The sequence below is a fragment of the Hylobates moloch genome, unplaced genomic scaffold, assembly GCF_009828535.3.
Source record: "Hylobates moloch isolate HMO894 unplaced genomic scaffold, HMol_V3 SCAFFOLD_15, whole genome shotgun sequence".
Classification (NCBI taxonomy): Eukaryota; Metazoa; Chordata; class Mammalia; order Primates; family Hylobatidae; genus Hylobates; species Hylobates moloch.
Window position 1 is genome coordinate 46,320,680 of NW_026652290.1, and position 68,583 is coordinate 46,389,262.

Genomic DNA, 68,583 nt, shown 5'->3' on the forward strand with positions numbered 1-68,583 from the left:
GTCCTGGGGAAGGCTTTGTCCTCGGCTGTGAGAGAAGCTTACACATGAGCAGAGGGGCCAGGAAGAGCCCTATGCCCGGGGAGGGGCTGGGGGACAGAAGAAAGGCTTCTTCTGGGGTCTCCCTATAGGTGGGTGCTGCTCCCTGTTCTGGGAGGCCAGCCCACTTGCCTGCACTCATGAGTCTGTTGTTCCTACTTTACTTCAATTATTTACGTATGGCAGGCCGCTCACAGCTTCCAAAACACCTTCCCGGATGGTGGCTCATTCAGTTCCGACAATAGCAGGATGAGGTGGCGCTGCCCAGGCCCCTTCCCCAGCGAAGCGGCAGGGGCAGGGTGACATGATTCAGCACTGCCGCCGCCCACACAGAGGGGCCGCCCCTCCTCCCACGCCATGAGGGGAAGGCACCCCGTGTGCACCCTGCTGCTGGCGTGTGAGCAGTTTCTATTTCCCTTGGCTGACTGGGACTATGGGGCCTCCAACCCGCTGGGGCCTGTCACTGTCCCAGCCCTGGACTCAGCAGGGGACTTCCTCCACCCTCTATAGGGTGGGGTGTGGGGAGAGCCCCGCTTGGCCTCAGCTCAGGGCTTCTGGGCTGCCGGACACTGCCTGGCCCTGTGGTCCCCAACCCATGTGGCCACCTGCTCACCCATTTTCGACTCCGTGCCAGGGCCAAGACGCCTGTAAGCCCCTCCTCCTTCCTCTGCTACCGACCTGTCCCCAGGCCCCAAGGGCTCCTTGGGGAGGTAGGAAATGGCTGAGTTATCTAAGCCCACCGGTTGTTCTGTGACCTGTTCCTTCTGTCCCGTGGGAACCATGGCTGTGCATTGGTCCTGTCCACAGCCCTACTTGCCCAGTGTGGCTCTGGCAGGGGGCCACCCCTGTGTTCAGGCATTGGGGCCGCCTGGGGGGACTGTGGCCGACCCGGGGGCAGGCAGGCTCTGCTGAGGGTAGGGGAAGGCAACATGGCTCTGGGCAGCCTGTACAGGACATGTCTTCTGCACCTCCAGCCTCTCTCTTAGGATTCACCCAGCATGACGCACTTTCCCTCTGTGGTCCTCAGTTTCCATATCTGTAAAGAAGGGCTGATGACAATCCCTGGGGTGAGGACAGAGGGAGACATCCAAGAGGGTGGAGCGTGCTTGGAGGCAGCTGCATGACAGCAGCTCCCATGGGACAGCAAGTCCCTGAGGGCTTCACAGTGCTGCAGGGCACCCAAAAGGGAGCCACCACGCTCCACCAGGGTGACAGGGAAGCTTCCCAGAGGAGGCAGCATTGGTGTTGGCCCCAGGGAGGCGGGCATGAGGGCATTCTGAGTCTACAAGAAGGGCATTGCAGACAGAGTGGCTGCTGTGAGCAAGGTGGTTTGGGGGCCGGGGGCACAGGGTGGTGGGAAGAACTAAGCTGAGCTTTGCTGAAGAACATGAATCAAATGAGGGGAAGAAAGATGGGGCCTTGACTCCCTGCTGAAGGGTGTGGATGCATCCCAGAGGCAACTACAGGGAGCCGGGACTCAGATTTCCCTCGGGGAAGAAGACTTGGGCTGTGATGGGAGGAGGTGGGCAGACGGGGCTGGGAGAGGCAGAGGCAGGTGCCCAGGACTTGGGGGGTGGCTGTTATCATAGTCTGGTTAGGAGACAACAGGGCCTGGCTGATTCTGAAACCAGCTGGTTGGTTTGGGAAACCTCTGCCACAACCTCACATTAGCCCCCAAACCAGTTTGTCACACTGCTTGGAGTCACCCCAACACGGGCCGTGGTGTGGGCACATGACATGCCGGGTCTCTGATCCTTTTGCGGCATGGAGTTAACCACCTCTGTGCTTCTCTGGTTTAAAAAGCAGTGCTTGTTTGTTTTTCTCATATTACGTCATCATTCCAAACAGATTTTGGAGAATAAGAAAAAGGTAAAAGTGTGTTTGAAGTGGGCTCATCTCTCAGCCAAAGTGGAGGGGGTTCCCCAGCCCCTGGAAAATGGTGAGCCCATCTGGGGTTCTAACCTACATCTAATCTGTAGCCCATCTAATTTGTAGCCACATGTGAGGTCCTGTGCCCCGGGTCCTGGGCACACATGCATTTCTGTTCTGTTTCCACTGGGTGGGGGTGGGGGACTACTGGGCTCCAACCAAGATCAGATGGTGCCAGGGGCATGGGTGGCAGTGCAGCCATGGGCATGTCAGGCTTCCTCTTCCTTGGAGGACCTTACCACCATCGGAGAGGCAGGACCAATGCACAGAGCCCAAGGGCCTTAACGAGGAAATGATGGGTGGGAGTCCCAGTTCGCCTTGACATTGGGGAAAAAATTCCTCATCTGCCAAATGGGAATAGCAAGTAATTCCTGTCCTGCAAAGTGATGTGAAACTGATGAGAAGTGTGATTTTTTTTTTTTTTGAGACGGAGTCTCTGTTGCCCAGGCTGGAGTGCAGTGGTGTGATCTCAGCTCGCTGCAAGCTCCACCTCCCGGGTTCAAGTAATTCTCCTGCTTCAGCCTCCCCGGTAGCTGGGACTACAGGCGCCTGCCAACACACCTGGCTAATTTCTTTTTGTATTTTTAGTAGAGACAGGGTTTCACTGTGTTAGCCAGGATGGTCTCGATCTCCTAATCTTGTGATCTGCCTGCCTTGGCCTCCCAAAGTGCTGGGATTACAGGCGTCAGCCACCGAGCCCAGCTGAGAAGTATGATTTAATGTAGCTAGCTCATGGTAGATTCACAATAATTGGAAGTTATTGGAAAACATTGTCAAATAGTTCTTATTTTTAGCCAGAATCAGACAACATCCACGTGCCTGGTGCTGCTGGAATGGAGCTGAGGAAACCCTCTGTGTCTCAAGCCCAGGCAGTTGCAGCCAGGCCCCCAGCTACTCTGGCCTCCAGGATCTGGGGAGCATGGAGCATCTTCTGGGAGCTCACTGACTGGGGACATTACCAACTGGACATTCTGGGCTGGGGTCTGAGGCTGAGCAGAGGGGCTTGGTGGGCAGAGAAGGGTGGAGGGAGGTGAAATTCTGGTGCACGCAGAAGCCACCAACAATCCTATTGTGCCTGGTGGGTGACCTGTGTTGAGGTGGTGTGCCTGTTCCCCTGCCTCAAGGAGGGGCTTCCTTCCCCAGAGGGAGAAGACTTCGGCTCTGGGTGCCTTCCCTGGGGGGCATGGGAAGCTCCCCTGCATTGTGACCTTGGGCCTTTATCCTGTGGGTTTCTCTGGTCCAGCAGGCCTGTCCAGGGCAAGGCTGGGCACGTGCAGGCCCGTCTGCAGACCTAGTGCCAGGAGCCGTCACGGAGCAGCTCCTCTGGCCTCCAGGAGTGCATCGCAGGCTGAGGAGGCAGACGTGCTTGAGCCCAGAATGGAGGAGAAGGCGGGAGGGCTGGGCTGGGACACAGAAGGGTCCACAGAAGAGGCGGCTCCAGCAATCCAGGGGCAGAGAACAGCAAGAGCGGAGGTGGAGGTGCGGAAGTTGGGGTTGCAGGGTGAATGGGGGTCGTTGGTGAGTCCTCTAAGCCAGGCCCATGAATGGGGATTGGCTGTCACCATTGTGGTCTCTGAGCAGGGAGAGGGGGGCTCTATACTGGTTCGTCTTGGGCCAGGCACTGGCATCGGGGCCTCAGTCCTTTAAGTCCACACGAGGGGCAGGAGTCCTGGGAGAGGCTTGCCAGGGCATCCCCTGAGCCTGGACACCGTGGGCCAGGACCAGCGTCCCTGCCTCAGCCACTGCTCAGCTCCCCTCCCTTGGCTTCCTCTGGCTGAGGGGGATATTTATTGAGGGTAGGGGGGTGGCCTGAAGATGGGGAGCAGTGAGGGGTTGGGGAGGAGGAGAGAGATGGGTGAGGAGGAGGAGAACAAAGTGACAGTGGGTAGGTAGAGGGACAGGAGAGAGAAGGGAGGAAGGCAGGTGGCCCCCCAGCTGCAGGCCTTCCCTGCTGGCACACAGGGCGCCTCCCTGGGCACCACCCTCCTGCCCTTCTCCGGGGTCCTCCCACGGGGTCTGGGTAAGGGCAGCACACCCTCCGGGCTATCCTGTGTCCCTCGTGCCTCTCTCTTGCCCTCAGCACCCAGGCCAGCAGAAAGGAGCCTCCTGGCTTGGGGGTTCTGGCTTAGTGACTGCTGTCTTTGGGGCTGCTACCGGGGGCCCTCACTCGGCCCTGCTTCTGGGTGATCTTGCAGCCACAGCTCCCAGCCCTGTGCTGGCAAAGCACTGGGTGTGCCTGACCCCCGCAGGCTCTAGGAAGCTGGACCTAGGTCGCCAATGCCTTTGCCAGGCCCAGCCTGAGACGCCCTTGGTGGCCACTGGGAGCCACTCCTCCAGGGCCTTACCTCTCTCAGACTAAACCTGAGTCCTGCCCCTGCCCCTGGGGAAACAGAGGCAGGCACTTCCTGCCCAGGCCCTGCTGTGGGTGAGTTGAGCTGGGGATAGGGCCACACACCTCTGTGGGCAGCAGCTACACCCCTGAAGGAATCAGGGGACATTGGCAGTGACCTCTTCTGGGTTGCAACACTCAAATGAGAGATTCATTCATAGTCACAAATGTGTGGTGTGTGTGTTCTGGGGTGTGTGTGTGGTGTGTGTGTGTGTGGCAGGTGTGTGGTCATCCTGTGTTTGTGTGTGAGGAGAGGGCTAAGGCCAGGGCCCCAGAAATGGCCCTGCTTGAATGTCCCTGCCGTCCAGGAACCTGCTTCCTTCCGGGTGGTGCTGGCCAAGTAGGGAAGGGGCCACTCACCTATGCTGTCTGAGAAATGGACTCGGGGCTTGTATCAGGCAGGGCTGATACGTGAAATGTGGGCAGGGCGCTGGTGGGCGGTGGTGGGTCTCAGTGCTGGTGGTCAGGAGTACAGGTTCATGGGCTGCAGAGGGGCAGCTGCGGCATGTGAGCCAGGAGTGGGCCCCCCACCCCATGGATCTGGGGGCTGGCTCCTGGGGCCACTGGGACCATGGCAGGACTAATCATGGAGGGCTCTGTGGGCTGTCCTGGGGCTAGGGAGGCCACATCACCGTGGTGTGTCTGGGTGTCCATGGGTAATGGAGAGGATGCTTAGGCTTGACTGTGCAGCACCGTGTGCAGGAGGACAGGTGTGTGAGTGTGGCTATGTAAGTGCAGGGTGTGTGTGTATGAGTCTGTGTGCACATAACACATGTATGCGTGTGTGTGCACACCTGACCCCCTCTGGGTGTCTGGGTGGCTCCATGAGCAGTGATGGCCTCAGCTTTTCCAGGCGCAGTCATTCCGGAGGAAGCATCTTTGGATTTGGGCCCTGATCCTCCCTGATCAGTCTCTTCCTGTCTGGTGTCACCCCAGCCATCTGTGCTCTAAACCTGAGCCTCAGCTCCCCACGCCCCTCACCCGCCCCCACCTCCTGCAGCTCCTCAGCTCTCTGGCTGTGATGGGGGCAACCTCTTTTCTCTGGCCTTCACCCTATGCTGAATACATGTCCCTCTTCCAGATTATAAAACTGGCCAGCAGCTGGCCTCTCTCAGCTGCTCCCAGGCCCTGTCTCAGGGAGGAGGAGCCCTGGCAGGGCCTGGGGTGACAGGGGAGAGGAGGGAACCTCCTCCTTCCTCAGGAACCTGTTTGCCCTCTGCTCAGCCCAGACCTGGGAGCCACCCCCGCCCCTCTCTTTCTCATTGCTCACCCCATCCCACCTGCCCACAATTCCTGACAGCCCTGCCCCTGCTGATCCTGGAGCCTCCTTCATTTTCATTGCCACCCAGGGTCAAGTCAGACCCCTGTCCCCTGAATCACTGCATCAGCTCCTGACCTCTCCCCATGGCCAATCCTGCCCCCACAGTCCACTCTCCACTCACAGTTTCCCTCCCTAGCCCACCCCCAGTCAGGACCTTCCAACGGTTCCCATTGTCCTTTTAATGAAATCAGACCCTGACCAGGGCCCTGGGCTCAACCAGAGCTCCTGCTGCAAGGCCTTTGTCCCTGCCGTTCTGCCTCCCGCTGCTCTTCCCTGCCCCAGCCCTGGCAGGCTCCTTGTCATCCCTGGAGTTGCAGTGGAAGGCCGTCTCCTCCCAGAATCCTCCATGGGGCCCTCTCCCCTGCTCCATCTCATGCCCCTCTGCGGCATCATTCATAACATCTCCCAGTGTCTGCCGTGGTCTCATTCATTTACTTACTCCATCCGTCTCTGGCCTTGCATTGGAAGGCCAGCCCCAAAGGGCAGGAATCTTGTCTGTCTTGTTCACGGCTGCATCCCTAGCACCCTGAAAGCAGCCTGGCACTCAGTAACACTTGGTGAGTGAATGAGTGCTGGGACCCGCAGGAAGCCTGAAGCTCGCAGTGTGCCCAGAGCCACAGAGCTGTGTGTGGTAGAGCTTGCCCTTGAACCTAGGACATTCAGTGGGTTGTCGCAGCAGTGGATTTTTTTTTTCTTTTTTTTTTTTTTGAGACAGAGTCTCACTCTGTTGCCCAGGCTGGAGTGCAGTAGTGCAATTTCAGCTCACTGCAACTTCCGTTTCCCAGGCTCAAGTGATTCTCATGCTTCGGCCTCTTGAGTAGCTGACACTACAGGCACATGCCACCACTTCAGCCTAATTTTTGTATTTTTAGTAGAGACAGGGTTTCACCATATTGGCCAGGCAGGTCTGGAACTCCTGGCCTCAAGTGATCTGCCCACCTTGGCCTCCCAAAGTGCTAGGATTATAGGCATGAGCCGCCATGCCCGGCCTCATGGTGGGCTCTTTTACTGACATGCCCGGGTTGTCTGCTCTTGGGAACCATCTGCTGCTTTGGGCACCTGAGGATATCTCTTTTTCCCTGGAGCTTGAAGAATGGTGGGGGATGAAGGCCTAGCCTGACAATGACTTCCATCCCACATTGTGGATTTCAGCTTCCTGTGTCAGCTTCCTGTCAAGGGCTACCTGGGGGCACAGGGGCAAGTCCTCATGCCTGCAGAGATGCATCAAGCCCCACTCAGGGCTGGGCACTGTGCTTCCCACTGGACTCAGAGGGGCAGTGCCCTGGGCACTGTGCATCCTCAAGGGGTTTGCAGCAGAGCTGGGGAGGTGGCACTAATGCCCTGAAGTTCCTCCAAGATGGCAGCCGAGAGAAAGGAGGGCTGTGGGCAAGAGTGGGAGGCAGATGAGAAGGGCCTGGAGGATGGGGACCTGGAGTCTGGAGACAGTCAGGAGGGGACACAAAATTGTGTATTTCAGCCTCGGCTCTGAGAGCTCGGGCGAACTCCTCAGCCTCTCTAGCCGTGGCTCCCCCATTTGTATTTGGAGTGCCAATCCCTCCCACTTTTGGGGCTCTTCCGGGTTTAAATGAGATAATTTCTGTTAAGCTCTTGGGACAAGTCAGGGCACACGGCAAGCACATAATCGGTGTCAGTTGTTGTGGTTGTCCCATGAAGCAAGAGACCCAGGCAGGAGGCTGTGTGCTGGGGACACCATGCAGGCGGACCCATGTGGACCCTGGCCAGGGGCAGGGCAGCCTAGTGGTTAAGCCCAGGTTCCAATCCCAGTTCTTCATTTGCATATGGACTGTGCGGCCTTGGTTCTTCCCCCTAACACCTTTGGATCTCGGTTTCCCTGTCTGCAGAGCAGGGTAAGGAGGCAGCTCTCCAGGGTGTGAGGCTAGATGCAGTGATGCTCCCAAGGCACCGAACACAGTGCTAGTGATTGCTCTTTTTTAATGAGGGACTAGACCAAGATCACACTGTAGGGAAGCAGCCCAGTTGTGTCTGACCAAGGCAAGGTGGCTTCAGAGCCCCCACAGCTAACTGATGCCCAGAGCTTCCCCAGCTGCTGCTGCTGCTGTGCTGGTATTGCTGGTTTTAGGGGTTGGCAGAGAGCGTGGCCTGGTCTTCCATGGTAGTTAAGGTGTCAGCAGTGCTGGTGAGGTGGGAAGGATGTCCCTTTGTCACCCCCCCAAGAGTGCACCCGGCTCTGGTCACAGGGGAGCCCCAGGAGGCCTCTTGTTACTCGCCCTGTGCCCGCAGTGCGGTCATATTTTTGAGACTCCTTCATTTCTTGCCCAACTCTTACCACCGGCCACGGCTATTCCTTAGCAACCTCCTCTTCCCTCCTTAGATACCTGGGCCTAAGCCACAGCTCCTCTGGGTAGCAGGGTGGGAATCGGTTTCACTACTGGGATCTCCATGGGCTGGGGGCCACAGGTATGCCAGGGGTGGGTGCCCAGGGAAAAGCTCAGAGAGGAGGTCCCTTCCACCCCCAGGCCCAGGCCCAGGCCCATCTGGGAACACAGACAAACGCAGTTGCTTTGGCGGATAGGCCCACAGGCAAGTGGGGCCTTGGCAATGAGTTCTCCCAGAGTCCCTTCCTCAGGCTGTGGCCTCCTCTCTTTATGGGAAACCATGGCAGAAGGGGGAACCAGATTCCATAGCACCGCACCTCTCAAAGCTGGAAGGGGCCATAGGATCCTTTCCTGGACAACACAGCCTGATTCTGGCATCTCCGGCCTACACTGCACGTTTTTCTTTTTCTCTTTTTTCTTTTTTTTTGAGATGGAGTTTTGCTCTGTTGACCAGGCTGGAGTGCAGTGGCGTGATCTCGGCTCACCACAACCTCCGCCTCCTGGGTTCAAGTGATTCTCCTGCCTCAGCATCCCGAGTAGCTGGGATTATGGGCACCTGCCACCACGCCTGACTAATTTTTTGTATTTTTAGTAGAGACGGGGTTTCATCATGTTGGCCAGGCTGGTCTTGAACTCCTGACCTCAGGTGATCCACCCGCCTCGGCCTCCCAGAGTGCAGGGATTTCAGGGGTGAGCCACTGCGCCCGGCCATGCACCTCACTTTTAAAGATGTTTGGGTACCATCTGTTCCCAACAGTTTTCCTTAAGTCAACTCAGTTTTTACAAACCTAAAATTTACTTTAAAAGGAAAAGATATCATTACTCTAGGTGGATAATTAGTATCATTTACCATGAACACAACATAATCACAAAAATATATATTGTTGAAGCAATGAGGTCAGCACCTGGAGGGCAGTGGTTTGGGATTTACTGCTATATCCCCAGCACATAGAATAGTACCTGGTACATAATAGGTTCTTGAAATGTATTTCTGAATGCAGGGTTGAGTAAGTGATAAATGCAGAAAGGGGCACTAAGCCTCTTGGTTAAAATGAGGAAAGGCAGGTATTAGAGGTTACAGCCATGCCAGCCCCACGTGGAGACTTTCTTCTTGATGTACTCAGAAGGACTGATTGACTTGAAAAAGGCAGAATGTCCTCCGTGCATAGCTGGGGACTCCTCAGTGCTGGTCTGGATGCAGCCTTGAGGTGTCTGAGCACCCGAACGTCCTGCTGGGGGGTGCACGCCAGGGGACCTGAAGCTCAGGGTGGCACCTGGGTGAGAGGCAGGGCCAGGGGTGGGGCATGTCGCGGGCCCCTATGCATTTAGCCTGAGCGACAGTCCCCTGAGGAGGCCTCAGCGTGTCCAGGAGAGCTTCCCCAGCAGCCCTGCTCCTGGGTGGTCCTGGTCCTGCTCACACACACGCATGTGACAAGACGCATGACAGAGTGTGGGAACAGACACCAGCCCTTTCGGCTGCAGGCTTCCTGCTTCACTTTGGCCAGGAGGAGGCCTTGCTAAGGGCTGGGTGCCCCAGGTGAACCCCCTGCCCCCACCCTGCACTGTGCTGGACATGCTTTCCTCACAGAGGGGCTGTCCCTGGAGCCCGGCGCCTGGCAGGAGCCTGTGGGGGTGGCCGCCGCATCGGTGTGTTCGTCAGAGGCCTGGCACAGGAAACCCGACGTCATCCCTGACTCATCCCTCAGGCGGGGCTTGGGGTGGCCCGTCACTCTCACCTCCATCCCTGTTCTGACCCAAGCACTGTAGCCAAGCCACTCACCTCCTCCCCCTTGGAGGCATCTGCTTGGAGGTGGGGGCTGGAAGGAGGAAGGAAGGCTCTGAAGCATCAGCGAGGCAGCTGTGGGAGGGAGACCTGCTGTGTAGGGGGCTGGGTGGATGTGCTGCTGGGGCCGGGAAAGACCTGGAATCCCAAAGGCAGGAGCCAGTGACGCTTAAACAGCCGTCAAAATAGATGGTTATAAAAAGAATAACACGCAGAATCATCATTTGTTCCCGGTGAGTCTCACAGGTTTTCAATTTTAAAAACAGTGCTGAGCCCAAACTTACTTGATATTGTTTGCTCTGTAAGAGCCAGGCCAAGAAAAACAAACAAAAACAGAGAGAGCTCTGAGCAGGGACCCCCAACCTGGGTCAGCCCCTTCCCATCTAGTGGCGAGGACTGGGTCCTGCTTCCACAGCCTTCAGGCTGCAGGGCATCCAGTCTAGCAGAGAGCCCTCCTCACTGTGTCCTCACTCCTACACCCAATGCCCTGCCTCCTCTCTGCTGTGGCTCCCAAGGCTGGGCTCTGGCAAACGGTGGCTGGGGAGACTCTGAGGGGGTGGAGGAGAGGAGCAGGCGTCCTGCACCATTATCACCAAAGGCAGCATCCAAGGCTTGGGGGGGCTTTTGTCAGAGCAAAAGCGGGAGAGGGACATGGGCTTGTGAGTGTCTCCCCCTCTTCTTACCCCAGCCCTGGGCTTTCACCCAGTAATCGGGGGTGGGGCTTTCCCCAGTTTGGGAGTAGGGAAAGAAGGCAAAGGGAAGGCCCTCCTTCATGGCTAAGCTGGGCCTCTGTAAGTCCACGTCCCAGAGCTGAAAAGGTGACAGCCTCAAGACAAATGGCCTCAAGGGGGTGACATATGTGCAGCCACTTTAGGCTGTCATCACCAGTCCTGAGCTGGGTGGTGGCACGTGCCTATAGTCCCAGCTACTCTGGAGGCTGAGGCAGGAGGATCACTTGAGTTCAGGAGTTTGAGGCCAGTGTGGGCAACATAACAAGATCCTGTCACTTAAAAAGAAAAAGAAAAAGAGACCACTGGTCATGGCCAAGAGTGTCAGGCCCCAGGGACTGTGCTATCAGAGCAAACCTTCAGCAATGCTCTCCCCACATGCGGAACTCCCCAGCAAGGTATACCAGGTTCTCCAGAAGGAGGGGAAGAGGCCCAGCCCAGCATGGGAGTTGGGTCTGGAGCCCCTTACACGGCTGAGCTGAATTCACTCCTGAATCAGGGATCCCACCTGGCTGGGGTCCTCCCACGGAGCTGGAAGGCTGTGGCTCCTGGCCCAGCAGCAAGACTGGACCTGACTGTCCTTCTGCACGCTCTGTAATTTGCCCCTGGAATCAGCATTAAGTCATTTGGAGACCGATGCCAAGGATAAAGGCTCCTATCAGCCTCTGGGATCTGTGGCCCAGACTCCCTGGCTCAGTTGTGGGCTTTGCTGCCTCAGCCTCCAGACTGGCCTGCGCGGGAGGGCGGGGCCTCAGCCAAGTTGCCCTGACAGTGGAGTAGCCTTAGAGCCTTGGAGCCAGTGCCGAAGGGCCGCTGCACCATGATGTGCTCCTGTTACAGATGGAGACACTGAGAGGGTGATGTGGCCCCAGGGACCCTTGGAGTCCTTGGGGCTTTTCTCCTCTGCATCTGCTCTGACCCCAGCACACACACAAGCTCCAGCTCCTTCTCACACGTAGTAGAACTGCACAGGTACGAGGCTCCCACGCACACAACCAGGCATACAGCACACTGCTGTGAGGAACTCAGAGCAGACAAGTCCAGAAGGGCTGCGGGCTCTACACAGGTCCCAGCTGTCACTCTTCAAGACGGTCTGGACACAGGGTTCTGTGGGGGAGCCGGAAGGGTCTTTCAGAGGGCAGGGAGGAGGGCCTCAGGAGACTGGGGGCTTGGAGGGTGGGTTCTGAAATCCCATGCCGCTGGGGGCAGGGCAAGGACAGCTCCAGCGCAGTGACACTGTCTCCACCCACCTCAACTTCTCTGCTTGAGTTTGAGAGTTCACTGCCAACAATTCTTGTGGCTCAGACACCATGTGCCACGCACACCTGGGCCTCACCACATCCGGCAGCAGGGCTGGGGGAGGGCAGGATGGAGGGGATACCCAGGCCCCCCCAGTCCTCCGGGTGCAGTGCTAGCCCTGGACTTTGCTGCCCAGGGGAGCTGGACAGGGAGGCCTAGGATCGGGGAGGCCAGTTCTGTTCTGCTTCTCCCTCTTCCCCTTGCCAAGGTCTTGAAATCCCCGCAGGCCTGGGGAGGGCCGGGAGCGTCAGCGGACTTCCCTCCAGGGCGGGCTTGTGGCAGGGGGAAGTGCTTCTCTCCGGGGCCTGCGGGCTTTCCCTGCCCCCAAGAGGAAGAAGCTTTGCCCTACACATAACTGGAAACCAGTCACAGACCCCTGCTTTCCCTATGAAAGGCCCCCGGACCCCCCTCATTTCCCCTCGGCCCAAGCCCAGGGGCCCGGGCCCCGGGGACTGTGTTCTGGCCTAGCTTGGACACCAACCTACTGCAAGACCCTGAGTGCTGGTCTTATCCAGGCAATGGGGGGTGCGGAGGCGGAGGAGAGAGAAAATCCCTCTGGCTCAAGGTCTCCAAATAGATGAGAAATAGGACATCTCAGCAGGGACCCCCGCCATCATCCAGTGTAGGAATCACCCGTGGCAGCAGGCATTTGTCAATGTTTGTGGTGACAAATTTCTAAGAGGAAAATTCTGGGAGGGAAAGGGAAAAGGCAGAGGAAGCATGGGGTTGGGGGTTGGGGTACTCCAAGGGACATAGCTGGCCCTAAGGGGGTGCTTGCATCTGAGAAGCTGGGTTCCCCAGGACTGAGTGGCTTGGGACAGGTCAAAGGGTGGGCGCAAAGACGGAGGGGTGCTGGTCCCTCCGACTCCAGATAACACCTTCCCTTCCCTTAGTCGTTGGTCCCTGCCTCCTCCCCGTGTGTTGCTCCCGACGCCCTGCCTTCCCCCTCAACCCCCCCGGAGTCCCCGGGTCAGCCCAGACTGCGCCCCACGTGAGGGGCGGGGGCGGGCGCCAGCGCCTTCCTGCTCTGCCCTTGTATGGTGCCCCGGAGGTCGGCCCACGGGTACTTAACCCGGGCCGCCGCGGAGGGCGCCCGGAGTCGACCGCTCTGGCAGCGCCACCGCCACGAGAGCCCGGGACGCGGGAAAGACCGAAAGGAAGAGGAAGAGGCACCGGTGGCCATGGGGCTGGAGGCGGCGCGCGAGCTGGAGTGCGCGGCGCTGGGCACGCTGCTGCGGGAACCGCGGGAGGCGGAACGCACGCTGCTGCTGGACTGCCGTCCCTTCCTGGCCTTCTGCCGGCGCCACGTGCGCGCCGCGCGGCCAGTGCCTTGGAACGCGCTGCTGCGGCGCCGCGCGCGCGGTCCTCCTGCCGCCGTTCTCGCCTGCCTGCTGCCCGACCGCGCGCTGCGGACGCGCCTGGCCCGCGGGGAGCTGGCGCGGGCCGTGGTGCTGGACGAGGGCAGTGCCTCGGTGGCGGAGCTCCGGCCCGACGGCCCGGCTCATGTGCTGCTGGCCGCGCTGCTGCAAGAGACCCGCGCGGGGCCCACTGCCGTGTACTTCCTGCGAGGTGAGCACGCCGGCCGCCCTTGGCCCGCCCCACCCGACTCCAGCCCGGCTTTTCCTGCTGACCGTGCCCTTCCCCTCCTTGCAGGAGGCTTCGACGGCTTCCAGGGCTGCTGTCCGGATCTGTGCTCTGAGGCCCCCGCCCCTGCGCTGCCGCCAGCAGGGGACAAAACCAGCCGCTCCGACCCCAGGGCTCCCGTCTACGACCAGGTGAGTATCGGCCCCCCCCACCCCTGACACTCCCTCCCCACCGCAGACTGGGCGCCTCTAGGGGAAGAGCCTGCCATTTGGGGATGCGAGCAGTTTGCCCATATACACACCTTTATACGTGTGTGTATTTGGGGAGGGGATGGGGCATGGCTGCTCGCGCGTGCCTGTGTGGGTCTGTGTGTGTTTGCATGTGTATGTTGGGAGCATGAAGCGGCATGTGTGTCCCGGTGTGCCCTCCGCACATTCCTGAGTCCTGTCTCAGGTCAGGAGGACTGGCTGAGGAGTCCTCTTGTCTCGGCCAGCCCATGGGGTCTCCACCCGCTGCTGCTCCAGCTCTCCAGGGCTGGGCTGGAAAGGCCTCACTGCCCCTCTGTCCCTTCCAGGGTGGCCCTGTGGAGATCTTGCCCTACCTGTTCCTGGGCAGCTGCAGCCACTCGTCAGACCTGCAGGGGCTGCAGGCCTGTGGCATCACAGCCGTCCTCAACGTGTCCGCCAGCTGCCCCAACCACTTTGAGGGCCTTTTCCGCTACAAGAGTATCCCTGTGGAAGACAACCAGATGGTGGAGATCAGCGCCTGGTTCCAGGAGGCCATAGGCTTCATTGGTAAGGGGCGCCTCTGCCCAGGGATCCCGAGGAGCTCCAGAGGAGAGGACTGGGGGCACCTGTCTCCTGGGCTGTGCGCATTCTGTCTGACACCACTCCCCCATCTCCCTTGCAGACTGGGTGAAGAACAGCGGAGGCCGGGTGCTGGTGCACTGCCAGGCGGGCATCTCGCGCTCTGCCACCATCTGTCTGGCATACCTCATGCAGAGTCGCCGTGTGCGGCTGGACGAGGCCTTTGACTTCGTTAAGCAGCGCCGGGGGGTCATCTCCCCCAACTTCAGTTTCATGGGGCAGCTGCTGCAGTTTGAGACCCAGGTGCTGTGTCACTGAGGTGGTGCCCCTCTGCCTGCCTGCCCCACTGTGCTGGCAGGAGCTGACTGTGGACTGGTGGGCTCCCCTCTGGGCCAGCACAGTCCCCTCACCTCTGGGAGGGCTGCTACCTCCTCAGAGTTTGAGAAGCCCCCACATGGGGGCTTTCGGAATGCCGGCATCCTGGTCTTTCCGACCTGGTGCTCTTCTGCTGGGGGACTGAGGCTGGCCTTCATTCGGGGTCGGGAACCGAGGGTGTGTCTGCTCTTTCCCACCCCATCCTCTGGCAGAAATCAGCTAGACTCTATACCATGGACTCTCACTGGTCCACCACCATGTTGAAGCCCTTGGCAGCCTGAGAGCTCCAAGGAACAAGCTGTGACAACCAGGAGCCCTGTCTGTGGGTTCGTCCACCCAGGGCCTGGAGCCCAAGCCCTGTGTTCCTGGGGAAGCTGGGGACTTGGGAAGTGATGGGTGTGTCGTGTTGCGTGTGTCTGTCTGTGAGCCTTTCACACCTGTGCTGGCGCTGGAAAATTATTTGTGCTCAGCTGACATTTAACACTCCCTCCCCCGCTTCCTCCTAGCCCTGTGGGCAGGGGTTGGAAACTTAGCACTTTATATTTATACAGAACATTCAGGATGTGTCAATAAAATATTGTTATATTTAAAAAACAACAACCCAACATCTGGTCTCATCTGATACCCGGGAGCCTGCTTGGACCTCACATTTCCTTGTGCCCTCGGGGTTTGGGAAGTGAACGGGCAGAGGGGCCAGCGGCCGGAAGGGGCAGGTCTGACCCTCCCCACAAAGGCTGCTCTCTTGGCCCTAGTTCTCCCTGGGCTGGCGTCTTTTCCCAGACAGGGACCTCGCTCCAGAGCTGAACGGGGTTGTTTCTGGGAGGCTGGGTCCCGTCCGTGACTCAGAGCCGGGCCCAGTGCTGCCCCGATCAGACCCTGCTTCCTTTTCGGAACGTAGAAGGATGCGAGTGTGTGCCTGGGGGTGTGGTCCTGTGGGGGTGGGTGGTCTTGGCCCGTGCACACCTGCATGTTGCGCATGGTGTTCCTGTGGAAGCGTGTGTGCACGCCCACACGAGGCACTTCCCAGGCTGTGTGGGTCTCTGCCTCCTCACAGCAGGCCCGCACAGCCTCCCTACTCTTCTCCCACATCCCAGGGCTGGGGCTCACAGCGCGCCCGTTCCAGAGCTCCTTCATGTCCCCCAAAGGCATGTGGCCCCGTGTCTGGTGCAGAGGACCTGTCACCAGGGATGGGATTCATTGTTCTGCACACCCACCCAACTAGCACATCTTGGTTGAGCTTCCAATTATGGGCCCAGCATAGGACTAACGTTCGGTGGAGAACTGAGACCAGGGCCCCGCCCACGCCAGAAGCCAAGGGGTACCTGCCGAGGCTGCCGGGGGAGGGGTGCTGTGATCTGCCTGTGAGCAGGGGTGCTGAGGCCTTTGGAAATGGTTGTGCCGGAGCCAGTCCTGCTTCAGGCTCACTGGGACACTCGGCCATTCGGAGTGTCATCCAGCCAAGGGTTGCCTCTGCACAGTGCTACCTCTACGGATCTGTCCGTGGTCTGTCACGAACTGGGCTGCACAGCAGGAGGTAAGCAGCTTCATCAGTATTACAGCTGCACCCCATTACTAGCATTACTGCCTGAGCTCCGCCTCCTATCAGATCAGCAGTGGCATTAGATTCTCATAGGAGCTCGAACCCTGTTGTGAACTGCATTGGAGGGATATAGGATGTGTGCTCCCTATGAAACTCTTAACTAATGCCTGATGATCTGTCACTGTCTCCCATCACTCCCAGATGGGACCGTCTAGTCGCAGGAAAACAAGCTCTGGGCTCCCACTGATTCTACATTATGGTGAGTTGTATAACTATTTCATTGTAGATTACAATGTAATAATAGAAATAAAGTGCACAATAAATGTAATGCACTTGAATCACCTAGAAACCATCCCCCTCACCATCCTGGGCCAGGCGTGTTGGCTCATGCCTGTAATCCCAGCACTTTGGGAGGCCAAGATGGGTGGATCAACTGAGGTCAGGAGTTCGAGACCAGCCTGGCCAACATGGCGAAACCCCGCCTCTACTAAAAATACAAAAATTAGCCAGGCATAGTGGCGGGCGCCTGTAATCCCAGCTACTTGGGAGTCTGAGGCAGGAGAATTGCTTGAACCTGGGAAGCGGAGGTTGCAGTGAGCCAAGATCGCGCCATTGCACTCCAGCCTGGGCATCAAGAGTGAAACTCCATCTCAAACAGAGGAACAAACAAAAGCCGGTCCCTGGTGCCACAAAGATTGGGAACTGCTGTCTTACGGCATTCTGAATGCCTGGGAGGGTGTACTTATGGGGCAGGGGGCAGCGTAGTTTGACAGTCTGGGGGCTGGTTTTGCTTCACCTTGCTGTCTACAGTTTTCTTGTCTGTAAAATGGAGTTTCATTGTTAGCCTCCACGTCTGAGGATGTAGACTTACACAAGTCAATCGATGTAGTGCCTGCCCATAGTAGGCGCTCAGAAAATGTTAGCTAACTACGGCCCTAGGAGTGAGGTTGATCTGATGTGCCAGTGTGCAGGTGCGAGGTGTGCATCTGGACCAGGATGGACACTCATGACGGCTGGGCCTGGGGTCCACTCAGCCTTGTGCCTGGAGCCCGGCACAGGTGGGCACTCACTCTGTGAGGGCGAATGAAGGGTAATGCTTGTTCCCGCTGCTGTCTGAGGGGTGGGGTGAGCCACTCCAGTGTGAACTAGGCAGAGCCGGGGTTGCTATTCTGCCTTCCTTAGGAGCTGAGTGGGCATCTGTTGGGACCCACTTGTACCCCCATGCCCAGCTTGGGTGGGCGGGGGACATCTGGGGCTCTAAGTCATAGGGTGCTTCACACCACACAGCCTCATCTCACACACAGCCACACTGGTGGCTGAGGCCTCTGTCCACCCCACCCACGGCCCTACCCCATCCCACCCTACCCAGCCCCACTCCCCTCTCCTCCCTTCCCCGTGCTTTTTATAGCTTGTCATCTAGCAAACTGCCCTTCTCTTTCTCTCTCTTTCCCTCCTTTCCTTCTTTTCTATTTATTAAATTTTTAAACTTTTAATTGTGGTAAAAAACGCAACATAAAATTGGTCATCTTTACCATTATGCAGTGTTTAGTAAAGTGTATTCACGTGGTTGTGCACAGATATCCAGAGCTTTTTCATCTTGCAAACCTGAAATCCTATACCTATTAAATGGTAACTCCCCTCCCCAGTCCCCAGCCCCTGGTAAGCTCTGTTCCACTTTCCGTCCCTGTGCACTGGGCTACTCTAGACACCTCTTGGAGGTAGAAGCATGCAGGATTTGTCTTTTTGTGACTGGCTTGTTTCGCTCAGCAAAATATCCGCAGACCAACTGCATGTCCTAATAAAGACTCTGTTTCTCTCCCCAAGCAGGGTGATTATTTCTTATCATTATTTTAATTCTTTTGTTTTTTGAGACAGAGTCTCACTCTGTTGCCCAGGATGGAGTGCAGTGGCACAATCTCGGCTCACTGCAACCTCTGCCTCCTGAGTTCAAGGGATTTCCGGCTAATTTTTGTATTTTTAGTAGAGATGGGGTTTCACCGTGTTGGCCAGGCTGGTCTCGAACTCCTGACCTCGAGTGATCTGCCTGCCTCGGCCTCCCAAAATGCTGGGATTACAGGCATGAGCCACCGCGCCTGGCCTACTTTAATTTTTTTACTGAACATTCATCTTTTTTTTTGAGATGGAGTCTCACTCTGTCCCCTGGGCTAGAGTGCAGTGGCGCGATTTCGGCTCACTGCAAACTCTGCCTCTGGGTTCAAGCGATTCATCTGCCTCAGCCTCCCGAGTAGCTGGTATTACAGGTGCCCGCCACCGTGCTCAGCTAATTTTTGTATTTTTTTAGTAGAGATGGGGTTTCACCATGTTGGCCAGCCTGGTCTTGAATTCCTGATCTCGTGATCCACCTGCCTCGGCCTCCCAAAGTGCTGGGATTATAGGCGTGAGCCACCATGCCTGCCTGAACACTCATCTTAAGTGGTCAGCCTCGTGCATCTGTTTTTTGATGGGTCCTATTCTTTATTTTACTTATTTTTTCTAGGTTTACTGAGGCATAATTGACAAATAAAAGTAGTATATGTTTAAGTGTACAACGTGATGTTTTGACATATGCATACCTTGTGAAATGATGACCACAACGAGCTAACTAGCATATCCATGGTGTGTATCCTGACATCTGTCAATACCCTGCCCTGGCAGCAGGGCATCTGCCTCCATCACGGTCTCCCTGTGATTCTGATTCCTATCTTTGGAGAAGCTCTGGATTCCAGGCACAGCGGGAATGCTGAAAGGTCCTTGTGGACAATAGCTATTCTTCTTGGCTCTGTCGCTTCCCTTCACTGGGTGCAGGTGACTGGGGGGGTGTCCCCAAATGCTGCCCAGCGCTGACATGCTCTGCCTCTGGGATTTCAATCCAGGTGGGGCCCTGAGTGACCTGGCTCTGGGGCTCAGGGGTATGGAGGAGGGGGGATATAGGTAAGGAGTTTAAATTTCCAAATCTGTGAAATGGGAATAAATACTGACTGATCATGCCAGCTGCTGTGGGATTAGGGGGGTGGACTCCCTGCGAGGCTCTGGGCATCTGGGGGTTCCACCTTTCCCACATGGCAGGCTTTCTGGGGTGCTGCACACTGTTCAGTTTGTGAAATTTCCTGGAGCCCTGTGCTTGTGATAGTGAACTTTTCTATATGTGTACTAAAATAAAAGCTTGTGAAAGTGCAGTGACCTTTTCCTCCTTCCGGAGATACACAGGGGGCGCCCCAGGGTCTCAGGCAGCTTTCCCCATGTCTAAGCACAGGCCGGTGTGGGAAAGGGGGTCTCCCTCGCTGGAGGAATAGGTCTCTACCTGGGCTGGGGCCTCAGCGGGGCCTGGAGCAACTTTCTGCGATGTTTCTCTGCCCCCTGGTGGCAGGAAGGAACCTCAGAAGAGCCACACTCCCAAGCGGGCCCCTCCTGTCTTTCACCCACTACAGCCAGGAAGGGGACTGGGCTGGGGTGGGAACCACAGGTAGGCATCGGAGGGGCTGCCAGTAGACCTGGTTTGGGTGGGGCTGCCGGTAGAGCTGGTTGGGGTGGGGCTGCAGGTGGAGGTGGTTGGGGCGGGGCTGCAGGTGGAGGTGGGGCGGGGCTGCAGGTGGAGGTGGTTGGGGCGGGGCTGCAGGTGGAGGCGGTTGAGGGGAGCAAGGTGGGAGGTGGAGCAGCTGCTATTTAAGAGGGGGTGGTGGTGCTGGTTCTGCAATTAGGTTACTGTGTCTTGCTGGGACTTAGTCTTGTTTGCTGAAGGGGCAGCAGGGCTCTACCATGGAGGGTGTAGGGGGCCTCTGGCCTTGGGTGCTGGGTCTGCTTTCCTTGCCAGGTAAGCTGGCTGTCTGTCCCTCCTGCTGCTGACTCCAGCCTGGAGAAAGCTGGGGAGAGGCCAGAAGGTTGTGGCTGGAGTCTGCAGGGATTGTAGCTGAGCTCAGTGGCTCAGAGCACAGAGCTCTCCAGGGTTATTCTAGAAGTCAGCTCCTGGGGGCCAAGGGGGGGCCTCCTGAAGGCCCTGGAAGCAGAGGGCCTGCCTGGCAGAAGATAGGTGTTGTGCCCCAGGCCTACTTGTCTTGGGGTGGGGGTAGGCTGTAAGTCCCCACTCCAGCCTGGTCAGGCAGGGGGTCATCCAGGCTGAGCCCATTGTCCAAGAGCCTGGGCTGAGAGAGAGTCATAGAGTGGGGTCTGAGGCTGGCCCTGCCCGTCACGGGCATCAGAACCTGAGGTCTGTCCTGCCTCCTTCCTGCCCTTCCTTTACCTCATAGGTGGGGCACGTGCCCTTTTGGTCCCCCTAAGGGAGCTCCTTCCCTGAGGTCATCTAGACCTTGGCACCAGTTGGGGTTGAGCAGGGAGGTTGGGAAGGCTCCTTGGCTTTGTGCTGGAGCCTACTCTTCCTAGGGACTGAATCCTACAGTCTGATCCCCCACACTCACCCCATGTCCTGCTGTCTGGTCTCACCGGTGGGTGCTCCAGGCATCTGTGTATGCCCCTGTCTGTCTGGACCAGGTGTGATCCTAGGAGCACCCCTGGCCTCCAGCTGCCCAGGAGCCTGTGATACCAGCTTCCCAGATGGCCTCACCCCTGAGGGAACCCAGGCCTCCGGGGACAAGGACATTCCTGCAATTAACCAAGGTGAGGGCACTACATCTTCTCACGGCCTGGAGGGGCACAACGTTATGTAGTGTGAAAACCACACTGAACACTCAGAAATGCAGAGCCTGGGAGGAAATGGACCAGCTTACACTGGGCTCTAAGTGGTTTTTAAGAGATGGAGTGGCGTTGCTATGTTGCCCAGGCTGGTCTTGAACTCCTGGCCTTAAGTGATCTTTCTGCCTCTGCCTCCCGAGCAGCTGGGACTACAGGTGTGAATGGGTGGAAATTCTATGGGCAATTGCTTAAGTCTACTTTTTCTTTTTGTATCTTTCTTAGTGGATTGTTACTTTTATAAGAAAAACTAAGCTCTTAAACGGCCTGGGTGTGGAGCTAAGCGGTTAGTTGACGTTTGAGATTGTCAGCCACCCTGTGCAGCACTGTCTGCAGGTGTGATTAAGAAGTCTGAGGCTCAGCCGGGCGCGGTGGCTCTCGCCTGTAATCCCAGCACTTTGGGAGGCTGAGGCGGGTGGATCATGAGGTCAGGAGATCGAGACCATCCTGGCTAACACAGTGAAACCCCGTCTCTACCAAAAACACAAAAATTAGCTGGGCGTGGTGGCGGGCGCCTGTAGTCCCAACTACTCAGGAGGCTGAGGCAGGAGAATGGCATGAACCTGGGAGGCAGAGCTTGCAGTGAGCTGAGATCGTGCCACTGCACTCCAGCCGGGGCGACAGAGCATCTCACAAAAAAAAAGAAAAACAAAAAAAACAAAAAAAGGTCAGGCTCAGGGTCTTGCCGTCTGGGGATGTCAGCTGAGGAATGAGGGTGTATAAATAGTCTGAACAAAGCCAGTCAAAATGGAGACTGGAGTTCAGATGTTAGAGCAATGAGGGCTGAAGCACTCAGGGTTGAAGCAATGAGGGCTGAACAGGGGGCAACCTTGCCCTAAGGGTGGGTGAGATCCTACCAGATGTGGTAGCCACTGTGTGATCTGCTCCCTTCTTCCTCCGTGAGCTGACTTGGGGGCCCAGCACTAGCTGAGCATTGAGCCCCAGGCACCATCCCACCCCTGGACCACCGTGAGTGGTCTGCAGGTAACCAGAACCAATGGAGAAAACTCCCAAATGCTGGTGACCCCAACAACTATCCTATCACCTACAGTGAGGCTGTCTCATAAGGGCTGTCCATGCCTCACCCAGTGCTTTCCTGGGAAGCACCTGCCCATCTCCAGCCACTGTGAATATGGCTAATGCTGCACAGCTGTCTGCCTCCCAAAACTGGCCCTTGGCCAAAAGGAGCTGCCTCAGCCAGAGATGCCTGGGGCCTACTCCCTTGTCTGCCTGAGGTGGCCCACTGTGACTTCTAAGGGACAGGAGTCTGGCCCCTGCCTAAAGGTGGTACAAGTCAGCGGTGCCATTTGTGGTCTGGAGCGCCCATGGGATCTGGCTGAGGCTGCGCCTGGGTTCTTCCCTGCCTTCTATCCTGCTTCCCTCACTCCCTCTGTGAGTCACTTGTGGGAGACCCGGCTCAGGGAGAGACGAGAAGCAGAGGGGCTAAGGGGAGAGGGGCTTGCGAGAGCCGGTATTTGCCTGCCTCTGATGGTGGAACAAATTTGTGGAACAAAATTGCCACCTTAAGGGGCCCGAATATAACAGATGGGTGGGGAATAGATGGGGGATGAGGTGGGCGGGAGACCCCAGGTCCTGTTCTGAGGAGTGTGGCTCAGGCTGGAAGAAACCGCTGCTTCCTGACAGCAGGGACCTGGGCTTGGGACTGGATTGCGTAGGTCATGGGCTGTGTTTGAGCGGGGGAAGGATGCAGTCCAGCTGAGAAGCCTCGCACACTCAGGGAGTGTGTGACTTCCTGAGGCCACACAGGCTCAGTGCTCAGGGAACCTCTAGCTCCACAGTCAGGAGAGGGACAGACTCCAAGCCTCAGACTCCTTTGTCTTTGTCCCCCAGCCCCCTCACACCTGCAGACAGTCCCGCACAGGGTGGCTGACATTCTCAAACATCGACTAATGACTTAACTAAACACCCAGGCTCGGAGAGCCGATGACCTATACTTTTATCAGGCCATTTAAGAACTTATAAAAGTAACAATCCACTAGGAAAGAGACACAAGGATAGACTTAAGTAGGGACTTGCTTGGCCTGTCCCATGAGTCAGTGTTCTGGGGGACATGGGCCAACACGTCCTTCCTCCTTTCCCAGGGCTCATCCCGGAAGAAACCCCAGAGAGCAGCTTCCTCATCGAGGGGGACATCGTCCGGCCAGTGAGTGCACACACTGACGTGTGTGGGTGCGGATAAGCCCTCAGCTGGCGACAGGCCCTCTGAGCCCACCCTGGATGTCACGGGGCCTGATGTGTGAGGGACGCACATAGCTTGGTAGATGCCTCTTTTTGTCAAGGTCAGAGCGACTGTTCTGTTAGGAAATAGGAATAAGCCAGCCCGAATGCTAAGGGAGGCTGGTATCTGAAGTGCTGGCAGTCGGCCTGAGAGGGCTTCCTGAAGGAGGAGGTTTGAACACCTGACCCAGCTTGGTACCCTGCCCAGGGGAGGTGCTCAGCACTTGGGAGGTGCTCAGATAAAGGAAGAGATGAGCAAGAGTTGGCAGAGTGGCCGGTGGCGAATAAAGGGCCTGGTGGCAGTGGCGACCTAGGGATGGTGGAACAAGGAGTGATGTTGAGCCTGACCATCTTGGCTGTGGTCGAGGGGTCACATCTGAAGGGAGAAGGTTGCTGGGGATTGGGGTGCCTTGCTAGCAGAAAAGGAACACTGTGCCCAGGACAGCAGCGATGTGTTTTAGGCAACTGCGAATGGCAGAAGGCTCCTGAATAGGACAGTGACCCAGGGGAAGGCAAGACTGTCCTGTTGGAGGCCACCACTGACGGCACAGCCTCTGGCTGGGCAGGAGAGCCAGAGGCTGGCCCAAGGCTGCCCGGGAACTCCGGGGCCAGGGCAGACCCTCCGGGTTATGCAGTGAGTGCTCGGGGAGGTGGTGTGCAACCACCCAGAGCAGAATCAAATGCCTCCAGCTGATGGCACAGGCACGCTGGGGTGCTGTGGAGCCTGGGTGCCGAAGGGCTCTGGTTGCTGGAGAGCAGAAGAGAGTGGCCGAGGCCGGGGTGCTGCCTCACTTTCACTCCATATAGGCTCTGTTCCCATGATTGTCCCACGTTCAGGGAAGCCTGGTGGCTGTTCCCCTCTGGAAGGGGCACTGCCAACATGCTGGGGTGGGGCTGCTGGCCCAAGCCCTCCTGCTCCAGGGCACCCTGGGGTGCTGGGCCTCCTAGCCAACATCCTCAGGGACTAATCTCTTGTTTACTTGAGATTGAAATTCTTTCGTCATAGGCCAAGGGACTGTCTTGTGCATCAAGGTTCATGTAGCTGGCCCGTTGCCTTCCACAGCTCTGTCCCGTCTCTAATGGTCCCCCATTCCCATGCACACAGGTCCTGACTCCCACATCTTTGGGGTTCTGGTGCCCTGGGGTGTGGTACCCTTGGGGCACAAAGCTTGGGTGGCCTCTGTCCCCAGGGGTTGAACTGCTGCTCTCTCCTCAGAGTCCCTTCCGACTGCTGTCAGCAACCAGCAACAAGTGGCCCACGGGTGGTGGTGGTGTCGTGGAGGTCCCCTTCCTGCTCTCCAGCAAGTACGGTGAGTGAGCATGGCGGGCTCCCTCCCTGCCTCAGCCCCTTCTTCCTAATGCGGCAGATGTGTTCCTCTCTTCCCTTTTGCTCTTACACCACCACATCCCCTCCACCTCCCTACCCGAAGAACCTGTCCATAGAAGCCCTTCTGTTGCTGAATGTCTCCTGAGTAGGGAGGGTTAAAATCCTGGGAGAGCTGATGGGAAAGTATGTCTAGGGGGATCTGGTTCCCCTTGAGACCATGCAGTGCAGAGGACAGTGACCTACCCAAGGCCACACAGCCAGGATCTGTCTGGGGCCCAGCTTCTTCCTGGCACCACTAGGCTGCCCTTTCTTGATGCTGTTTTGGGAGAGTGAGTTCAGAGCTCTGCTCCCAGACCCTCATGTAGAGCTCAAAGACCACCAGGGCTCTAGGCGCTCAGCCAGGTGGTGTCTTCCAGATGAGCCCAGCCGCCAGGTCATCCTGGAGGCTCTTGCGGAGTTTGAACATTCCACGTGCATCAGGTTTGTCCCCTACGAGGGCCAGAGAGACTTCATTTCCATCATCCCCATGTATGGGTAAGTACTGGGGCCAGGACGCGTATCTCAGCTCGCTTCTGGGTTCAGCCCGGAATTAACTTGTCCATTGTCTAAAATGTATTTCTAGACAATGGCCCCTCTGGGCCCATCCTCCAGGGCTCAGTCCCCCTGCCCACCCTGAGGGGTCTGCCCAGTGTGAGCTGGACCTCCAGGGCGGAAGGTGGGAAAGGGATGGGAATGGTGCTACACCCTCCATGTACAAAGCCCTCCTCTCCCAGGGGACTTCATGGGGTGGTGAGGAGGGGAGGTTTTGTGGGGCAGACAGTGCGTGAGTCACTGAGTCCTGGCAAGTCCCCTAACTTCTGAGCCTCTTCTGTCCCCTCGGGGGTGTGAGTGGTGGCGATACCTGCTTCCTAGCTTGTCAGGGGCCTGAGGCAATGTGTGTGAAAGCCTTGGCTCAGGGCTGCCCAGGAGGGTGTGCTCACTTAGTGAGCTGCTTCTGTCCTCTGTGTTCATATATCAGTTTCTGCCACCTCCCTGCAGCCCAGGCTGGTGATGGGGGTCCGGTATGGCCATTTCACAGAAGTCCAGGCAGTAAAGGGGCTTGGAGAACGGTGAATCTGAGACTAGAGCCCAGAGTAGGGCCTGCCTTTTGGGAGTTTGTCTATCTTGTGTTGTGTGGGGAGGGAGAGCCCAGGTCTATATGTCTGGAGGGATCTGGGCTGGCGCTCACCCCGCTTGCTCTCATCACCCTGCAGGTGCTTCTCGAGTGTGGGGCGCAGTGGAGGGATGCAGGTGGTCTCCCTGGCACCCACTTGTCTCCAGAAGGGCCGGGGCATTGTCCTTCATGAGCTCATGCATGTGCTGGGCTTCTGGCACGAGCACGCGCGGGCCGACCGGGACCGCTATATCCGTGTCAACTGGAACGAGATCCTCCCAGGTGAGCCAGGCCACAGACAGGACAGGCTGGTGCCGGGGAGGGGACAGCAGGGCTTGGGCCCAAGTCGCCTGGTCCCCATGGGTGAGGCTATCCATCCTCCCCACCACCTGCCTGCTTCCTTTGGGGAAGGTGGGGGTCTCGCTTCTCTCTGGGACCTGGAGGTGATCCAGCTGCTGTTCTGGGCCCCAGGCCTTCCTCCGCCCACCTGTGTTTGTGCCTGAGCTAGGGCGCCACCACCTGCTTTGTCTCGCCTCTCATCCCTGACACTGTCCTCTCCCTGGGGATAGGGCAGGCAGTGCCCATGATACCTGCTTGTTGAGTACTCTAGCAGCGGTCTCATGTACCAGACACCACCACCGTGGGCTGGGGCTGTGTGCCAGCTTGGGGAGCTGAGCCAAAGTGGAACCCTAAGGTAGCAGGCTGCACAAGCCAAGTGCTGGGCCACGGGCTGAGGGCAGCACTGTGGAGCTGGGACATGTGCCAGTGGTGCCAGTGAGCAGGTAGAAGAAACGCAGACTATGGCCATGGGAGACTGGAGGCTGGAGGCAGGTGGGCTGTGGTTCCTGTGCTGGCAGCAGCAGCTGGGTGGCGCCGGGGATCAGATCCTGGTGATGGTGGGGTCTCTCCCATTGTGGGCTTGATGGTCTGGTTCAGGAGGCAGGAAGAGCCCCACGAGGGAGGGGCAGAGGAGGTTTGGGTGGGAGTCTGGCTTAGGGGTTGGAGCGGGAAGGCCTCCGGCAGGTGGAGGGCATCTAGCACGAGACCTTTCACTGCTCTGGTGTTAGCCAGGTGAGGCAGCCAGGGAAGCTGCCTGGGCCCAGGGACCTTCCCAGGCCTCAAACACCGCTTTCTCAGTGGCTCTCAGCAAACACGAGTCACAGAGAAAGGGGTGACTGGGGCACGTGGGTAGCACCTCACAAAGGAAGGGGATGGATATTGAATCAGACCAGGCTGGGGAGGTAGTGAGGGGGGTGACAAGTGACTCTGTACCCTGAAAACAGACTGATGCTTCCCAATGCTCGTGGAACAGTTGTGAAAGTTTACCCTGATAATTTCGTGATATACCATGAAATGCCATGAAAACCTGCAACTCTGAAAGTAGACCAATATAAACATTCTGATCACGATATAAAGTAGAAACCGATACATCAAAACCAAAAGCTTCTCCTATTCAGAAATTGAAAAAAACAACAAAACTTTCTTTCAGCTCTGGAGTTAAAGTACAGCAATTCTAAAACAAAAATCATGAAAGACTATACAAAAACCAATGGTTCGCTGCTAAAGCAATGCTCAGAGAAAACGTGTAGACTTACGTATCAGTAAACAGAACAAATTGAGCATGTCAGCCCAAGTTAAATGAAAGCAGGAGGGAATTTAAAAAGGTAAAAGCAGAAATTGAGTTGGAAAACAGCACTAATAATTATTCCTAATGATAAAACAGGCTAAAACACCAGTTCCCCAGTGGAAAAAATGAGAACGTATTTGTTCTCATTTAGGTTAAGATGTTCTCATTAGGTTAACATGTACGGAAACTGCTAGGGCAGACACATTAATAACAGTAATTAACTGTTGTGGGGCGGGGAGGTGGGAACTCAGGAAGCAGGGGATGGAATAGACTTTTACTACAGCTCAATATTTGACTGTTGAACCAAATGAATATACTACTTATCCAAAGATATGTTTAATGAATTTTTAAAAAGAAAGAAGACCTCGAGAGGCAGCTATGTTAGGCAGGTGGTGAGGTATGAAGGTGCTGGAGCGCTGATTTGCTCCATGGAGAGGAAGCTGCTGTGACTGAGGTGGCGTGTATGTGTGGCTGGCTGGGTTTGGGAGGACTAGGGGAGCAATCCCTTTGAAGGCCTGGGGGACCTGAGTGAGGGGGAGATGGGCTCCAAATCTGGGGAAGTGTTGCCCCTCAGCTTGGGTGAGTTATGAGCTCCCGGAAGACTCTCCAGCCATTGCCCGCCCTTTGTTGCCTGCCCTCTTTATATGTCAGTAGGTTGTATTGTTTTTGTATTTTTAGGCTTTGAAATCAACTTCATCAAGTCTCGGAGCAGCAACATGCTGACGCCCTATGACTACTCCTCTGTGATGCACTATGGGAGGTGAGGACCCTGCCTTCTTCTCCCTCTGCTTCCCCCAGCCTCTCCCGTGGTGGTCTGGGCTCAGGGGTCTCCCGCTGGGTTCCAGGCTCGCCTTCAGCCGGCGTGGGCTGCCCACCATCACACCACTTTGGGCCCCCAGTGTCCACATCGGCCAGCGATGGAACCTGAGTGCCTCGGACATCACCCGGGTCCTCAAACTCTACGGCTGCAGCCCAAGTGGCCCCAGGCCCCGTGGGAGAGGTGAGTGGCATGGCAGGAAGGTGACTTGAACCTGGAAAAGGCACCTGTGCTCTAATGGTGTCAGGGAGGGTGACGCGGAGGGAGATGAGTTTGCAGGGGGAGCAGGGTGAGATCACGGGGGCTTGCCACGACGATGCAGAACAAGCACTTGAGGAAAGTTAACACTCACTATGACTCAACTCTAACCAAAGAGGAATAGGGCTCACTTGCTTAGCCTAGATAATAAACATCTACCAAAAACCTAGAACAAAAGTTAAAGGTAAAACATTAAAACTGGGACCAAGACAAGTTTTCCCACCATTGTCCCATCTACTCCACATTGTGTGGCAGTGGAGGTCCTGGGCACTGAGGTAGAGCCAAAGAAACTAAGGGTCCGAAGATTGGAAAGGAAGCAAAGAAATCGTTCATAATAGATGATTACCTGTATTGAAAGCAACAATCTATAAACAAGTTATTAGAACTAATAAGAAGTAGAAAAGGTAAATACAGTTAATATAAAAATCGTATTTCTGTGCACCCAGTTAGAAAACACAATTGTTAGTAAACATACCATTATAATAGCAATCATAAAGGTCCCAAGGAATAAATCTGACAGCTGTATCAAACATTTGAGGAAAAATCAACCTTTATTAAAATCATTAAATAATACTTAAATAGAGAGAAATCTGTTATTGAAAGGAAGGCAATGTTATAAAAATTCAGTCTTCCCAAATTAATCTATAAATTCCCACTCAAAATAATTTTGATCTTGACAGAGTGATTTTTTTTTTTTTTTTTTAAAGATGGAGTCTCACTCTGTCACCCAGGCTGGAGTGCAGTGGCACAATCTCGGCTCACTGCAGCCTCTGCCTCCGAGGTTCAAGTGATTCTTGTGCCTCAGTCTCCTGAGTAGCTGGGCTTACAGGTGTGTGCCACCACACCCAGCTAATTTTTGTATTTTTAGTGGAGACAGGGTTTCACCATGTTGGCCAAGCTGATCTCGAACTCCTGACCGCAAGTGATACGCCTGCCTTGGCCTCCCAATTGACAGAGTGATTATAAAGTTTTTATATGAAAACATGAAAGGTCAGTAATAGCCAAGACATCCCTGAAGGAAAAACTAAAAAGACTTGCCGTAGCAGATGTTAGTCATCTAGTTCATGAAACGTCTTTACATAAATGCATAGCACTGGAGCAAAGCTAGACAATTGCCTGCTGGAACAGAATCAAATTTAGAAACAGATCCCATTCAGAAGCAGAGCCTTGATGAAGGGCCATTGATGGTCACTAGGGAAGGACAGTTAAGTTATTTAGTTGTCTTAGAGCCATTTAGCATCTATTTAAAAATTCCTAACTCATATCATGTGCAAATAACTCTGGATGCATGAAAGACACATGTAATAAAAACTTTAACACGTTTAGAAAAAAATATATAGTAAGATCTCTTCATGACCTTGGGATAGGGAAGGATCACTTAAATGAGATACAGCACTAACTGTAAAACTAGAAAGATTCATAAATTCAACTACATTAATTATAACTTTGTCCAAAGGCACCAAAAAGAAAGTGAAAATACAGGTTACAAATGAAGATTTTTTTTTTTGAGACAGTTTCACTCTTTTTGCCCAGGCTGGAGTGCAATGGTACGATCTTGGCCCACTGCAACTTTTGCCTCCCGGGTTCAAGCGATTCTCCTGCCTCAGCCTCCCTTGTAGCTGGGATTATAGTCACGTACCACCACGCCCAGCTAATTTTGTATTTTTAGTAGAGATGGGGTTTCACCATGTTGGCTAGGCTGGTCTTGAGCTCATGACCTCAGGTGATCCCCCTGCCTCAGCCTCCCAAAGTGCTGGGATTACATGTGTGAGCCACTGTGCCTGGCCCCAATATATTTTTTTGCAACACATAATTTGTATACAAAATACATAAAGAGCTACACATTAATACAAGAACAAACCAGCTGAGTATGATGGTTTATGCCTGTAATCACAGCACTTTGGGAGGCTGAGGTGGGTGGATCACTTGAGCTTAGGAGTTCAAGACCAGCCTGGACAACATAGTGAGACCCCATCTCTTAAAAAAAATATAAAAGTTAGTGGGATAGTGGTGTGCACCTGTGGTCCCACCTACTCAGGGAGGCTGAGGCAGAAGAATCACTTGAACCTGGGAGGCGGAGGTTGCAGTGAGCCAAGATCGTGCCACTGCACTCCAGTCTGGGTAACAGAGCCAGACTCTGTCTCAAAAAAAAAAAAAAAAAAAAATCAAATAGAAAAATGGGAAGAGACTTAACAGACATCTCGGAGACCAAATGGGAAACACACTAAAGATGCTCAACCTCAGTAATTGAGGAAATGCAAATGAAGACTATAATACCATTCTATAGCCACGAAACTAGACACTTTAAAGCCCAATAATACCAAATACTGGTAAGGATATAGAGTGATGAATGGAAATGCTAGACCCTACTGATAGGAATAAAAGGGGCCGCAACCACTTTGGAAAACAATTTGACATCCTGGAAGGTTGAAGTGTACATAACCCCTGACCCAGATTCTACTCCTGGGTCATCTTGCATGCAAATTGCCCTCTCCCTCCCCTCACTACCTGCTTCTGCCTCCAGCCCCAGGTAATTACTAACCTACTTTGCCTCTCTGGATTTGCCTGGACATTTCCCATAAGTGGAATCACAACACATAGCCTCTTGTGTCTGTCTTCTTAATGTTTTCGAGGTTCATCCATGTTGTAGCATGTATCAATAACATCGCCGAATAACATTCCGTTGGATAGATATGCCATACTTAGTCACCAGCTGAGGGACACTTGGGTTTTTACTTTGCAGCTATTATGAATAGAGCTACTATGGACATTTATGTACAAGATTTTGTGTCAACATGTCATTTCTTTTGAGTATACAGCTAGGAATGGAATTTTTTTTTTTTTTTTTGAGACAGAGTCTCGCTCTGCCGCCCAGGCTGGAGGGCAGTGGTGCGATCTGGGCTCACTGCAAGCTCTGCCTCCCGGGTTCAAGCGATTCTCCTGCCTCAGCCTCCCGAGTAGCTGGGACTACAGGCGCCCGCCACCACGCCCAGCTAATTTTTTGTATTTTTAGTAGAGATGGGGTTTCACCATGTTAGCCAGGGTGGTCTCGATCTGCTGACCTCGTGATCCACCCGCCTCAGCCTCCCAAAGTGCTGGGATTACAGGCGTGAGCCACCGCGCCCGGCCTAGGAATGGAATTGCTAGGTCCTACGATAACTCTATGTTTAACTGCTAAGGTTTTTTTTTTTTTTTGAGATGGAGTCTCACTCTGTCGCCCAGGCTGGAGTGCAATGATGCAATCTTGCCTCATTGCAACCTCCACCTCCAGGGTTCAAGCAATTCTCCTGCCTCAGCCTCCCAAGTAGCTGGGACTACAGGTATGTGCCACCATGCCCGGCTAATTTTTGTATTTTTAGTAGAGACGGGGTTTCACCATGTTGGTCAGGCTGGTCTCGAACTCCTGACCTCGTGATCCACCCGTCTCGGCCTCCCAAAGTGCTGGGATTACAGGCGGAGGCACAGCGCCTGGCTGTTGCTAAGATATTTTCAAGTGGATGCACCATTTTTATTCCCACCAGCAGTATACGAGGGTTCTGATTTCTCCCATCCTTGCTGACACTTGTTATCTATCATTTTGATTAGAACCATCCTAGTGAGTATGAAGTAGTATCTCATTGTAGTTCTGAGTTACATTTCCCTAGTAACTAATAATGAACATCTTTTAATGTGCTTGTTGGTCATCTGTATCTTTGGAGAATGTTCATATCCTCTGTCTGTTTTTCATCAATTGGGTTGTCTCTTCTGAGTTGTAAGAGTTCTTTATATATTCTAGACACATGTCCCTCATCAGATGTTGCCCTTAAATATTTCATCACATCCTGTGTTTTTTGTTTTTCCTACTTTTTAATGATGTCCTTTGAACACCAGGATCTTAAATTTGGAAGTCCAACTGACCAATTTTGTCACTCCTTTTTGGTGTCTATGATGCCTTTGCCTAACCCAAGGTCATGGAGATTTGCTCCTGTTTCCATGTAAGTCTTAGTTTCAGGTTTTACATTTAAGTATATGACCCATTTGGAGTGAACCCTTGAACAGGGTGTAAGGAAGGGGTCCAACTTCATTCTTCACGTAACTAGCCAGTTGTTCCAGCACCATTCTTTCCCCTACACTTTTTTACTGTACTAAATATCTTCTTAAAAAAAAAGTCCCTAAAGAATAGATGTAGTGAGAAATCTGTATGTAATTTCTTTTGTTGAGATGGAGTCTTGTGCGCCTCAGCCTCCCGAGTAGCTAGGATTAGAGGTGAGCACCACCATGCTGGCTACATTTTGTATTTTTGGTAGAGACAGGGTTTTACCATGTTGGCCAGGCTGGTCTTGAACTCCCGACCTCTAGCGATCCGCCTGCCTCAGCCTCCCAAAGTCCTGGGATTACAGATGTGAGCCACCATCTTGGCCTTGTATGTAATTTTTCTAGAGGTTTGACTACCATGACTAGGGAATTGGGAGGTGGTGGAAAGGCCTGTGGTCAAGGGATGGGTCTATCAAGATGGTGAGCATGGGAGTACATTCAGATGCTGGAACCATGACCTGCTGGAGGAGAGGGGTGGATACAGCGGGGAGAAAGGACACCCAGAATGTTTGGAAAAAGGCTGCACATGGTGGGAGCTGAGGCATTTCCTTGGATCTAGTGGGAAGGAAGAAGACAGGAATAGACCTAAGTCTGCAGGAGGATCTTGATGTACGGATGCTGGGGACTCTGTTGCCTAAGGAGAGGTGAGGCCACCAGAGGTAGGCAGAAGGGGTTGGAAACAAAGGAGAAGATGTGCCTCTGCTGACTGGAGAGCAGGAGACACCTGGTAGAGACGGGGGATGCCAGCACTCTAGGGCTGGGTCTGGCAGCAGGTGTGATGGCAGGGGAAGGTGGTTGAGGCTGCCTCTGAGGGGGTGACTGCCATGGGGGCTGTGGAGCCTATGTAGGTGGGAGTGATCTGAAGTGGGGAGGGCTGGTGTAGGAAGATGCTGGGTCTGGGGAGTGTCTGCAGAGCCGCGCTACCTCAGTGTGCACAGGTGGAGGGGGTACTGTGGAGGGTGGCCCCCAGGAACGGGCTGCAATGGTGGCAGCTCCTGGTGCTGACCAGGTCTGGAGGGAGGTGTGGGCTGTGAGGCTAACAGGACCTGGTAGAAGATCGCCAGTTGAAATGTGGGAGTGAGGATTTGGTCAGGGTCAGCTGAGGGAAGAGGCTCCTGGTGAAGCCCTTGCTGCGTGCGCAGGAGGAACTGGGATGGGAGGCAGTGCTGAGGGGCTGGGGCCAGCCAGAGAACATGGGCTTGAATGAGGAAGAGTGCCCACAAAGAGGTGGGGTACAGTTGTAGTCTGGCATGACAGTGAAGAACAAGGAAGCCCCAACCTAGCTCCTGGCACGGTGCAGGGTTTAGATGTGGCCATTAAGTGCAGGAACGGTTCTAGGGGAGGTCTTGGGTTCGGGGTGAGTGGTAGGGTATGGCTGCGGGCAGAGCAGCCTGGGTGAAGGGTCCAGAAGGCGGGCGCTTTGGTGCTGGGTCAGGCAACTTAACTGTCCCAGCGGTCTCGGGTGTGAATGGGGCAGTGGTGGAAGCCTGAGTGGCCTGACATTCTGATGGTGACTTCAGGGGCCAGGCAGGGAAGAGATGGGATGGCTTCATTGTCCTGGTCTCTAGTAGTGTGGGAATCCGGGTCTTGGAGGCACTAGGCAGTGGCATGGGTGGGCACCACTCCCATGAGCTGGGCTCTTCGTCCCCGTGAGTGACACTAAAGCCAGCTCTGGCTCCGCACAGCTGGGCCACATGTCATCCTACAGTTCAGAGGCTCCACCTCCTGTCTTTCCTGTTGCAGGGTCCCATGCCCACAGCCCCGCTCCGGCCTCTCTATCCCTGCAGCGGCTTTTGGAGGCACTGTCGGCCGAATCCAGGAGCCCTGACCCCAGTGGTTCCAGTGCGGGAGGCCAGCCTGCTCCTGCAGGGCCTGGGGAGAGCCCACCTGGGGGGGAGTCCCCTGCCCTGAAAAAGCTCAGTGCAGAGGCCTCGGCAAGGCAGCCTCAGACCCTGGCTTCCTCCCCAAGGTCAAGGCCTGGAGCAGGTGCCCCCAGTGTTGCTCAGGAGCAGTCCTGGCTGGCTAGAGTGTCCACCGACCCCACAGTCCCATCTTCAGAAGCAGGAATCCAGCCAGTCCCTGTCCAGGGAAGCCCAGCTCTGCCAGGGGGCTGTGTACCTGGAAATCATTTCAAGGGGAGGTCCGAAGATTAAGCCTGTGGCCTCTGTCCCCAAGTAGGGAGGGCATCCTCTGCCCAGTGGAGCTGGGTCGTCTACCTCTTGGCTCCTCTGGGCCACACCACTGTCTTCCAGCCCCAACCTACCACCCCATCTCAGAGGGCCGGGCCTCTTCCCCTCTCTTCACTGTGTTCCCCTAAGGGCTCCTAGGGCCAGGGGTTCTTCTAGCTCTGCCATAGGGGAAGGCAGGCCTGGCTCTGCCTGCTCTTGACTTTTGCCCCAGCCCTGGAGGATGCTGGGAATGGGAGGTGACATTCTCCAGAGACAGGTCCTGGAAGGGGTGGGGAAGAAGTAGGTTCCAGTCCCACAGAACCCTGGAATCCCTCCTGTGCCTGAGGCCCTGCCCCCCAGCATGGACTAATGGTGTCCCTATCTCTCCCTCGGGGCAGCCCTGTGGCTGGGACCCTGGGAACAGCCTCCCATCCCACCCAACATGCCCAAGTGTGGGGGATGTTCTGCAGCGGTGTAGCCTCCAGCCCTTCTCTCCAGGAGGCTTTGAGAGCCCAACTCACACCCCTGCAGAGCAGGAAGGTGCTAGGTCAAGGGCTGCCACCATCGGGGAGAAGAGAAAGAAGTGAGGCCCCACCGGATTGCACAATGGGAACCTCAGCTGGCCCCTGAACAGAGGACTCAGTCATCTCCACCCCAGACTGCTATTCCCTGGAGCTCAGCCAGGCGCAGCCTTGGAAGGAGAAAGGGCTGGGGTTACCTGGCCTGTCCTCCTCCAGGCAAGGCCCCCTCCTCCTCTGCCCTAGCTCCGGCTTTCCCCATGAGGTTTGTCCCAGGCATGAAGAAAGCATCCAGGGTGCCAGTGAGTGGGCCTGGGCCAGAGGCCCCTCAGTCCCCAAGGGTACTGTTTTGGTGGCCTTTCAGAGGGTCAAGGAAGCCCTGCTTGGGGTAGAAGGGGGAGGAAATAAAGTGGAGTGTGCTGTGCTGACCTTCCCGCCTCCTGTGTGCCTTTAACTCCCCTTGCCCTCTGGGGCCCCAGGTGGCTATCCCACCTTCCAGTGAATACCAAAGACTTCAGCGAGTGCTCCAGGGGTCCTGGCCAGGAAGCAGCAGGGCAGGGCTGAAGCTTGGAGTTCCCAAGTTCTGGGGAGAGGTTGCTGTTTGCCAGCCTTCTGGAGGGTCACATGCTGGGGCCGCACTGAGGACACGAGGACGTGCTCAGGGGACACTGTGCCCTCTGCCTTCAGTCGGCCTTGGGTTTCAGTCATGAGTCACAAACCCTGAGACTGAACAGCGGCCCAGTCCTGGGCATTAGCACAAGGGAAGGACTGCAGGGAGGTGCTGTTCTTCCTCTTGCTCCTGGCTGGGGGAGTGGGGTCTGCGTTGAGTGTAGAGTGGATAGGGGCTCTGGCCATGCCGCTACGAGTAGGGGACAGCCCCGCTGGGAGGCTCCCAGGCAGAGACCTTGAGGCAGCCCTAGGACAGAGGCAGTACATGCAGCGCCCTGTTTATCAAGGACAGTAGAGGCTGGCCCTCCTCTCGGCCTCTGCTGCTGGGTGGAAGGAGGTGCTGTGCTTCGTGCCCGGGGAGGCCCCTGGCTCTCGGGCCACCCGTCACCAGCCTCCATTAGGATTTGGCTCTTGGTCTCTGATCCTGCATTCTCTTGAAGATGCCACTTGTCTGAGCCTGGTGGCTTAAGGGGAGGGCAGGGACAAGGTTCAGTCCTTTGAGCCCCAGCCTGGGTGGTGGGAGGGGTACAGGACCCTGGGGTGTAAACAAAGCCCAGGTGGCTAACCATCCCCTCCCAGGGGTCTGTGGCCTGTTCACCTCCCCAGTCACCGGCCATGCAGCTATGTAGGCTCAATTTGTTCACTCATCCAACATACCAGGTAGGCAGTCTCTGTTCTGCTGGGAATAGCAGCGGGCAAGGCGGGTTCCTCTTCTCATGGAGCTTATTCAGGGCGGGGAGGGTTGGACAATAAGTCAGCAAACCAGAAAACATCTAGCATTGGCAAATGATGGCAGAGCGGAGCACCCCCTTAGGCTGCTGGTTAGGAAGGGCCCCTCTGAGGATGTGATATTTCAGCCTAGCCCTAAATGGCAGGAGGCTGCCTGTGAAAATTCAGCAACTGAGTAGCCAGTGCAAAGGCCCTGAGGCAGGGGAAAACAAGGTGTGTCGGGTCTGTGTAACTGGCATGGGGAGGGGCCCACAGCCAAGTCAGAGACAGGGAGGGTTTTATTTCACAAGCAACAGGCGGCAGCTACTGGAAGGTTTGAAGGAAGATGGTGCCACATCCGAGTTAAGGTTTAAGACGTCCTCGATGCATTCCGGAGAATGGGCTGGAAGCAGAACAGCTGGGAAGCCACTGAGGTTATGCAAGGGAGAGAGGCTACAGAGATGGACAGGAGCAGGTGCTTTTGGAGTGTTTAGGGGTCACGGTGGCCCCACTTGTGATTGCATGCGTGGGGTGAGGGCACAGGCTCTGGGTGGGGAGCTGTACCATTCACTGAGAATCCAGCACTAAGGACCTCGGGGTGAGGCAGGGCTGGGGGAAATGGGTATGTCAGGTCTGAGGTGTCCACGTGACATTAAAGGGGTCAGAGAGTAGGTGGGCTGAAGGAGCCTGGGGTTCAGCGGGGAGAGCAGGGCAGGAGGTGCCTGGGGGAGTGCTGTCGCATCTGGAGGGGAGCCACGGGTGTAGAGGAAGAGGAAGGATCCCTGGACTGAGCTGGGTTGCTGCTTTTAGAGCAGCATTTCTTAATTTCAGCATTTTGTACCTGGTAATTCTTTGTTGTGGGGGCGGCCCTGAACCTTGCAGGACATTTGGCAGCATCTTTGGCTTCTACCTACAGATGCCAGTAGTGGCCCCCCTCCCTGTATTCCAGACATTGCCGAATGTCCTTTAGAGGAGGAGAGAGAATCACTCTTAGCAAGAACCTCTGACTTCAGAGTTTGGGAGAAGAAAGGGCTGCGGAGGAGTGGCTTTCAAGGCAGTCACAGACCCTGTGAGTGTTCCAGGGGAAAGGCTGCTGTGCCAAGTGCTGCTGAGAAAGAGGGCAGAATAAGCCTGGTGCTTGGTGATGTGGAGTAGGGCATGACCCACAGAAGACCCTCGGTGGAGGGTCTGCAGATGACCTGCCGGGGGTTAAGGAGAGAGTGTGAGGGGTCAGCGAAGTGCCTGGATACAGACATGTGGGGAAGGTGGCTATGGGAGGCAGCAGAAAGGGGACAGGGCTGGAGGGGTGGTTCTAAGGGGTGGGGCTGGCTTTGTAGAGTAGGGGCAGTGACCATAAGAAGGGGATAACTGAAGTGGGGGAACCCTGGGGTGAGATGAGAGGGGTTGGGCTCTAGGGCACAGGTTGAGGACTTGCCCTTCAATCAGCAGAGAGAGTTTGAGGTCAGATGCAGGCGGGCGTGTGGGGGGTGAGTTCCTGCCTGGACTTCCGTTTCCCCCTAAGTACCAGGCAGAGTCACAGCATGGAAGGGGGGGCGGAGGAGCTGCTGGGAGGTTGGAGAGGGAGGGAGGGATGCCGATTTTAACAAGTGGGAAAGTGAACGTACTAGGGAAGTTTGGAGATTTGTGGTCATGAATTTAGAGTGAGGCCAGTCGATGCAGAGAGTGTTTTGCTCCGGAAAGAGCAGCTGCTTGGTCAAAGGCAGGCAGTGGGTGGATGATTTAGGTTTGACCAGAGCTGGGCTTTTGTCAAGATCTTTATGCAGGCCGGGCGCGGTGGCTCACGCTTGTAATCCCAGCACTTTGGGAGGCCGAGGCGGGCGGATCACGAGGTCAGGAGATCGAGACCATGGTGAAACCCTGTCTCTACTAAAAAAAATACAAAAAAATTATCCGGGCGCGGTGGCGGGCGCCTGTAGTCCCAGCTACTCGGAGAGGCTGAGGCAGGAGAATGGCGTGAACCTGGGAGGCGGAGCTTGCAGTGAGCCGGGATTGCGCCACTGCACTCCAGCCTGGGAAAGAGCGAGAGACCCCCCCTCACAAAAAAAAAAAAAAAAAAGATCTTTATGCAGAGAGGATGATTGACTTCTATTACAGAGGACACGACCCAGAGATCTGGGAAGTGGGGAGGTTGGGGCATACAGGATGGTCTGGGGATAACAGTCCCAGGGACTGAAAGGCTGGTGGGGGGGTGGGGTGCGTCTGGAGAAAGGTGGGGTGTGTGGCCCGATGGGGGTCTGTCCCAGTGGGCCCTTAGGGGAGGGAAGGCACCGTTGTGAGCTGCTGGAGCCCCAGCCCAGGAGATCTGGTGGTACCATCTCACCTCTCAGGCCTGGAGAAGTGGCTCCATGGCTTCCAACTAACGTCTCACAGCCAGCGATGGGACAACAGTCTTGCCCTTCTTTGGAAAAGGTGGATAGCTTCCATGGCTAGGTCCTTTCCCCATGGCCCCTCTTCCCAAGGACATCCCTCCAGGGCACCCTCATTTGGGCTATCTTAGAATGCTCATGTGTATGTGTGCACTGTTGCCTGCTGCCACTGTCCCTCACGGCCAATGACCTTGTGCCAGGTACCGGGGACAGAGAAGGGATGTCCACTCTGATGGGCAGGGGTGATGCAACAAACCCATCAGACAGCATCTTAGTACAGTGTGCTGAGTGTGAAAGTGGTGCCACCTGGCATCGAGGAACCTGGAGAATGGAGGTCCTCCCTCTGCCTGAAAGCCTGGTAACTGGTGAGTGGGCCTTGAAATGTGAATAGGAGCCCACCAAGCACAGAAGGAAGGGTGACAGGGCATCTCTGTCATAGCAAACAGCCCCAGGGAAGGTCTGGAGAGTGGAGACCCAGGGCACATTCAGAATCCAACACTGGCCTGGCGGGGCAGGGATGGAGGGCTGGGATCCAGGTTGTGCCCTGCTGCCCACTCCCCTGCTATGTGTCTGGGAACTCTCCGGCTGCTCCTGCTGCTGGCTGTTGCTGGTCCGGGACTGAACTATGCCTGTCCCTGTGGAACAGGATGACAGTGGAAGGTCAGGTCTAGTTTGGGAAGAGCTGAAGGAAGCCTTGCTATGGCTAGTAGGCTCCAATTCCTGCACCTGGCAGCCTTATGGGGCTGGTTGGAGCAGGCAAGGCCTGAAGGTGTGTGCATGCGGGGGGAGATGGTGAGCCGCAGAGACAAGCAGGAGCTGAGTTATGTTATGGCCCGCATGGCCCTGGAGAGCCGGTGCACCCACACTGCAGTTGTCCATCCTAGGGTGGCGCCGGGAGGAGATGGCTGCAGTAGAGGGTGACAGCCTGGGGCAGCGGTATGGATGCCAAGGCAGCTCCTGCTGCCCGGAGGGCACACATCTCCCAAGTCTGCCAGCTGTAGACTCTGTCCCTGGCTGTCCCCACCTGGCCTAGTGCCCAGCTGGCCCAATGAAAGATGCCTAGCAAGGCCTGGCACTCAGTAGACCCAAAGTTGTCACTTCTAGGAAGGCCCAGGTGAGCGTCCTCTGTGCGGACTTGCAGGGTGGGGAGGGCACACGGGCAACCCAGTCTCAGCTCCTGCAGCATCCCTTGAAGGAAGATGGGTCCGAAAATAAAGGCTGATGCTGGCTGCAGAGTCTGGGGAGCTGCTCACTGGCCCCCAGCCCAAGTGTGGTTGGAGATGGTGGAAAGGCAGTTCCTCCAGATGCCCACGTGGGCCTCTAGCAGGCCCAGACTGTGCAGGCCTTGGGAGACCCGGGACGGGCAGGCCCTTGCCTAAGTAGCTGCTCCCAGGCTCTCGTGGCCACCCTCTGTCCTTCCTCAGGGAAAGGGCTACTGGCATCTCACCATCACTGGTGACGTATGCCCAGGTGGTGCCCAGGCCCTGTGCAGCCCAGAGGGTGGGAAAGACACATCCAGGAAACTGTGTCTAGCAGAGTGGTTGGTTTTGAGCTGAAGCCTGGGGTTGGGGGTGGGGAGGAGGCTGATTGCCCTGTCCGAACCCAGCCCTAGCAGCATCCACTCCATGGGCTGTGGGCACTTGCACCTCACCAGAAGCTGGGGAGTCTGGCAGAATGACAGGGATGGGGGGATCAAGGAGGCACCTACTCCCAACATCCCCCCGTGGCTGGGGGTGCTGGTCTGGGTACCCGAGACGGGGCACCTCCCACCTGAGCCTGGGGAGGCGCTAGACATTGTCCGTGGGCACTCAGAGGCCACGTGCTCTGCTCCCATGGAGGGGGCATGGAGAAGGGGAGGTCCAGCAGGTTGGATGGGGCCTGGGGGAGCCCCACTGTCAGAGGTGGATTGGTGCTTATTTACACAGAGGATGCCGTGCGGAGTCGTGGGCTGTGAATAAGAGGCCTGGCTCGAGGCGGGGCTTATGACATTAGGGGCTCCAGAACCCGGGGAACATGCCCTCAGGGCTGCCCAGGCTGGTGCTGGTGGCGGTGTGGCAGGGAGAGTGAATTGGGGCCCTGAGGGAGAGCAGTTGCTCATAGCTCTTTGAAGGCGAGTGGGGGGCCTTAGTTTGAAGGTTCTTTTTACCCCAACCCTCTTTCCACTGTCACCCCCAGAAGGGCTTCAGTGTGTATGTGCGGCAGGACCGCAGCAGGGAGGGAGGGTCAACCCCTTCCACTGGGGTCACTACAGAAGCGGAGGGACGCTCCTCCCTTCACGGCGGCCCCTGAGACCTGCTTTTTCTCGGAGCTGTGTGACAAAGGCCCCATCCTTTACTCCCCCACCGCAAGGTCTCCTTGCTTTACTCCCAGGAAGGGACCTCCCCTTCGCATTAGTCAAGGGGCGGCAGCTCGCCCTGTGCCCCGTACAAACCCTTGGCTGAGTCGCAGTTGATGCTGTGATTCGAGTCCAAGCCAGTTTCCCTCTTACCTCCTTTGCCCTTAATGGAGGAAACTGAGGCAGCTGCGGAGACACAAGAAGCCGAAGTCCTTAGTCCCAGGCTGCGAGTGGTGGCTCCGGGACCCGGGCTGCCGCGGACGGGCTGGGCCCGCGGGCGGCAGCAGGGGGCGCTCGCAGGCCGGGACGCGCCAACGTCGCGCGACGCTGGCCCGACGGAGCCCGCCCGCGAGGGGAAGCGCCTGGGAAGGGGTCGGGACCGGCTCCTCGCTCCCCCACCTCTCCGCAGGGCGTCTCCACGGCCGGGCCGGGCAGGGTTGTGGTGTATTACGACCCGGCGCCCCAGCCCCACGCCCGCCCTGCCCTGCCCTCCCTGCAGGCTCCCGGGCGGTGGAAGGGAGAGCAGCGCGCACCGGCGCCCGGCCCAGCCCGGCTCCCCCGGGAGAAGGGTCCCGTCCCGGTGCTGGCCCGCGCGCCAGCTCCGCGCCCCGGCTCCCGGCACCCACCGACCCCTACACAGCTGCGCGCATCCTGCCCGGGGGCCGAAGACCCCGGCCACCGGGCTCCTCCGCTCTCCCGAGGCGCGGCCGCCGGGAGGAAGGCAGGCAGAGGCGCTGGGCGGGGTCCGGGCGCGGGGAGTCCGGGGCTCACGCCTCCGCGAAGCGCACCTTCAGCCCACCTCGGTCCGCCCACCGCCCCGCCTCCCTCCCGCTCCCGCGCCCGCGCCCGCCTCCAGTCTCCGCCTTCCTCCAGCCGCGCTCCCTGCTCCCCGCTCCCCTGCAGGCGCGGCTGGGGCGAGAGCCTGCGAGCTGAGCGGGCACAGGGTCCTCCGCGCCTCCTTCGAGAACCGGCCCGCGCCCCCAGAGCGTCCGGCATCCGCGTGGCGGGAGGGCGCGACTTTCTCCGGCTCCGGGCGGGACGGGGACGGGGACGGCGGCGGGACAACTTGGGAAACTTCTCTGGGGAGGACGGCAGGGACCCCGGGCGCCGGCGGAGGAGGATGTAGGAGGGCGGCTGCTGGTCCTGGGTGTTCCCGACCTCCTAGGCCCCGCTCGTCCAGGCCATGGGGCTCCAGCACCCTCGGCGCCGCCGGAGGGGCGACGCTCTTGTCTAGCCGAGCCGGGCAGCGCTGTCGCCCACGGTGCGCACTGGGCGGGCAGCGCTCCCTCTGCCCACGTCCCGCCCCGCCATGGACCACCAGGACCCCTACTCCGTGCAGGCCACGGCGGCCATCGCGGCGGCCATCACCTTCCTCATCCTCTTCACCATCTTCGGCAACGCGCTGGTCATCCTGGCTGTGTTGACCAGCCGCTCGCTGCGCGCCCCTCAGAACCTGTTCCTGGTGTCGCTGGCCGCCGCCGACATCCTGGTGGCCACGCTCATCATCCCTTTCTCGCTGGCCAACGAGCTGCTGGGCTACTGGTACTTCCGGCGCACGTGGTGCGAGGTGTACCTGGCGCTCGACGTGCTCTTCTGCACCTCGTCCATCGTGCACCTGTGCGCCATCAGCCTGGACCGCTACTGGGCCGTGAGCCGCGCGCTGGAGTACAACTCCAAGCGCACCCCGCGCCGCATCAAGTGCATCATCCTCACTGTGTGGCTCATCGCCGCCGTCATCTCGCTGCCGCCCCTCATCTACAAGGGCGACCAGGGCCCCCAGCCGCGCGGGCGCCCCCAGTGCAAGCTCAACCAGGAGGCCTGGTACATCCTGGCCTCCAGCATCGGATCTTTCTTTGCTCCTTGCCTCATCATGATCCTTGTCTACCTGCGCATCTACCTGATCGCCAAACATAGCAACCGCAGAGGTCCCAGGGCCAAGGGGGGGCCTGGGCAGGGTGAGTCCAAGCAGCCCCGACCCGAACGTGGTGGGGCTTTGGCCTCAGCCAAGCTGCCAGCCCTGGCCTCTCTGGCTTCTGCCAGAGAGGTCAACGGACACTCGAAGTCCACTGGGGAGAAGGAGGAGGGGGAGACCCCTGAAGATACTGGGACCGGGGCCTTGCCACCCAGTTGGGCTGCCCTTCCCAACTCAGGCCAGGGCCAGAAGGAGGGTGTTTGTGGGGCATCTCCCGAGGATGAAGCTGAAGAGGAGGAGGAGGAGGAAGAGTGTGAACCCCAGGCAGTGCCAGTGTCTCCGGCCTCAGCTTGCAGCCCCCCACTGCAGCAGCCACAGGGCTCCCGGGTGCTGGCCACCCTACGTGGCCAGGTGCTCCTGGGCAGGGGTGTGGGTGCTATAGGTGGGCAGTGGTGGCGTCGACGGGCGCAGCTGACCCGGGAGAAGCGCTTCACCTTCGTGCTGGCTGTGGTCATTGGCGTTTTTGTGCTCTGCTGGTTCCCCTTCTTCTTCAGCTACAGCCTGGGCGCCATCTGCCCAAAGCACTGCAAGGTGCCCCATGGCCTCTTCCAGTTTTTCTTCTGGATCGGCTACTGCAACAGCTCACTGAACCCTGTTATCTACACCATCTTCAACCAGGACTTCCGCCGTGCCTTCCGGAGGATCCTGTGCCGCCCGTGGACCCAGACAGCCTGGTGAGCCCGCCTGCGCTGCCCCTGTGGGGTTGGTGCAGTGGCGCCAGGGCCACCCTGCTTCTTGCCCTGCTGTGTGTGGCTGCCTCCCCTGGGCTTTCTGCTCCCTGCCCAGATCCTGCAGGCCTCATCTTAGGAACCTCTTGGGAGGAGTGGGCAGGGGGGCTGTTAGCAAGGATCCCAGTGAAGCCTCCCCTTGCCGGCTTAGCTGTGGGGGACCCCTTCTCCACCCTCTCCCTGAGCACAGGCCGATGGAGGTGGTTCAAATCCTCTGGAACATAGCCAAGACCAGGAGAAGAGAGAGCACTTTCTTACCAGAGCCCCATGCTCTCCAGGCCAATGTCTGGGCTTCCCTTTCTTGAGGACCTTGTGTTCCTGGCAGGTCCCTTGCTTGTGGTGTTTTTGTTTCTTTTTCATCTCCCCCCCACCCACAAAGAGCATGAAGCCAGGCTTCCACTTTTCCCAGTGGGGCCTGCTGCTGAGGGGGATGAAGAAACGAAGACTGATCACCCACGCTAGGCACTTGCGGTCCCTGGCAGGCGCTGGGATGGGGGCTTATGGGGTGGCACCGTCTCTGGGCCCTCCTTTCCCCCTTCGCCTGTTTTCAGATCTGTGGTTTCTCTAAAAGCCAGAACAATGGATCGGCTTTCTTACCCAGCACCCCTCTGGCAGGTGGGTGGCCACGTGGATGCCTCGCTGGGGCGGTCTTGGAGGCCTGGTCTCTGCCTCGACGGGAGATCTCCGATCACTGGCGTTCACCCTCTGCAAAAATCGGGGCGACAATAGCTCGCCGCCTACTTGCTGCAGGGAGATGAAAGGCTTTGCGGAAAGCTTTGAGCTCTGTGGGGGAACGCACTAGAGAACCAAAAATGTGATTATCTGGTGATATAAAAATCCCTGTCCTCTGTGTTTACCACCACCTGTCTTCCTGTAGACTTTTGTTCTGTCCCTGGGGTGTGTGAATTCCTACCCCAAACTGGAAGCCGGGTGTGGCAGACAGAATCACTATTTCAAGTTAAAGGATCTCTTTGAGAATGTGTTCTTGTGGCTGCAAAGGTCTGAGTTATTATGCTACATGACAATGTTTTGACATTTCACCTGCAACACCAAGAGGGTTTTTAGTGGCTTGGGCCTCCCCAGTGGGGGATAAGTCTTTTGTCATCAAGGAGGCAAATTGTTTCCCCAAGACAGCCCAAAATACCCACACCTTGGGAACAGTCTAAGATGAGAGCCTGTGACAGGTGGCAGAGCCCCCAAGTGGGGTACTGGCATGAGAACCTGGTGTGCCCCTAGGGGAGCCTCCCACTGGAGTGCCCAGCCAGGTTTCCAAGCCCCAAATGAGTCCTTGTGAACCACAACTGATCCCCCTAGGTGGGTGCTTGTGGACTGCCTCAGACCCAGCCACGCTGCTCCCCCCAATGTTGATGGGGCTGTGCATCGAGGACCCCCGCTTCCTGGTTCTCAGTCCCACCCCAAAACCTGGCACCCAGAACAGTTGGAAGTGTGGAAAGGAGGTTTCCCGGCCTTCCCTTGGGGAGGGCCTGGCTTCAACATTGGGCCAGTAAGCATCTTAGCTTGGCAGGTGTCAGGGGAATGGGCCAGATAGACCTGCTAGATTTGGAAGGGCACTGAGGGAGTTTTCTGGGTGTAGAGAGAATGGAGGGGACCAAAAAGTGTCCTTCCTGGGGTGTGGGAGGCTTCCCAGCTTGGTCCTCGGTGGGTTGTTGAGGCCAGAGCATCGCCCCGGGATGTGGTGGGGAGCTGGGCCAGGGGAGGGACTGACTGTGACCCTCTGCTGGCTGATCTTGTGTGAGCCCCATGGGACCCCCAGTGTTCTTGCCTGTGACCTCTTATTGTGACATGCAGGTGTTTTTTTTTTTTTTTTTTTAAACTCTGAGCTATTTTATCAATAAAGGATATTTTGTAATAAGTAAGTGGTGTCCTTGTTGCCCAAGGGCTGCCTGGAGCAGTTATTCCTCAGCCACTGGCACAGCAGACTCTGGGTGTTGGCCCAATGAGCCGGGGCTCCCTCCCAGGGCCAGTAGTCCTGTCCTCCCCGAGATGTGGCTGGCTGGTTCCCCCAAGCCCCTGCCCTTCCCACCCGCCTTTGTCCACAAAGCATCCTTACTCATCATCACAAGCCAATGGCTGAGGGTGGCTGGAGGAGCCTGAGACTGGCTCCCTGGGAGGGAAAAAAAGGGAGGGTTTTCTAGAGGAGGTAGCCTTTGGGTTGGGTCTTGGAGGAAGAGCAGGAGTACACCAAGAGGCAAGATGGGAGGGTGTTTTGGGTAGGGGGAAGGGCATGTGTAAAGGATGTGATTGGTGGATTTGTGACTGAGTTTGAAAACAGCCCCAAGCTAGCCCCCGGTGGTCTGGTGCCACCGCCTTCCTGCCCTACTTAGTGGCCACAGAGTGGGCAGTCCCCGGGGCCTGAACCACGTGGGCCTGGTCCCATGGGCGGGGGGGCAGATGGCAGGTTGGCAGCAGGAGGCCGTGGGCAGGGCCAGCGCCAGTGGCCAGCCCAGGGAGGGGAGGGAGGAAGGAGGACACGTGAAGCCCCAGGGTCCTCAGTGTGAGGCCACCCCTCTACTTCCACATTGGCCCAGAATCTTCACTCTCACCACCTCTGTACTGGCGTGGGCCATGCTTCTGCTAGGGACAACCAGTGAGACCTCCAGTGTACCCACCATCACTGATGGACATGGGGACATGGGCTTTGCTGAGGACTTAATAAGAAAGACGTGCCCTGCCCTGCTCTCAGCTCCCCACACCTGCCGAAGCGCCCACTGTTGATGCCCAGAGGCCTGATATGGGTAGATGAGGATGGTTCATTGACTTCCTTTTACTGATCCAGGCTCTTCTGGTTTTGTCTGATGACCTCATTTAATCCTTACGCCTGACTGTAAGGTAAGTATCAGCCCATTTTATACTAGAGAAATGCAGGCTGAGAAAGCTGTAATGACCTGCTTGAGGTCATCCAGGCCCAGGCTCTTTCTGCTGGACCACACTGTCCCCCAGTGCTTAAGCATCTGCAAGGGGCAGGCCCTTGAGCCTGGGAGTGGAGAACCCTGCCCCGACTCTGGAAATGGTGGTGGAAAGGTACCCCTCCTAGAGCAGGACTGTTTGCAAGCCCGTTTTGAATACATTATCTCATTAATCCTCACAACCTTGCTGAGAATGATCATTTTGCGAAAAACAAAATTGAGACTTAAAGTGACCTCTCTAAGTCTTGAAATCACAAAACTATGAAATTCAGGTGATGAAGAATTGTGATTCCATCTCTTCAGCCAGCTCCCATTCAGTGGCGCTGGGTATCTGAAGATCCTGAAACTGCATGTGGATGGATTCAGCAGGTGACTGCTGTGATTGATTGTTCATGTCTGTCACTGCCACAGAATATGTAATTGATGGCAGGTGTGTCCCAGGTTTTCCATTCCTGACAGCTTAGTCCAGCCGCTGAATTTTATGAAGGAAGAGACTGGGGCCCAGAGAGAGGAGGTGACTTGCCTCAGGGGGCGTCACACAGACACAGCTGGCTGAGCTGGATCTAGATCTAGACCCAGGTTGCCCATCATGCCACACTTTCACACTGAAGGAATTGCATCCGAACTCAAGGAATAACAGGCCCACATTCACATTCAGGAAACATCCGCCGACAGTCAGCTGTGTGGCAGGACCTGTGCTTGGCTCGTCCGCATTTTGCTGTCTCTTTCAGTTCTCAGATGAGGAACTGGGGGGCGGAGTCTCAGGCACCTGCCCAGGCCCCTTGGCTAATGGGGTGCAGCTGGAGCTGGACCCAGGACCTGGCTCCCGATCAGGCCTTCTCTCTCATGCTCCATTCCTGAAGCTCTCTGTGAGTAGGACCTGCTTTTGATTTCGCCCTGAGCCCATCTGAGGGCTACAGGGTTGATGAGGCTGGCTGAGAACAGTAGAGGTGGGAGTGGGGTGGGTGCAGCCCTCTGCCCCCAAGAATAATCCTGGCAAGTCACCTGGAGGTGAGGGTGGTGGGTGTGGGGGGTGGGTGTGAGGCCAGCAGGGGTGCTTTACCTGGCAGTTCACCAGGTGGACGCGAGCTGTCTCAGCCGGTCACATCATCCTTCCAGACACCCCTTTCTTAAGACGTCCCTGCTGGAAGGGAGGCGCTGCTGCAGAACGCAGTTAAAGAGGAGCTGGGAAGAGCAGGATGAGGAATATCCCACAGCTGCACCTCCTCTCTGAAAGCCTGGGTCCTTAGATGGCAAGGATACCCTTAAGAGGGCCTTAAGAGCCAGCTCTACCTTGGGATAGCTGATGAGAACTTTGGGGCTGCTGAGAACTCCTCTTTGGAGCACTGTGGCTGAAGGGACCCCTGACCCTTGTTTAAGAAGGGACCTGTGGCAGGAGGGCCCAGCTGATCTGCCGTCAGTGCTCAAGGTGGAGGAGGCTTATGGGTTCATCAGGCCCTGGACCCTCTCCCCATCCTCTGCATGGTCGCCACCCTGTGTGTGGGGGGCCACTGGCAAGGGATATGAGACCTTGCCCAGCTCCCACCTGCAAATGGGGTTGCCGCTGGCTGGGGAGGAGGTGTCTGCCCAGCTGGAGTCAGACCTGGGCAGCCTTTGGCTTCCCTGGCGCTGGTGGGGCTTTCTGCTCCCAGATCCTGGTTGCTGTGGGCGGCAGGGCAGGGGGAGGTGGGGAACTCAGGATTCATGTCCTGTCCCTGCCACCACCTGTTGGGCTGTCCTTAGGCAGGACTCGGTCCCTCTCTGTGCCTTGGTGTCCTTGTCTGCCCATGCAGGATTGCCCCTGCGGTCCCCAGGGTTCCCCAGCTTGGGGCTCCATCTCTACCTTCCCCCCACTGCCACTCCCTGCCCCAGCTCCCTGAGAGGTCCAGACATGAAGGTTCCTGGAGTTAATCAGTTGTTCTTAGTGTCAGGCTTGTGGGCAGGATGGCGGCGGTGTTTTCCTCACCTTTGTACCTCAGCGCAAAGTGAAGCACCAGTTCTGGAGTAACAGATGGGTTTGGGGCCCTCTGAGATGTGCCGTGGTGAAAGCAATCATGACAATCCTAAGACATTAAGGTCCAGGGCCGGATACACATCATCTGAAATTGATGTGATTACTATGCCTATTTCACAGGCAAGGAAACTGAGGCAGAGGCAATTGGCTGAGGTCATCCAGAACCAGGACATAAACGTACCCAATCTCATCTCAGTGGTGTCACCCACTGGCCTCACTCTGCCTCCTCAATAGCCCCGCCTCCTCAACAGCCCTGCCTCCAGTATCAACCTCTGCCTCTTCACCAGCCCTGCCTCCAGCACCAGAGCTCAGGCTCTGGGTCCTTCCCAGTCCAGCAAAGCCCCTGCCCTGTGTGAGCTTGGGAGCCTCACCTGCTGACCCCAGCCACTCTTGGCAGCTCTCCCTGTAGGCTGGCCCTTCCACAAGAGCAGGAGCCCTGGCAGGGGGTGCAAGGTTACCACCCTCCCAGGCTCTGCTCACTGTCAGCAGGGGAGGCGGGGAACTCTGGGCTAAAATTAGATTCTGGGATTCTTCGTGCTCCCGCATCCGTCCGCTCTTCCATCTGGGCTTGGGAAAGGCTGTTGTCAGAAGGCCAGTGCTGGAAGGGCCTGGATGTCAGCTCGCACCCTCCCCCGGGCTTGTCTGCTCTGATCTTCTCACACCCTGGACTGACCCTGGCCAAAGGCTCCTGCCCTTGAGGCCAGCGATTGATCAGCAGTGATTTCAGAGATGAGGTGCCCCTTTACTGCCCACCACTACCCCCTGGGATTCTATGTTCCCTCCTTCCTCTGCTCTCCCTTCTTCCCTTCCCCTATCCTGGCCCTTCCCACTTCCGAGTCCTCAGCGACTCCCCCTCCTCCCAGCCTCCTGTTGCCTCCTGCTGATCCCCTGACCCCTGCCTTGCCCAGGGGGATGGTCCTGGCTCTTCATGAGCTTACAGGCTCCATGGAGCAGTGGTGCCTGCGAGGGGACCGGAACAGACTGGAGACCAAAAAAAGAGCCTCCCTCTCTGGAAAGTCAGGGCTATTTCTGTCTTTGCGGCAGCCCATGGGGCCCCCGGCTCTCCGGCAGGGCAGGCGGGGGAGGTGCCGAGGGTCCTGACCTTTGATTTCCCCAGGGAGAGGTCAGGCCCCTTCTGGAGCTGCAGGGTGGACCCCACCAATCTCAGAGCAGCTGGGACTCAGATGGAATTTGCTCCCCACCCATGGGGACGGGAGCTGCTTCAAGAGGGAAGAGGGCTGGGCTGTGGCGTGGGGGATCCAGGTGTCCTGGTGTTGCAGCCCAGCCCAGCCCAGCCACAGCCATGAAGGGAGCATGAGAGACTACCTGGGCCCGCCACTTGGATTCCCCAGTCAATTGTTGGGGAACCAAGGGTTAAACACAGCCTTCCTCCTCCCAGTGCGGAAAAGGCTGGTGGAGCAGCCACAGCAGCAGTCTCCACTGGTCCCTGTTTGTCAGGTGCAGCTTTGATGCAACTGTTCCAGCTGCAGATCCCCCCAGGCTGCGGCCCCTCTGCCCCTGCTGGCCTGGCAGCTGGATTTGGGTGGGCACCTAGCTGGCAGCTCTTTGAGGGATTCCTCCGCTGTCTTGGGGTCCAGAGGCTCAGGACGTGATCCTAGGAGGACCACCAAATTGCTGGGTGGCCCTGGGCAAGGCTGCTCACCTTTCTGGGTTTCAGATGCCTTCTTGTCAAGTGAGGGGGTCGGACAGGAGCATGGTTCTAATGATGTCTTGGGTGCTGCCCAGGAGAGATGAGGGGAAACCAAGGCCTCCTGCCCCCTGCCCGCCCCCCACCTTTCTACTTGTTGATTGTTGGGGAAGCAGCTCCCCTCCCTGCTCACCAGGCTTCCTCCTCTGCCTTCCCGCCTGCACCCACATAGCCTCCATCCCCCAACCCCACCTGGGCTCAAGTCACACCCCTCACCTGTGTCCTGGGGAAATCTAGGTGGCTGAGCCCCAAAAGGGACATCTTGAAAGACATTCCCCAGGGCAGGTGGAAGCAGGTGGGAGAGGGGAGTGGCCACCTGCCTGGGCAGGACGTGGTGTCTACAGTAAGGCTGGGAGGGGCACTGGAGTTGGGGGGCAACAGAGGAGGAAGTGAGTGAGATTCTCTGGGAGGGGCAAGTGGGGAGGTGGGCTCTGGGAAACTGGGGTCCCATGGGGTCATGGCTCAGGATGATGCAGGAGAAGATGCAGCTCCTAACAACAGACCTGCTTTCACCCTAGCAGGGCTGGGTCTGTGCCCAGGGACCTCCCCTGAGAGGAGAGCCTGAGACAGCAGGGACTTGGCTACCTCGTCTGTACCTGTGCTCCTTGCCCCTGGCAGAGGCTGGCCCAGAGCAGGTGCCCAGTAAATATTTGTTGGAGAAGTGAGTTTTCCCAGCAAACTGGGGCAGCCTTGTTTATCTAAGGCTGGGGACCCTGGGCTCTGGGAGTGTGTCTCTGATTTGGGATTTTCATTTTCTGTTTTGTTTTGTTTTCTCCATAGTTTCCTAGAGAAATTCTGTTGGAAAATTCCATCCTGGCCTTGGCTGAGCTAGAGGCAGGAGAACTGTCCCCACAGCACCCGGGATGCACCAGGGCATCTGCAGAGGTGGTGGCAGAGACCAGACCCAGAGAGCAGAGGCTCAGACAGGGCCCAACAGAGAGGGGATGGGCAGAGAGAGGGCATGGTTGGGGCCATTCCTGGAGCAGCATGGAAAGAGCACTGGCTTTAGAGTCACAGCTGGCTCTACTGCTTATCAGATATATGGTCTCAGACAGACCGCTAAACCTCTCTGAGCCTTGACTTACTCACATTTAAAATGTGCCACGTAGACTGGGTGTGGTGGCCTCATGCCTGTAATCCCAGCACTTTGGGAGGCCAAGGCGGGTGGATCATGAGGTTAGGAGATCGAGACCATCCTGGCTAACATGGTGAAACCCCATCTCTACTACAAAAAATACAAAAAATTAGCTGGGCGTGGTGGTGGGTGCCTGTAGTCCCAGCTACTGGGGAGGCTGAGGCAGGAGAATGGCGGGAACCTGGGAGGCGGAGCTTGCAGTGAGCTGAGATGGCACCACTGCACCTCCAGCCTGGGTGGCAGAGTGTGACTCCATCTCAAAAAAAAAAAAAAAAAGAAAGAAAAAAAGGGCCAGGTGTGGTGGCTCATGCCTGAAATCTCAGCACTTTGGGAGGCCAAGGCAGGAGGATCACTTGAGCCCAGGAGTTGGAAACTAGCCTGAGCAACACAGTGAAATCCCATCTCCACAAAAATTTTTTAAAATTTGCCAGGTATAGTGGCGTGTGCCTGGAGTCCCAGCCATTTGGGAGGCTAAGGTGGGAGGATCGCTTGAGCCCAGGAGTTTGAGGCTGTAATGAGTTGTGCTTGTACCACTGCACTCCAGCCTGGCAATGGAGCAAGACCCTGTATCAAAAAGAAAAAAAAAAGCGAGGGAGAAAATAATTAAAATAAATAAATAAATGGGATAACATCAACTACTTTAAGATTGGGGAGCATGTTGAGAGGTAGAGATGACATGTAAGGTGTTCTTATAGAGTGTGAGGGCACAGATGGGCACCTGCAAATGGCAGACCCATTACATTTAATCCTCTGGACCCTCAGGTTCTCTTCAAAGTGGGTGGGCAGAACTCCTTGCCCCAGTTGTCCTCTGACTCCTGCTCAGAGGCCTGATGGAAGGAGGGTGGACTTTGCCTTGTGTCCTGCCTGCTCTCACCCCATGCATCCATGGGCTTCAGGACTTTCCCATGGAGATCTTCAGCAGGCCCTCTCCAGTGTGGAGCTAGTAGGGGAAGGTTCTCAGGCAGCTGTGTCAAATGTGCCACATGTGAGCCTATGCTCTTCTTGCTGTGCCCATTCCAGACATCAGTAATGGGCCCCAGAGCTCTCTCCCTGACTAGAGACAAAGTTGCAGGGAGTCCCAGGTGGAAAACAATTGCTGGTGTGAAAGATGAAACCATTTGTCCCTCAGATCTGTGGAGAACCCCAGCCTTGTCCTTGGTGGGTGTAGGGGAAAGGGCTGCCCACCCTGGTGTGGGGGGTGTCATCCAGGGCAGTAAAGAGGGCCATCTCTGGAGACCTCTAGGATTCCTGTGCTGCTGCTGCAGTAGGGGCATCCAGGGGTCAAATGTCAGCACCCAGGAGGACCCTGATGTTTGGAGAAGCCTGCATCAGAAACACAGCCAGTGAGCAGACAGAAGGGTAGGTGTTGGTGAGGGTGAGAGCTTTTTGAGCCAGCATACCTTGACTTAGGCTGAAGATGGGCAGGAAGGGTGGTGAAGGGATGCAGGGGCACTTGGAGGTCCTATTCTCTCAGGAGCATGGAAAGCAAGGCAAGGATGGTTCAAGCACCGCCTGAGCCCACACAGTTGAATGGCCTCTGGTGCTGCCTGTGAGTCTGATTGCCTGGTTCCAGGGTGGGCATCATTGCTCCCCATGCTCCACGAGTGAAACTTGAGCACCAATTCCCTCCACCAGCACAGTGCTCCACAGCAATGGGGCCAACCCTGCAGTTCCCATCCTGACAACACAGGGAGCCCTCATCCATGTGTGTTAAGATATTTCTGTCTCATTCCATGTGCATCCCAGGATCATGTGTGACAATGCCCAGCAAACAGTGAAAATGGAAGGGCTGGCCTGGCTTGTCAGTGGCCCCTGACACCAGTCTCTCAAGGGCGCTAAAATGGCCCTGGTAAAGTGGTGAGATGGAGAAAACTATATTTATGAGATCTCCTCCCAGAGAGTGAGGAATAGTTGAAGCCTCCAGAGACAAGCTTGAACAACAACAGATGCTGTTTTTTTGTTAAGTGGCCCTTGTGGAGGGCGGCCGGGCTGAGTGCCCTTGCAGCACAGTGTTGGTGTTGCTGAGTAGGGTGGGCAAGTTTGGGGCTGAAAGGGAATTACTGGAGACCTTGGAGGTGGGCATGTGCCCTTTGCCACTGCACCCATCTCAGCTGCAGAAACAGGATGGACTGCTGGTCCAGGATACACAATTTAGAGTGCCCTGTGTCAAATCTACCTTGACACTAATCTCCAGTGCACTAAGCTCCATGCCAGGCTCAAAGGCCACAGAAAGCCAACACCACCTTGCACCCTGGCTGTGAGATGGGGTCAAGCCACCAGTGCCAAGGGCACAGAGCACTGAGGGATGGCGTGAGTGACCCTTGGGGAAGGCAAGGATCAGTGGGTGCCCAAGTGGGTGGGCCTTGGTGGGGAGCAGGGAGGAGGGTCTGTGGGAGGGTGGCACCCTGCAGAGGGCTAGAGACCAGCGTCACAGGCAGGAAAAGGGGAGCAGGGGGCATGCTATCCAGATTGTGGCTTGGGTGTGGGCTTGCTCATGTTCTGAGGTGACTTCTGGCACCAGGCTGCCCCCTCAGGGGCAAGGGACGGGGCAGTGAGGCCCCAGGCCAGCAGCCAGGCTCCAGGAGGCAGCTGACTAAAATAAGCTGGGATGTCAGAGTCTCCTGTCTCCAGGAAGTGGAGAAGAGTGATGAGTGTCAGGAGCTGGCCTCGAGTGCAGAGGAGCAGGGGAAGATGGGGAAAGGAGGGAGAGGAAGGAGGAGGAGGGGGAAGAGGGAGGGGATGGGGGGAGGATGGGGAAAGAGGAGGAGAGGAGGAAGGGGGAGGAGGGGGAGAGGAGGAAGGGAAGGAAAAGGAGGAGGAGGAGGAAGGGGGGAGAGGAAGAAGAAGGGGAGCCAGAGATGGAGGGGGAAGAGGAGGAGGGGGACAAGACAGGGAGGAGGAAAAGGGGAGGAGACAGCAGTCACAGCTAAAGGCGTCCGACAAACTTGTTTTCTTCTCTCTGGCCTGAAGTCTCAGACTGTTGCCCCCTGGGTCCGGTAAGGGCACTGGTCTTCTGGAGCCCTGCTGCACACCCAGCACCCTGGTGTCCTGAGAATGTCTTAGAAACCCAGTCAGTGGAGGGCGGGAGACAGGACCCCGTTGAGTGCAGGCAAAAGGAACCAGGTTTCCAAGAGCCTGTTTGGAGGAAGAGAACAACCTGGTGCTTTGAATTTGATTGCTAGCCCTTCCATTCTGCAAATGAAGAAACCTGGCCCAGGTGGTTTAGGATTGTATCCCAGGTCCTGTGTCTGATGATGCTTGGAGCCACTCTGGAGCCCAGGTCTGCACACACACAGGGCACAGCCGTCTGCGTGGGGTATCAGCCCACACTACTGTGAGGAGCAGGGGCAGGAGAGAAGGGGCGGCCTGCAGTTGTGAGAACAGGCCGCTGGGTGTGGATGGGAGGGCCGGGGGCAGGCGGGCCCTAGCTGTCCCGCAGCCATCGGGTTCACATGACACTCATCTCAGCCCACCTGCCAGGCTGCCAGATACCACTGAGGGGTGAACGTGTGGGGGCCCCAAGCCCTCTGCCTTTCATGGCCAGTGGGGAGCCCCCTTCCCATCCTGGCTGCAGACCTCACCTGGGTGGCTCGGACACAGCCCCTCGTGTCCACACTCTGGCCTAGGTGGAGCCACAGAAGATGCAGGCTGCTCTCACTCTGCCCAGGCCCCTCGCCTCCCCTGGGCACACCAGTTCCCCAGGCCTGGGCTGGGGCCACCTGTGACCAGTGCACCTCCTTTCCCTCCACCTCCCTCCGTTGGGGTGAACCCTGACTGCCCGAGGTCGAGGTACACCCGCTGTCCTGGAGCCTCAGTGCAGGGCCGCCGCGGAGGGCAGCTCTCACTCCACTGAGTGCCGGTTGCAGTTTACCTGCACCACTCTGATCACAGCTGGCTGTGAGCTCTTTGGGGATGTTCAGCCCCTGTCAACCTAGGGCCATCCACAGCTGTAGGGACAGACCTGCATCCGGGGGCATGCAAGGGAGTCCAAGGCAGGAGGGGGCAGCTTGCACACAGGGCTGTCCTGCAGGACCTTAGCCCCCTGCACTCCCTCTCCTCAACTCCTCCCCTGCAGGACCTTAGCCCCCTGCACTCCCTCTCCTCAACTCCTCCCCTTCTCTTTGTTTAAATCAAATCTTCTGTCGAAGAATTCTCTAGAAGGGCTCAAAATCCTCAGCTTGGCTGGGCACGGTGGCTCACACCTGTAATCCCAGCACTTTGGGAGGTGGAGGCAGGCGGATCACCTGAAGTCAGGAGTTCGAGACCAGCCTGGCCAACACAGTGAGTCCTCATCTCTACTAAAAATACAAAAAAATTAGCTGGACATGGTGGTGGGCACCTATAATCCCAGCTACGAGGGAGACTGAGGCAGGAGAATTGCTTGAACCCAGGAGGCGGAGGTTGCAGTGAGCCAAGATCGTGTCATTGCACTCCAGCCTGGGCAACAAGAGCAAAACTCCATCTCAAAAAACAAAAAAACTCACAAAAATTAGCAGGGCATAGTGGCATGCGCCTGTAGTCCCAGCTACTCAGGAGGCTGAGCCAGGAGACTCGCTTGAACCTGGGAGGCAGAGGTTGCAGTGAGCCAAGATCGTGCCACTGCACTCCAGCCTGGGTGACAGAGCGAGACTCTCAAAAAACAAAAAAAATTCCTCAGCTCTGCCTCACTGACTGTAGTTCCATCACATTATTAATCTCTCTCTCTCACACACACACACACACACACACACACACACACACACACACACACATGCCTTCCTGCTCAACAGCCCCACTCCTCAGGGGCAGTCAGCTTGGAGCCCCTGGAAGCCCCCAGCCTCTGGGCTCTCTTCTCTCCCAGCTGGGTCGCCCCTCGCCCCTGGCCTGCCTTTCCAGGTCCAGGGTGTTATTTCAGGGAGGTGCTGGGGTCTGGGTCCTGTCCTTGAGGAAGCTCCCTTGCGATGACCCTGGAGGCTGTTAAGAGACCCCTCTGTCATCCCAGTGATGCCAGCCAGGCAGAGATCTGGGCTTGGGGCAGGAGCCCTGAGGCATGTGAAAGGCCAGGGATTCATCCTCCCAGAGCCTGGGATCCACCGACAAGCAGGCCCCCTGCAGAGGCTGCGTCCCCCAGCTCTTGGCTGCCTGGGCCAAGCCACTCCCTCTCCCTGCCCTCCGAGTTCCCTAGGGCTGGGCTGCGTTCCTCCTGTGGACCAGGCAGTCCTGAGGTGGATGTCCAGGAGGTTCTGTGGGTGTGAGACCAACGGCCCAGAGGACAGAGGAGAAAGGGCAGCTGTGGATGCCGCAGGCTTCATGGAGCTCCCCTAGGCTGGAGGGGGCTGGATGGGAGCCTTGGCCTTCAGGGTCCCCCAGACTTGAGAGATTCCACCAAATAGAGCCCAGGCCCCACAGTTACCCTGCAGTATTTCCCAAATACTGGGAGTGTCCAGTGGGTTGCAATAGAACTAATCATCTCAAGGGCCACAATGGTGTAGTGTTGTAGAGACCCAGGTGCAGAGAACACTTTCCGTCTCTCCTTTTCTTCTCATCCACAAATGCTGTCTCTAACTTTTTCCAGAAGGTGCTAGGGGGTGAGGTTTGTAAGAATAGCCTGTCTCTAGATCTGCCCAGGAGCAGTTCTTGGCCCTGGGAATCATCTGGGGTGGGACCGTGTAGAGCAGTTTAGTTGCTGTGTGACCTCAGAGAAGTTACTCAACTTCTCTGACTCTTATATTATCATCTGTAAAATGAGGTTCCTGCTGCATCTCACTGTCAGGGTCCTGAGGAGAGTTAGGTTGAGATGCTTGTCACAGAGGCAGTGTCCACGTACAGGGCCTGGGTTTGCTGTCAGCCCGAGGCAGGATGGGTGAGGAGGCGGGACCTGGGCGCTTGGCTGTGGCTCAGAAGGTCTGTCCTGGGGTGGCCTGGCCTCAGGGACTAGGAAGGTCCTGGCTAGGCTCAGGTGGAGGGAAGGGTCTGGGATGAGGCAGGGGTGAATGGGGCCTGGGGCTGCCTCTGAGACCCCGTTTTTGGACTAAAGCACCCACCAGAGCTGCCACCTCTTCTCTTGGTTATTCACCAGTGATTACCCTAAATGCTACATCTGTTGTCATAACAACATCTTACCCATCCTTAGATAAAAGCCCTGTTTGCAGGGGAGTCAGGCTGTCTCCAGCTCCCCAAGCTCCATCACTGTCCCTCACAGCCCTCCTCGGGGTTCCCCAGCTGGTCTTCCTCCCTCCCATTTTAGTCTTTTAGAGAGATCACTCCTGTGTTTCTAAATTTCTTCTCTGTATCCCTTTGTGTTCCTGGGTCTCTCTCTGCTCCCTTTCCCTCACTCTCTCCTTTCTGCTTCCTTCTTCCTGGACCCTGAGCCTCCTCTCTTGGTTTCCCTTGGTCTCTTCTCGCTCTCCCTCCCTCCTTCTGCTCGCATCCCTGCATGCAGTGGGGTTGCGGGAAGGTGGCTGGTGGGGACAGGCGGGGCCTGCTGCCTTGGATGTGTCTGCTCTGCAGGAGCCTCAGGAAGCCCCTCGGGCTCTCTAGCCTGGGGTGAGGTGAGCCCAGGGTGGGCATGCTGCCCCATGCCCAAGAGCTTCCAGCCTCTGTGGTGTGCGTGGCCAGGAAGGCCTAACTGCTCCTGTAGAAGCGTGGCCAAGGGAGCCGCCCTTACCCCAACCCCGCCCCGCCTTCAGCTCAACAGGCTCTGGGGCTCCAGCTCTCCTGCTGTCCTGACTGGGGCCTCACACACTTGTCCAGTGCCGACTTCTGCTCAGCACCATCCTAAGGGCACCCAGAGGCCGCACAATGGTTCCAGGAGGGGTCATCATTCCATTTGACAGCTCAGGAAATTAGAGACCAGAAGGGTCAAGCAACTGGCTCAAGGCCACACAGCTGGTCAATAGAGGAAGTGGGACATGAAATTCCACTCCATAGCAAATGCTCTTAACCGGGATGCTGGGTGGATGACCTCTTCCTCCCCCTCCCCTTCCCCTTTCTCCTTCTCCCCCTCCCCCTCCCCTTCCTTTCCCCTTCCTCCTACTCCTCTCCCCTCCTCCCATTCCTCCTTCTCCCCCTCCTCCTCCCCCTTCTCTTCCTCCTGCCTCTCCCACTTCCCATTTCTCTCCCCTCCCCCTTCATCTCCCCCTCCCCCTCCCCTTCCTCCACCTCCTCCTTCTCCTCCTCCTCATTCTTTCTTACTGTGTGTTGGGCACTGCATTTAGGAATACTGGGAACTCATCTAGCTTCGTAGCAACCCTATAAGGTTAGAGCCACAGTTATCTATTTTATCAATGAGGGAATCAGGGCACAGAGAGGTTAAGTAACTTTCTCAAGTCTCACTGTAGTTAGGGCTGTGTCAGGATTTGAACCCAGGTCTTTCTGCCTCCAGAGCCTGGGCTCTTAGCCTTGAGTGCTATGCAGAGGGGATGGCAGCAGAGAGGGGACTGCATCTGTGGGACAAGGACATGGGCTTTACACACACCCGAGTCCCTCCGTCTCCTTGATTCCTGTCAAGCCCCCTGTGGTCCTAGCCAGAGGCATTTTTGAGAATCAGAAGAGGAAGCCACATGGCACAGTGTCCTCTTTGCCGAATTCTATGTAAGGGGGAAGCGAGTTCCAGGTCACCGGGAGAGGCCCACAGATCCTGTAACAACATGAGCCTCTGGGGTAGCTGCAGCACGCCTGGAACCCAGAGGCCCTTGTCACTGGACCTGACACCCAGGGTCTTGGGAGGCAGGTAGACTCACGTGTGGCTGGGATGCCTGGACTGAGATGCAGGGCTGTGGGCCTCTCTCCCAGCCTGGGCCGGCCTGGAGAATCCACAGCCCTTCCTGCCCTACAGCTCCTGTCCCTGGAGAGCAGCCTGGCCTTGGAACACACTGTCCCGGAGTGCGGCTGTCGGGATGATGGAGAGGTGGGTTATTTTTAACAGCCAGGATTCATCGACAGAGCCTCTTCCAGACCAGGGTAAAGGATTTCAGGGAGCTGGGGACCACAAACTCCAGGTCCTTTCCCCCTCTCCCCACCCTCCCTTCTCCATCCCCCTTGCTCCAGAGAGCGCTGAAGGCTTGGTGGCAGTCCCTGAGGTTGATGGGATCTTTAGGCGGAAGGTGGCTGCCACCTAGCTATCAACCCAGAAGGAGGGCCTGGCAATGGTGGGGGCCTTGAAAATGAGCCCCATCCCTCATCTAGAAGCTGCAGGTCTTGGGGCTAATCAGGGCTCACTGCCACACTGGGACTACAGAGAGCCCAGGTCCAGGCCTGGCCTACTCTGCCCAGCAGCTGCCAGTCCTGGACCCCCTCTCCTGCAGGGCCTTTCTGCTTTCTCTGAGGGAAGTAGGTTATTCTCCAAGTTCCCCAGACTCTTCTCAATTTGAGCCGGAACCCACGGGATCCTGGGTGGAGTGTGGCCCCATCAGGGCTCTAATTTCTTTGGACACCTCAGAGCTTGCTACTGCTGGTCTTATGACCCTGTTCCTTCCTTGCTCTGCCAAGGAGGGGTAGAAATGCCTTGTCCACCCCCATTTGGTCTCAGAATGACCCTCTTCTGCCCTCCTGTGCCCTACCGGAAAGATGCTTTTAGGACTTTCAAAAGATACACTGTCACCTTCGTCAGAGCATCTTTATGAGAACAGCCTGTTGCCGGGAGTGAGCCCTGGGCTAGGAGGCAGGGAACCCGGCTTCTGTCCCGCTCTGCTGCCCTGCACTGTGGAGCGAGTCCCTCCTCCTCTCTGGGCCTGGGCCTTGCCATCTAGGCCAGGGTGGTGGGACAAAAAACGCTCCCAAAGACCTCTTCTTGCTTGGGGTCCACACTGGGTCTGCTCCCGGGGTTCAGGCCTGACTAGCCAGGTTTGGGGGCTAGGAGCTGCTTGCTGATGAATGTGCCAGTTTTTCAGGGCCCCCATTTCTGACTGAGACCTCTACAAACCCCTCTCTACCTTGCACTCAGAGGGACCTTTACAAACGATTACCCAGATCAGACAATGTAGGGCACAGCCTTTACGGTATAGCTCAGAGACAGTTTACAGATGCGAGCAGCACCCCGAGCAAGTGGCAGGGTGCTTTCTTCACCCCAGCAAGTCCCCCATGCCCCTTCTCAGTCGATACCACCCAGAAGGAGCACCGTTCTGATTTCTACCACATGGATTAATTTTGCCTGTTCTAGAACTTTCATATAAATGTAATCAAAACAGTCTTGTGTCTGGCTCCTTTTGCTTAATATAATGTCTAGGTGAGTCATCCAGGTTGTTTCAGCATGAGTTCGTTCCTTTTCATTTCTGAGTGGTATGCCAGTGTATGGATGTATCACTGTTGATCCATTCCCTGTTGATGAACATCGGGTTGTTTCCGGTTTGGGGCAACTATAAGTAAAGCCAATAGGAATGTTCATACATATGTCTTTTGGTGCACAGAAGCTTTCATTTCTTTTGGGTAAATATCTAGAAGTGGAATTACTAGGTCATACGATAAGCAAATATTTAGCTTTCGTGGATATTCAAACAATCTTCCAAAGTGAACACTTCCACCACCAGTGTTTGAGAGTTCCAGTTGCTCCACATCCTCGCCAGCATTTGGTGTTATTGGTCTTCTTGCTTTTAGTCATTCTGGTGAGTGTGTAGTATCTCCTTGCGGGTATTTTTTTTTTTGGAAAAGAAGGGAGTGTTTTCTTCCCAGTTTTCCTAGTTGTGGTCAAATACACATAACAAAATTTACCATCTTAACCATCTTTAAGTGCGCAGCTCATTGGTATTAAATGCACTCACAATTTGGGCAGTCATCAACCCCATCCTTCCCTAGAAATCTTTTCATCATATAAAACTGCATCTCCCCACTTCCCCTCCCCCAAGCCCCTGGCAGCCACCATTCTACTCCCCGTCTCTATGATTGTGACTACTGTAGGTACCTTATGTAAGTGGAATCATGCAGTATTTGTCTTTTAATGACTGGCTTCTTTCACTTAGCATAATGTCTTCGAGTTTCATCCATGTTCTAGCCTATGTCCGAATTTTCTTCCTTTTTAAGGCCGAATCATCTTCCATTGTATGTACAAACCACATTTGGTTCACCTGTTCATCTGTACATGGACACTTGAGTTGCTTCTACCTTTTGGGTCTTATGAATCCTGCTTCTATGAACATGGGTGTACAAATATCTCTTCAAGATCTTGCTTTCAGCTGGGTGCAGTGGCTCACGCCTGTAATCCCAGCACTTTGGGAGGCTGAGGCAGGTGGATCACCTGAGGTCAGGAGTTCGAGACCAGCCTGGCCAACATGGTTAAACCCCGTCTCTGCTAAAAATACAAAAATTAGCCGGGCGTAGGGGCGGGTGCCTGTAACCCCAGCTACTTGGGAGGCTGATGCAGGAGAATCGCTTGAACCCAGGAGACAGAGGTTGCAGTGAGCCGAGATCATGCCACTGCACTCCAGCCTGGGCAACAGAATGAGACGCTGTCTCAAAAAAAAAAAAAAAAAGGAACTGCAATACTGTTTTTCCCAGTGGCTGTAGCATTTCACATTTCCACCAACAGAGCAAAAGGGTTTCAATTTCTCCACATCCTCACCAATACTTGTTATTTTCTTTTCTGTTTTTTTTTTTTTTTAATAATTGCCATCCTATCCTAATGGGTTTTAATTTGCATTTTCCTGGTGGCTAGTTATGTTGAGCATATTTTCATGTGCTTATTGGCTATTTGTATATCCTCTTTGATGAAGTGCCTGTTCAAGCCTTTAACCCATTAAAAAATTATTTTATTTGGTATTTTTCTTACTGGCTTATAGAAATTCTTTATGCATTCTGAAAATTAGTAGTTTGTCAGAATTTTTTTTTTTTTGAGACAGGGTCTCACTCTCTTGCCCAGGCTGGGGGGCAGTGGTGTGATCATGGCTCACTGCAGCCTCTGCCTCCCGAGCTCAAGGGATCCTCCCACTTCAGCCTCCCAAGTAGCTGGGACTATGGGTGTGCATCACAATGCCTGGCTAATTTTTGTATTTTTTGTAGAGATGGGGTTTCACCGTGTCTCCCAGGCTGGTCTTGAACTCTGGGCTCAAGCAATCTGCCCCCCCTTGGCCTCCTGAAGTAGAAAATGTATTTTTAAATTGAGGTAAAATTACCAATACGTGAAATTAACCATTAAAAATGTACAATTCAATGGCATTTAGTACATCCACAATGTTGTACAACCATCACCCGTATCTCAGTCCAGAATATTTTCATCACCGTAAAAGAGAACCTCATTCCCATTAAGCATTACGTCTCATTTCTGCCTTGCAACAGCTCCTGGCAACCGTTAATCTATTTTCTGTCTCTATGGATCTGCCTAGTCTGCATATTTCATATGTATGAAATGGCATGATTTGTGGCCTTTTGTTCTGGCTTTTTTCACTTAGCATATTTTCTCCAGGTTCATCCACGTGGCAGCAGGTATCAGTACTTCATTCCTTTTCTGTGATGAAATGTGGATAGAGCACATTTTGTTTATCTGTTCAGCAGCCGAGGGACATTTGGCTTGCATCCAACTATAGTGACTAGGGCTGTTATGAACATTAGTGTCCTTGTTTTTAATTCTCTTGGGTGTGTACCTAGAAGCGGAAATGCTGGGTCCTACCATAATTCTTTTTTTTTTTTTTCTTTTTGAGACAGAGTTTTACTCTGTTGCCCAGGCTGGAGTGCAGTGGTGCAATCTCAGATCACTGCAACCTCCGCCCCCTGGATTCAAGTGACTCTCCTGTCTCAGCCTCCTGATTGGCTGGGATTACAGGAAACTGCCACCACACCCGGCTAATTTTTATATTTTTAATAGAGATGGGGTTTCACCATGTTGGCCAGGCTGGTCTTGAACTCCTGACCTCAGGTGATCCACCCGCCTTGGCCTCCCAAAGTGTTGGGATTACAGGCGTGAGCCTCCGCGCCTGGCCCCCTACGATAATTCTATGTTGAGCTTTTTGAGAAACTGCCGGTGTTTTCCAAAGTGGCTGTACCATTTTACATTCCTAACAGCAATGTGTGAGGGTTCCAATTTCTCCATCTCTGTAATATCACTTTTTATTGTTTGCTTTTAAAAATCCTGATCATTCTAGCGAGTGGGAAGTAGTATCTCATTGTGATTTTAATTTGCATTTCCCTAACAAACTGATGTTAAGCATCTTTTCATGTGCTGTTTGGCCATTCCTATATTGTCTTTGGAGGAATGCCTATTCAGATCCTTTGCCCAGTTTTTCAGCTGGGTTCTTTGTCTTTTTGTTATTGAGTTGAAAGAGTTCTTTATGTATTCTGGATACTAGATCCTTATCAGGTGTGTAAGTATTTGATTTTCAAATACTTTCTCCCATTCTGTAGGTTGTCTTTTGACTTTCTTGATGGTATTCTTTGAGGAACAAGTTTTTAGTTTTGATGAATTCTAATGACCTATTTTTTCTTTTGTTGCTTACACTTTTGGTGTCATAGCTGAGAATTCATCACCAAATCCAAGGTCATGAATATTTGCCCCTATATTTTCTTCCAAGGGTTTTATTGTTTAAGCACTTACTAAATGTAAGATCTCTGATCCATTTTGAGTTAATTCTTATAGATGGTGTGAAGTTAGGGTTCATTTTCATTATTTAGCATGTGGATATCCAGTTTTCCCAGTACCATTTATCAAAAAGACTATTCTTTTCTCATTGAATGTTCAGGCCGCTCTTGTTGAAAATCAATGGACTACAGACATTTTGGGTTTATTTCTGGCCTCTCAATTCTACTCCACTAGTCTATGTGTCTATATGCCAATACCACATCATTTGTATTGTAAACTGTATTTTTTTCTCCTGAAGAAGCCAGGCGTGTCTTTTTTGCACTTGCTCTTCCCTTTGCCTGGAATGTTCCTCCCTTCAGTCTCATGTGGCTCCTTTCTATCACTGAGATCTTCTGGAAATGTCTCCTTAGAGAGGCCTCCCATTGTCACTCTCTGCCACATGACCTTGTTTTATTTTCCCCATAATTCTAATCGTGTTTGAATTCATATACCCTCTGAGAACAGGGTCTTCTGTCCTAGTTACTGGGTGTAAGCCTCTTCCTGCACGTAACAGGCACTTAAATATCATCAAATCAACAGTCAGTGTTCTCGAGCCTGGAACGCCTTTTCCCTCCTTCTGCATGGTACCATCCAAAGGCCCCCTCCTCCCTGTGGCCTTTCCATTCTTTCATGGTCAGCAGTGCTGTTGGCCCCTTGCCTCTGTCGTGGTGAAGACTGGGCAAGTTGTCCTCCTGCATTTGATTGGAAGCTCCCGAAGGGCAGGGTTCCCACTCTGTATCCCCACCCCTAGCCCACACCTTGTAGCTCATACAGAATGGGCCCCTGCCATGGACAGCCTCTGGTCCTGACCCTGGTCTAAATATGGAGTGAAGGGTGAAGGGGTGAAAGCAAATTTGAGTGAGGGACTTAATCAAAGCATGGTGGCCACTTAAGCCAAGAGACAAAGTTAAAGATTATTTCATAGCTTTTAGCCTCAGCATAGGGGAATGTCATTCTCAGGTCAGAAATGTGGAAGTTAAGTGGAGGATCTGGAGTGAAGACCAAGACAAGGAGTTCAGTTTTCCAGAAGCTGACTTAAAGGCTATGGCACAGCGGACAGAAGAAATGCCCCAAGGTGGCTGGGACTCTGGGAAGTCATGGTGGGAGCTCCCAGTTGCTGAGTGCCGGGTGTGGTGTGAGCTGCCCAGCATGGGATCCTCAGAACCACCCTGCAAGTTTGGCTACACTAGCCCATTTACACAAGAGGAAACTGAATCCTTGAAAAGGGAAGCCACTTGCCCAGGGGCACACAGCCTATAAATGAGAGGCTGGACATGCAGACCCAGGCCTCTGACTCCAAAGGGTCCCTCTCCTCTCCTGCGCTGCCCCTAGAAAGGCCAGTGCTACAGGAGTTATTCCTGCCAGGGGGCTGCCCCAGACCTCTGCCCACAGGATGGCACCCTGTCAGTGAGAGAGGTGGGGCAAGGCCCAAATATGGAGGAGATGAAGCAACAGCTTTGGGCACCTGCAGAAGCTGTTTGTGAAGGAATTAGAATATCAATAATTTTCACCTAGGCACCGGCTTGAAGCTGATACTTCATTGGATTACATGACTGAGTAAAGATCCTTAATTAGGATCCTAAATACCATGAGCCTCCTTAGCCTTTCCCTCCTCTCCTGTCTTCTAAACCTGTCCCAGCTGACACCTTCCCCAGGCGGCTGCAGTGGGCCTCCAGGGCTGACCTGCAGGTGAGCCTCCCAGCTGCCAGCTTCCCTCTTGCCCTTTGGGGATCGTTTCTGGTTTTTCTGTCAGTAAAGGCAGGCATCGGTTTCCCACCACTCCTGGGGCACCAGGAAGGAAGAGTGTGTATGTGGGGCATGGTTATAATGTCCTCAGCTCCAGGGACCCTGCAGTGGGAGGGAAGGGTGGAGGTCTGAAGATAGAGAGGAGGGCCAGGGCAGGAGGGAAGTGGTGGCAATTCCTGTGGTACACCCCTGTGAGTTCATGGACTGACTCTACCTGCTGTTGCTGTGTGACCTCAGGCAAGCTCCCTCCCCTCTCTGGGGAGTCGGCCATCCTCTGTGGACTGGGGAGAGCACAGGGCTCACAAGGTTCATGAGACGAGGCGGGGTAGTGCAAGCCAAGCTTGAAAACGAGCATGTCCTGGGGGCCAGCACTGGGGGGTGGGGTGGTTGTTGCCGGAGGCCTGCGATGGGAGGAAGGACGAGGACAGGGAGGAGCCAGCAGCTGCCACCAGGGTTGGGCACTGGGGAAATCCCACAGGGGCCACACCCATCTCCTTTTGCAAAGCCTGGAAGGGCCTGGAGGGGACAGAGGAGGGAGAGGCGTTGTTACCACGCAGCATTGAGTGGGAATGGGTGTGAGGAGGTTTACAGGAGCCAGCGTGTACCTGCACACCAGGTGTTCCCACACATCAGGAAACACCTCTCCGCTCCAGCTAAGGAAGCCAAGATCCAGGGCCCGATTCCCTGCCTGCCTCACCAAGCTTCCCCCTGGGGAGGGCACCACCCCCACCACCTGGCTCCTTTCACACTGCCCTGTGCGCCCGACCCATGGCTCCAGGAGAGGGGGTTTAGAGCCAGGGACCAGCTCCTGGCAGTGATTCTCAGAAGCTGCCAGCCTCCCAGCCTCTCAAATGGTCCTGCTGAGGTCTGCCCTCGGTCTCCTGTTCAAGCCCCTACCCTAATGAGGCTGCTGGGAGACGGTTTCCCTGCAGGGCACATGCAGTCTGGGTGACTGGCTCCTTACCGGGCCTGAGTGATGTCCCCGGCGCCTGCAATGAACCAAATGTGGTTATCCGTGCCTCTGCCCCTGCTGGCTCCCAGACGCTGGCAATAGAATTACAGCCTCACGTCCGCCCTCCTGCTGCCTCTCGTAGTCAGGGCGGCCTTCCCCTCAGCTGCATTCTGGGGCAGAGCTGAGCTGGGTGTCCTGCCTATTGCCCCTGTCAGGAAGGCATGGCTGAGGCTTGGGCGGCCAGGATTTCATGACGGGCTGGGAAGGAGGAGGATGAATGCTGGAGCAGGGGTCCAGAGACTCAGCCTGGGGTCCCCAAGGGCTCTGGGCTGCTCACATGACCTGCAGGCCTGGTCCCCTTGCCCTTGCCTCCCTGATGCTCTCTCCTTGGAGGTCTTATCTCTCTGCAACCCAGGCTTGCCCAGGGCACTTCCCTCCTGAAAGCCTGTTGGTGGCTCCTGGCTGCCCACAGGACAAATTCCAGGCGCCACCCCAGTTACTTGCCATTCCCCAGGGTGCCCAGTTCCTCCCTGGTGCATGAAGGGCAGTAGCCTCTGGCCAAGGACACAGGCCCAGGATCAGCTGCTCAGGGATGTAACATCCAGAGTCCCCTGACATCCTTGGTGTCCCCCTCTTCCTGGTGTCCCCCTCTTCCTGACCACCCTGAGACCACATTTCCCAGCCCCCTTGATCTAGGCATGAGTTGGGCCAATGGAAAGGGGGTGGAAGAGAGACACACGCCACATCCACTTGGCCCATGAAAGTCTCCCAAGCAGGGTCCTTTACCCAGTTTCCCTTTTGTTGCAAGCCTGCAGGCCACAAGCTAAAGATGGTAGCACTAGAGAATAAATAGAACCTGGGTCCCTGAATCACCACTTGGATTCACCCTAGACTGTGACATGAGCAAGAAATCAACTTGTGCTCAGCTGCAGAGATCTGGGATTCTTTTCTCTAGCAGTTCGCTTACTCTGACTCACAAAAATCTTAGGAGTAACTGTGAGCAAGTGGTGTAACATGTCTGTGAAATGAGATAATAATGTCTATGTTGAAGAATGATGGGAAAGATGGACCATCAGGCACCTCGCCCTTAGTAAGCCCTCAGTACTTAAAGCTATTTTGCAATTTCTAGGCCTTTGCATGTCTCTTCCCTATCCTGGCCTTTTCTTCCCAGCTGGCTCCATTCTGGGCCTCCTTCTAGGCTCACTGCTCTAGGAGGCCTTTCTGAGCCCCCAGCTTCCACGCTCCTCCTGGGCCTGGGACTTGCAGCCTGGGGACAAACCAGCTGGAGCACTTCCCTTGCGGCACCATTCTCAGTTATCTGTCTATCTGTCTGTCTCTCCCTGGACTGGGTCCCACCGGCAGCCAGTGCAAAGCCCGGCACAAAACAGGGCCCATAAGTGGCTCTTTCATTTGTTAGCGAGGCTGGGCCTGCCTGTCTCAGGCCGGTGCTGGTGGCTGTGAGGCAGACTGAGTCCCTGAACGTGAAACCGCATTGGAAAATGGAAAAGTCTCCCAGACTCTCAGGAGCAGGTTCCCCGGCCCAGAGCACACTCCAGCCCCTGCCCTGCCACAGCCCCTCTCTCAGGAGCCCCTTCTGCCACAGTTCCCTTTTCTGCCTGTTTTTCCATCTCGGCGACTCAATGTCAGCAGTTGTCAAGGCAAATGGCACCAAGCAGGACTCAGGTGAGGCCTGGAATCCACACCAGGGCCCCTCGCGGTTCTCCATCTGCCACGCTGCAGCCCCTGCTAGCTGCTGACCAGATGCAGCT

At 55.9% G+C, this 68,583-nt stretch overlaps 3 protein-coding genes across 4 annotated transcripts; all 3 read left to right on the top strand.

Moving 5' to 3' along the window:
- The first annotated feature begins 12,937 nt into the window (after window positions 1-12,937).
- Window positions 12,938-15,980, top strand: DUSP2 (dual specificity phosphatase 2). 2 transcript variants are annotated; one of them, XM_032177616.2, is made up of 4 exons: window positions 12,938-13,411; window positions 13,496-13,617; window positions 14,001-14,220; window positions 14,336-15,980. In XM_032177616.2, exons 1-4 carry the CDS (start codon window positions 13,024-13,026, stop codon window positions 14,548-14,550), a joined length of 945 nt encoding a protein of 314 aa, XP_032033507.1. In that variant the 5' UTR covers window positions 12,938-13,023; the 3' UTR covers window positions 14,551-15,980. The 2 variants fall into 2 exon arrangements, with proteins under 2 accessions (XP_032033507.1, XP_032033505.1); XM_032177614.2 differs by having other exon boundaries at window positions 12,952-13,411; window positions 14,001-14,548.
- A 3,923-nt stretch (window positions 15,981-19,903) lies between these two features.
- On the top strand, window positions 19,904-34,477 carry ASTL (astacin like metalloendopeptidase). The gene is made up of 9 exons (XM_032178015.1): window positions 19,904-19,958; window positions 20,633-20,758; window positions 22,933-22,994; window positions 24,285-24,378; window positions 24,812-24,929; window positions 25,649-25,830; window positions 27,854-27,935; window positions 28,021-28,175; window positions 34,068-34,477. Exons 1-9 carry the CDS (start codon window positions 19,904-19,906, stop codon window positions 34,475-34,477), a joined length of 1,284 nt encoding a protein of 427 aa, XP_032033906.1.
- A 7,524-nt stretch (window positions 34,478-42,001) lies between these two features.
- Window positions 42,002-45,682, top strand: ADRA2B (adrenoceptor alpha 2B). The gene has a single exon (XM_032177604.2). It carries the CDS (start codon window positions 42,419-42,421, stop codon window positions 43,757-43,759), a length of 1,341 nt encoding a protein of 446 aa, XP_032033495.1. The 5' UTR covers window positions 42,002-42,418; the 3' UTR covers window positions 43,760-45,682.
- Window positions 45,683-68,583: the final 22,901 nt, after the last annotated feature.

Excerpts from the sequence above, each read along its gene's own strand:
- DUSP2 (XM_032177614.2), top strand. The coding sequence starts at position 13,024 with ATGGGGCTGGAGGCGGCGCGCGAGCTGGAGTGCGCGGCGCTGGGCACG. Across the intron at positions 13,412-13,495 it reads TGCCGTGTACTTCCTGCGAG|GAGGCTTCGACGGCTTCCAG; the intron begins GTGAGCACGCCG and ends CCCTCCTTGCAG. Across the intron at positions 13,618-14,000 it reads GGGCTCCCGTCTACGACCAG|GGTGGCCCTGTGGAGATCTT; the intron begins GTGAGTATCGGC and ends TGTCCCTTCCAG.
- ASTL (XM_032178015.1), top strand. The coding sequence starts at position 19,904 with ATGGAGGGTGTAGGGGGCCTCTGGCCTTGGGTGCTGGGTCTGCTTTCC. Across the intron at positions 24,379-24,811 it reads CCTGCTCTCCAGCAAGTACG|ATGAGCCCAGCCGCCAGGTC; the intron begins GTGAGTGAGCAT and ends GGTGTCTTCCAG. Across the intron at positions 28,176-34,067 it reads CCCCAGGCCCCGTGGGAGAG|GGTCCCATGCCCACAGCCCC; the intron begins GTGAGTGGCATG and ends TTCCTGTTGCAG.
- ADRA2B (XM_032177604.2), top strand. The coding sequence starts at position 42,419 with ATGGACCACCAGGACCCCTACTCCGTGCAGGCCACGGCGGCCATCGCG.